At 35.8% G+C, this 72,089-nt stretch overlaps 3 protein-coding genes across 10 annotated transcripts; all 3 read right to left on the minus strand.

Moving 5' to 3' along the window:
- Window positions 1-7,075: 7,075 nt before the first annotated feature.
- Window positions 7,076-54,952, minus strand: LOC122020315. Of its 8 annotated transcripts, XR_006122185.1 has the most exons (17): window positions 54,453-54,482; window positions 53,719-53,798; window positions 53,422-53,504; window positions 23,171-23,221; window positions 21,363-21,428; window positions 18,920-19,096; window positions 16,825-16,876; window positions 16,453-16,740; window positions 15,144-15,254; window positions 14,866-15,057; window positions 13,595-13,870; window positions 9,166-9,786; window positions 8,298-8,809; window positions 8,154-8,214; window positions 8,009-8,077; window positions 7,701-7,901; window positions 7,076-7,581 (listed from the first exon to the last, which is right to left on the minus strand). XR_006122185.1 is itself a non-coding variant. In XM_042578192.1 (16 exons), the coding sequence occupies exons 1-15, from the start codon at window positions 54,690-54,692 to the stop codon at window positions 7,815-7,817; spliced, it is 2,883 nt and encodes a 960-aa protein (XP_042434126.1). In that variant the 5' UTR covers window positions 54,693-54,952; the 3' UTR covers window positions 7,076-7,581; window positions 7,806-7,814. The 8 variants fall into 8 exon arrangements, 1 of the variants encoding a protein (XP_042434126.1); XR_006122183.1 differs by lacking the exon at window positions 53,422-53,504 and having other exon boundaries at window positions 23,204-23,221; window positions 54,453-54,951; XR_006122182.1 differs by lacking the exon at window positions 53,422-53,504 and having other exon boundaries at window positions 54,453-54,951.
- Window positions 54,953-55,394: 442 nt separating this feature from the next.
- On the minus strand, window positions 55,395-55,910 carry LOC122019110 (WUSCHEL-related homeobox 3-like). The gene is made up of 2 exons (XM_042576617.1): window positions 55,629-55,910; window positions 55,395-55,550 (listed from the first exon to the last, which is right to left on the minus strand). Exons 1-2 carry the CDS (start codon window positions 55,908-55,910, stop codon window positions 55,395-55,397), a joined length of 438 nt encoding a protein of 145 aa, XP_042432551.1.
- A 2,228-nt stretch (window positions 55,911-58,138) lies between these two features.
- Window positions 58,139-59,886, minus strand: LOC122019111 (zinc finger MYM-type protein 1-like). The gene is made up of 2 exons (XM_042576618.1): window positions 58,828-59,886; window positions 58,139-58,684 (listed from the first exon to the last, which is right to left on the minus strand). Exons 1-2 carry the CDS (start codon window positions 59,884-59,886, stop codon window positions 58,139-58,141), a joined length of 1,605 nt encoding a protein of 534 aa, XP_042432552.1.
- Window positions 59,887-72,089: the final 12,203 nt, after the last annotated feature.

A 72,089-nucleotide genomic window follows, 5' to 3' on the forward strand; every position in this document is an offset into this window, starting at 1 on the left:
GTGTTGTTTTACTTAGCTTTGAACCAAGATTGCCATAATCAAAAAGGGGGAGATTGTTGGTGCAGTGAGCACCAGATGATCGAACCTGAGTTTTGATTATGGCAAAGGGCTCAAAGTTAAGTGGTGGTGTTATCTAACAAAGTTCATGGAGCTTGCAGGAAAGTCCTAAGTGATACTTAGGCAAAAGTCCTAGCTGCGGTTAGGCAGGTAAAAAACCTAGGGGGTGGTAACCCTAGGTCATAGGGGGTGGTAACCCTATGCGGGAAGTCTTGGCAGGTCGATGGCTTCAGGCAAAAGTCCTAGGGGGTGGTAACCCTAGGTGAAAAGTCCTGGTGTCGCGAACCAGGTGAAAGTCTGGACTAGCCGGGAAGCGGATGTCCAGCAGAAAGTCTGGAAGCGTCGAGTGCTGAGCAAAAGTCCAGTCGATCTGGAGGATCGTACTGGCAACAGGTAAATCTCCTGAGTGGAGTAGGTGAGGACGCGTTCCCCGGAAGAGGGAACAGCAGGCGTCGGGTCGACCTAGGGTTTCCGGATGGAAACCCGAAGTCAGACTCGGACAGTTCGGAGACTGTCGAACTTTCATTCATATTTATGATATTATATGTGCTAACTTTGTCTTGCAGGATATGTGTGTATTTTGTGGACTAACACATTGTGCAGGGACAAAAGAGCAACATTAGCCTCCGATGAACAGTGTCCGAGGCGTCTCCATGGAGCTTGGAGGCGCCTCGGGTACAAAGGAAGAGCTGGCTGCGAAACAGTGTTCAAGGTGCTTTGAGTGGTGATGGAGGCGCCTTGGACCTGTTGAAGGCGCCTTGAGTGGTGATGGAGGCACCTTGGACCTGTTGAAGGCGCCTTGAGTGGTGATGGAGGCGCCTTCAACTGTGATAAGCACAGAATGGTCAGCGCTTATCTGCACGATGGAATCGGAGCGGTGGAGGCGCCTTGGATGGCTTTCAAGGCGCCTTGGATGCCCTTTATAAGGGGACTTCGAGCAGCTTCTTGAATCAACAACTCCCAAGCAATCTTTCTGCTACAAGCTGCTCACGAGACGATCCCGAAGTGCTGCTACGAGACACCGATGACCCGGAGCTCCGAAATCTTCAGATTACGATATTGTCGTCGGTATAACTGTACTTTTTCATTATACTTAACTGTAATACTTGTACTCTTGTCGAACTTATAGTTGTTGCCATAATTATCCCTGTATCCTTATTATAATTGTTTATTTGAGTTTAATTAATCAATAATTAATTTTAGATTCAGGTACTTAACTTCAGTTTAAGGTTAGATAAGATAGGATTTTATTAATTCAATAATAATTAATCATTATCAATAATTTATCGATTAAATTTTATTTGATTCAATAATTTAATACTTATTAAAATAATTTAAATTTCGTATTAATTGATTGAGTTGATTTAATGAAAGTGCTAGTTATAATTTTAACTATTCATTTACTTCCTTTTAAGTAGGATTAACTTAGTTTAAAGTTAGCATTAATTCGAAGTTAAATTTATTAAAATTATAAAACATAGTTAAGTTTCAATTTGAATCAATCATTAATAATGATAGATTATGATCTAATTATAGTGAAATTAATATTTTGATTAACGTTAAAATTAAGATTTATTGAGTTAAATTAAGGTTTAGTTTAACATATTTTAATGTAATTTGAATTTAATTATTTAATTTTATTTTATTTAACTTTAAGTTTACTTGAAATGTTTTTTTTAAATTAATTTTTTTAAAATGATTTAAGTTAAAAATAATTTTTTTAAAGTTAAAAGGATTTTTAATATAATTTTTAAGACGATTTAAGTTTAATTTTAATTGTAAATTTTAACTTGAATTTAAATTTTAAGTCTTAAATTTAAATTAACTTTAAAATATTAATGTTAAGTTTTAACATAAGTTTTAATTTAATTATAAAGTTTTTTACTTAACTTCATTGTCATAATTTTTTTTTAAAAAAAAACATGATTTCTAAAGTTTTTTTATATAAATGATTTTTAAAAGAATAATTTTTTAAAGTAGTTTTTAAAATTTTAAAATAATTTTTAAAAGTTATAAAATAATTTTTAAAATAATTTATAAAATTATTTTTAAAAGTTTTTTTTAAAAAAACAATTTTTAAAAGAATTTTCTAAAATGATTTTTTAAAAGTTTTATTTTAAAAGAATTTTCAAGATGATTTTTATAACATTTTTAAAAGGATTTTGAAAATTATTTTTAAATGATTTTTAAAGAATTTTTAAAAGGATTTTTAAAAGGATTTTTTAAATGATTTTTAAAAGAATTTTTAAAAGGATTTTTTAAATGATTTTAAAAAGAATTTTTAAAATGATTTTTAGATTTTGAAAAGTTATTAAAATAATTTTTAAAATGATTTTTTAAAAGTTTTTAAAATAAATTTTAAAAGGATTTTTTAAAATGATTTTAAATGATTTTTAAAAGAATTTTTAAAAGAATTTTTAAATGATTTTTAAAAGAATTTTTAAAAGAATTTTTAAAAGTTTTTAAAAGAATTTTTAAAATGATTTTTTTAAAGTTTTTAAAATAATCTTTAAAAATTTTTAAAACAATTTTGAAAAGAATTTTAAAGTAATTTTAAACAGATTTTATAAAAGATTTTTGAAAATAATTTTTAAAAAATTTGTAAACGAAGGTTAAAAAGATTTTTTAAAATAATTTTTAAAAGAAGTTTTAAAGGATTTTTAAAATGATTTTTAAATAATTTTTAAAAGTTTTTAAAGGATTTTTAAAATGATTTTTAAAAAATTTTTAAAAGAAGTTTTAAAGTATTTTTTAAAGTGATTTTTAAATAATTTTTAAAAAGAAGTTTTAAAGGATTTTTAAAATGATTTTTAAATAATTTTTAAAAGTTTTTAAAATATTTTTAAAATGATTTTAGAATAATTTTTTAAATAATTTTAAAAAGATTTTTAAAATGATTTTTTAAATAATTTTTAAAAGAAGTTTTAAAAGATTTTTTAAAATGATTTTTAAATAATTTTTAAAAGTTTTTAAAAGATTTTTAAAATGATTTTTAAAAGTTTTTAAAATAAATTTTAAAAGGATTTTTTAAAAGAATTTTAAAATGGATTTTTAAAATGTTTTTTAAAATGATTTTTTAAAATTTTTAAAAGGATTTTTAAAATGATTTTTATAATAATTTTTAACAGATTTTATTAAAGATTTTTTAAAATGATTTTTAAAAAAAATTTAAAAGTTGTTTTAAAAGATTTTTTAAAATGATTTTTGAGTAATTTTTAAATTAATTTTTAAAATGATTTTTAAAATAATTTTTTAAAAAAATTTAAAAGAATTTTTGCAAGATTTTTAAAATGATTTTTAAAAAATTTTAAAAGATGTTTTAAAAGCTTTTATAAAATGATTTTTAAAAGATTTTTAAAATTATTTTTAAAAGTTTTTAAAATGATTTTTAAAATAATTTTTAAAGGATTTTTTAAAATATATTTTTTTACATTAATTTTTAAGGTTAAAATTAATTTTTTAAATTAAATTTTTATGATAAAAAAAGATATAAGTTTAATAAAAAAAGAAATTTAATTTTTATTTGAAATTTAATTTAATTTAATTTGATTTTTAATTAGATCCTTTAATCATCTCACCCGATCTAAATTATCAATCAGGGAATCCTATGATTTTGTGAGATGAATTAGATTCAATTATTGGTTTTAGTTTGACTTTGTGTTAGATTCAGGTTTAACTTTGGGGTCAACAAATAAGTATTTTCGGATAAACTTCTGGGCTATGGTTAGTCACCTGGACATCATTAGAGTAACCATGTCTTCGAGGTTTTCCAAATAGTCCTATCCACGGAACTTAGTACGAAACCTTGGTCTAACTAGTTAGGATCTCTAAGGGGTAGCTTCGGCTAGTTCCACTTAGCCAAATGCACCAGGTCGAAGTCATATCTTCCTAGACATGCATAGACTAAGCTTCCTTAACGTACTATCATCCAAAACTTCACCAGTACCGTGGGTCAAGTTAAACTCGGTCACTTTTTAACTAGTCCTAAGTACCCCTACCGGGTAGGTTTGTTTGGATTACCCTGTCGAGTGAGTTAGTTTTGGAGGTGCCAGCTATTCTGGAGCCTTCCCCTGAATTATTGGCTTTCCTTTTAAGATTTTTGTATGATTGAAGTTAGTTTCAGTTAAGATTTGATGTTTAATTTATAATTTAAATTTAAGTTTTTAATTTTGAATTAATTAAATTGGGTAAATTAATTATCTTTCTTTAAACGAGTATATTTAATATTAAAATTTTATTTCAATTTTAATTTTATTAATTTAATTAAATTATCTTTCTTTAATAGATTATTGTTAATGTTTACGTTTTTATTAATTTTTAAATTTGAATTAATTAAATTATTTGAATTATATTTCCTTAAAGGTTTATCTTTTATCCTTTTATTAATTGTTAATTTTGAATTTTCTAGATTATTTATGTTATCTTTAACATTTAGTTTTAAGTCTATTAAATTTAGCTTTGATTTTATCAAAATGTTTGATTTTATCCTTATATATTTTTTTTGCCTTTAAGTTGGTATGATTAGTTGAATTTATTAATAAGTCTTATCTTTAAAACTTAATTTTTTGTTAATTAAATTATCTTGGGTTTGGATATTGTCTAGATTATTAAACAGTTTATTAATTTTATCCATATCAATATTGACCTTATCATCATTTTTATTTGAGTTTTCAGATTTGTTTAGATTTAAATTTGAATTTTTAGGGTTATTAATTATTTTTCAGATTTTCTGAATTTTCTAAATTAATTAGATTTGTTTTATCAGAAAATATCCTAGGGGTATTTTTACAAGTATTGTCAGCTATACTATTTGCACAGATATTTTCAGAAATATCCAAATTAACATGCATATTTTTTAAACTACTATTAGCAGGGGTATTTTGGTAATTACAAACTTTGAGCGCAACTCCTAATTCAGTAGGTTTTTCTGTTGGATCTGACTCAAGTTTGGATTCGATTTTGACTTGATCGTCTAACTCTAACGGCTCCTCGTGAAGTTTGATCAACTGGGTTCAAAGCTCATATGCATTCATGTACTTTTCTAGTCTGCATAAAACATTGTTAGGTAAAACATCACAAATAATTTTACTTACATTTTTATTTAGTTTCGAGTCCTGAGAAGGTTTTTTCAATATTAGCACATTATCGAAATCTAAGCTTCCTAAGAAGCATTCTATTAATCGTCTCCAGTAGTTGAAATCTTGATCGTATGGTGGTGGTTCGTGGGGATTCCGTCCTTCTTGAAGAGACATTGGTCTTGCACACAAGGAAACAAAGAAAAAGTCTCAAGACTTGGTTTTGGATTAGCAGTGTTGGAGAAAAAAATATTGTATTTCACTATTTTTGAAAAAATAATAAAATATTATTAAAATATTAAAAATATATTATTTTAAATTTTTAAAAATATAATATTTTGTCAATACTAAACAATGGTGAAAAGATGACGATGTATTTTTCAAAAGGTGATGATTTATTTTAAAGACAAACGATGTCTAATTTCCTAAAAAAAACACCCCCTTTTCCTGATTGGTGGTTGCACCAAATCAGAGCGGTACCTGCTCTGATACCACTTGTTGGATCGTGAAGAATCGATAGAGGGGGGAGGGGGGGGGGGGGGGGGAATATCGAATTAAAACTTTTTCAAAAGAGTACGCAGCGGAAAGTATGAAAATGAACAATGTTAACACGAGAACCTTTTACTTGGTTCGAAGCCTGTGTCGACTCTACTCCAAGGCCTGCACACGAGGGTGCTTTTGATAGGCAATTCACTAGCAATTCGAAGTATTTGTTTACAATTTAAAGTCCAAGAAAGCTAATGAAAATAAGCAATACTGACAAGAAAAGTACGACTAAAAAGTATAGCGTTGTCAGCAGCGCCGCAGGAGCACCAGGGATCGAATCTTTTGTTGTTGTTGGAGCTCCCGCCTTTGACCCTCCTTATATAGAGGCTCGGGGCACCTGGAACCTTTAGGGCGTCTCAACCATGACGTAACCGACCCAACCAGGAGACTCCATGTGGCGACGATGCTAAGAGGATAAAATTTGCCTCCGGGCGCCCGGACCCCCGGACGCCTGGGTACCTCCCGGGCGCCCGGACCCAAGTTTTCCAGCAGACTCCTTCCTGCAAGAAAAATTTTAGTCCGAGGCAATTATACCTTGCAACACAGATTGTTAGCATATTTTTATAGATAAGAAAAATAGTAATTAGATTCCGTCTCTCTGAGACCGGAATCTAGTCAAGATCTCAATTTAGAATTCCGAGATGGTTCTAAGTCGAATCAGCGCTTAAGTTCCCTTCCCGGAAACGCGTCCTCACAGCCACTCCCCTCCAATGACTTACCTCCACTTACCTGCCAAATGTCCGGTCAGCCCTTCGACTCGTCTGAACTTCGTGCCAACTATCCGGTCAGCCCGTCGACCTAGCTGGACTTCGTGTCAAACGTCCGATCAGTCCGTCGACCCGTTTGGACTTCGTGTCAGCTATCCGGTCGGCCCGTCGACTTAGCTGGGCTTCGTGCCAAACATCCGATTAGCCCGTCGACCTGTTTAGACTTCTCCTGCACACTCGGTCAGAGTGTTAGATTAATAGCAAAACTAATTTAACTTATTTTGTCATTTATCAAAACTTGGGTTCGACCGTTAGTGCTAACCGCACCAACAGTAACATCCTTATATGTATATAGAGAGAGCCTCATGGATTGACATAGTTAGTAATTATACAGATAGTTACTACAATAAATTTTGAGATCAATTTCTAACATATTAGATGTCTGACCTCTTTGCAATAGATGTCTGACCTCTATGCAAAGAGATCAGCTATGAATAGAATTTTATTAAACCCTCCTCCATACCCAATTACCTTATTCAAATATTTAATCGGACCTAAAAAAAATCTCTCCATACCTTCCTCCATTCAAGTCTAATATCAGATCCCGAATTAAAATTGGACGAAATTGTCATCCCTTTAGCTAGATGGAAGCCTTTAAGAAGTGGCATGAATACACTTAAAACAGAATCGGTGAAAACAAAAATAATTGTATTTCACAACAAAATCATCTGACGATAACAAGACTATAAACAAAATTGCATTACATGGGTGATATATACAAATTGGGCTCAAGAATGGAAGTTGACTGATGGAGTTTGGATACTGATGACCTTAAGTTCGAAGTTCCGATATGAAACAAAAAAGAAACACCTGGTTATTAGACAGCTTCAGAGCAATAATTACTAACCGAGGATGCCTCTAAAAAACTGCATAAACCTCGGTACTTGAAATTTCAAAGAGATTGTCTGCAATCGAAACAATTACGCTTCTAAGTATATCAACAGCAATGCTTCTGCGAGAATCAGCATAGAATGTGCTTCGAGAGTGATTCACACGGAGTTGAACACCTAAACTTTGAAAAGGTTGTCTTTTATCTGGCTTGATGGCATAAATAATCGAAGATCAATTGGAGGATGAGCTAAATTTCTGTACACATCATTTATCTTGAAGTGCTACTATACATTGTCACGAAAGACCTGCGAGGTAACCAAATCTTTAATAATAAGGCGAAGAGGAAGAATAAGCATCATGCACTGACAAAACTAAGAGGGTATGCAGCCAAGAAATTCCCTGCCTGCCATTAAGAAACAGTCACCTTTACTAGACAGAAGAAACTTTGATTCAGATTGTCTGTCAGTTGCATCTTCTAGCAACATGAAAAATGAACTTGGTATGGATTCCACTTGACAGTGGAACAAACCGTTAGATGTCACAAGAGGGTGCCAAGGTCATTTGACAGCAGCTGGATACCACGTATTTGCAGGTAAGGGTTCTCTAGAAGTTTTTCATTGTTACTCTACCAAGTACAAAAGCAGAAACTGATTAATCAACACGTTGATATTACTCGAACTATACGGAAACGATTCATGTCAAGGCTGCAACCCATCAACTCAGAAGGTGTACCTGTTGTGCTTTGAAAATAAGACTGTGAAGCATGCGCTGATAGGTTTCTGGTTCTTCTGTCATCATTCTCTGATTGGATTGTGAATTTGTTAATAGCATGAAATAGAATAGGTGGTGAGTTGTAAATGACAAATGTATGCTATACCTTCAAGAGAAAAGCAGCAGAATAATATGCTACTCGTGAATCCATGTCATCTAACAGGCCTCTGTAAAAGTTTGAACTTGTATCATCAAACAAAAAACAACACAATTATGTAGCATCCATGATGAATTTGAGGTGATGGCGTACCTGAAAAATTCTTTTCCTTCTATCTCCAAAAGTGCTCCCTGATCAGCAGTACATTTACCAATTAAAAGTAAGAGGAGGGTAGCTCTTATGTCTGACGTAGCACCTGGTATGTTCCCTCCTCCATTACTGCCCACGGCGACACCTAATGCAACATCATCAGCTGCTGCCCCAGCAAGCTGTATCAGCGGCCAATAGAACAAGGAAGCAGGAACACGGGCTACTAGCTGCATAGGAGCAATTGCATGCCCTCGAAAAAGCAATGCTGCCATAGAAGTTGTCTCACAAATTAAGCTATCTTGATCAAGATCATTAAGAGAGACAGCTGTCTGTGGAAGCTTATCTTGTGATTGCTTAGGCCTTGGTCCTTCAAAAGAAACATGAGTTTCTGAGCCACTTTTACGAGTATGAGTTGTGCAACCAAACAGATGATTAAGACCATTGAAATCAACAAAAGGAGCACGTGTGGCAGAGTGAAGCCTAAGGCATAATTGAGCAAATAACATATCACACATCTGCAGAAACCACAACTAAGTCAGAATAAGTTTTAAGTCAAGACATGCATGGTCAAATAGAGATAGAACTTGAAAAGGCTTTAGAAAAAGAAAACAATTTGGACACAAAGACCATGTGTGGTGCTTAAAGCATTCTTGCTTGATGACCTGGCTGAAGTGCTACAATAAATAATGAACCTCTTCACGCAAAAGGTCAAGATTACATGATTGTAGATGTCTATCCTTACAAGTCTCTATGAGATACAATAGAGCAAAACTGAAAAATTACTTAAAAAAAAAATCTGGGCAGACACATGTACCAAATCAATCTCTCATTGAAAGAACAGTAAAAGAAATTTGTAAACATTTCGTACTACCTTTAAAATGCTGATGTGATCAGTCTCGTTTATCTGAACCACCAGTGATAAGGCACTACTCATTATATCTATGACTGCATTTGCTTTGTTTAGACAAGTTTCAGTATGATTGGAAGCACTACTTTCAGCACTAGAATCTTGCAGCTCAGTTTCACCAAGTAATAATTTGCAACGTGTGAGAAGTTTTTCCAGAACAAAAAGAAAGCCCCATCTGACAAAATTGTGCTTTGATTTCAAAAGCCCACAGAAGATACTAATTGCTAACGGAACTTCTGAATAAGCTGAATCTTGACAAAAAGCAACAGCAATTTGCTGTTGAAGGTTCTTTACATTTGAAAAGATATTTCCGCTTCTACTCTCACTGATTTCTATAAGCAGCAATTCAACAAGCCAGATGTACCCATGGTGTCGGTAAGCAGACCTGTCTGAGTGAAGAAGAGAATGCAACGTAGCCCATGAAACTTTAGCTTTCTCACCAATATCAGTTTTGGAAAGGACATCTTTTATGCTTATAAAAGACTTGCATGTCTTTGTAAGACGGATCATGTATGAAAACTCACTATCCAACCTTGTGAAGGTACTCAAGGTTGTATCAAGTTTTCTTATTATCTTGTCCAAAAGCTACAAAATTTAAAAAAAAAAAAGCCTGATCAGATTGGATAAATAATGCAACCAGTTTGTTATAAAATTGTTTAGAATCATCAAGGCACAACCAGAAGCCAAATGAACAATTAAGAAGCAAAAGCAGCCAACGTAGAGATAAATAATAACACAGTAATAGAGAAACTACTAAATTTTCAAACAAGAAAAAAATTTGACTCGATAATTGATTGCAAAATAATCATGGACTTATCTGAAATTTAATTTTCACCTAAATTTGATTTAATTGATTCCTCTGTCCAGGTATGACTGACTATATTGAGAGAGAAGAAGGTTCCATGTTTGTGGTTACACTGCTCCTTTGCCTTCTTCCTCTACGCAATGTAAGGACGAGTAAATCCAAAGATTTAAGAGGCATTTTCAGTGACCAAACAGGAGTAATAAACCGTGGAATTGAGCTTTGCTCTTCCAACTATCATGATTAGCAATAATGATAGTCAAGTAAGCAAAAGTTTCCTTTTCCATACAATTGACCGATGATTCAATTGTGTTGTAGATTAACAAGTTACGGAATCCGATTAAGTTGAAGTGGACTTAAGGGATAGTGGGTGGTGGTGGTATGGGCCAACAACTTGCATCAAGTTTTGACTAGTATAACTCCACAATGGGAGAATTGTTATTCAATATAGGATTTACGACCCCTCTGGATTCCATGGTCGATTGTCAATTTGGACCAGATGGCCTCTTTGTTAAAGAACTTCAGATCAGTCATTTCAAACAATGATCAGAGGGCTCCAAGATCCAAATCTTGTGTGAGACCTAATGTTAATAGGTAAGCAACTATTCAAATTAATTCATTGTGTTGTAGGATTCTCATCTCTCTTATGATGGAGCTGATTTCTACAATCATTGTTGAGTTTTATAGTTGGCTACCTTGTCCAATTTGTATGTATTACATTCCAGGCGATGATGAATAAATCCTCAGTTTTTTATGTCATCAGACCAGATTTTGGCTTCGACTCTGGATGCAAATTGATGATCAGTGGTTATTCGTTAGATTTACTGATGGCTTATTTGATTTAGTCACAGTGCAGTTGGATGAGTTAGCAATTGAGTATGTTTCTTTTGTTAGTGTTTGAATCAAGGTTTCAAGTTTTCAAATCTCAAGTCATCCCAGTTTGGTCTTTGATCAAAATGTTATGATTTATCATGTTGTGTTGGCATGGTTTCAACACTTATTTAATTGAATTATGAATGATAACACAATTAATTTTACTTATCAAAAGTAATAACTTTTAATTAACTATTTTATTGTAATTAATTATACAATTAATAATTAATTTTTAGTGTTGTAAATGGCAGTAGTCGGTAGCCGGGCGGATCGATCGCCTACCGCCTCAGCTACCTAGGAAGTGCTTGTATATATATAATCGGATAATTTTCTTAGGCTTTAATTAACTTATTTAAATTATCCCAATCATACATAGGTAGTTGATTAAAATTATTAACATAAAGTTATTTAATCAAATCCTAACTTAACTCCTCTTACCACTGTTCCAACTCGCACGATGAGTCCGGACGCGTCGCAAGGCCGGGCAACGCGTCCAAGCTTGTAGTCAAGCCCGGGAGAAGCTTCCAAACTCGTCGCCGAGCCCGGGCAACACGTCTGAGCTCGTAGTTAGGCTTGGGAGAAGCATCCGAGATCGTCGTCGGGCCCGGGCGATGCGTCCGAGCTCATCGCCGGACCCGAGCGATGCATCTGAGCTCATCGCCAGGCCAGGCAATGCCTCTGAGCTCGTTGTCGGGCCCGAGTGATGCATTCAGGCTCCTCATCGAGCCCATGCGACGCGTTCGTGCTTGTTGCCGGGCTCGAGTGACACGTCCAGGCCTATTGTCAAGCTCGGGCGACACATCCAAACCCACTGCCTCACCCGCCTCATGCACCCCCTCGCCAGCCTAGCCTCGCCTCGACTGTGACCACCTAAAGCACCTCTTAGGGCAAAGGTGGTGCGGTTGATGCCCATCTCCCACCTAGGCGGTGCCTAGGCGGCCGACATTTAGAACAATGTTAATTATATTGCTAATACATTTTTATTCTTTTGTTTATAGTTGTCAATTAATTTGATCGCCTTAGACCTCAAAATTTAAAAGGTAGAGCCCGACTAAGTTTTGAATTTTAGTTTTAGACTTTTAGTCATTTATAAGTTGTATATTTCTTTCGTTAAGATAGTGATTTGCACTTATAATTTGCTCAATTTTGCAGGTAGAATGCTGGAATAAGCAATGAGAAAAAGAGAGCTACCCTAATCCCCTCTAATGTGGGGCATGCTTTACTTTTAGATTCCACAACAATAAAGCAATTCCATATCTGAATGCCCAGGGACCTTCATTGTTGAGATTTAATTAATAATGTTGTTGACTTGTTCTAACTCAAGTAAGTTTCTAACATTTTAGCAAAATTAATTGCAATTTTTATTAATTACAAGATTTGTAACACTGTAGATTGTAAATAAAATCAATCTCATTTCAGGAGTCAATTCATTTCTCATTTTGAATTATGTTGCATTTTTATATGGTTCAAATAGTGATTTGATTCATATAATGGTTTGTAAATTCTTGATTTGATTATAAATTCCATGAGTGACAATTGAGTGAACCATTGGGCAGAACTATTCCAAACAATCGATTTTACTCATGCTACAGTCCCACTTCGCCAGTGGCTGTGCAGGGAAGTACAACCAATGCCACAACATTCTCATCTACAAGTTGATATGTATTTAACTGCTAATGTTGTTGGAGCAGTTGTGCACATGTGGTTGTATTTGTCGACAGAGCTGTTCTTGCATTCATTGGTTGCTGGTGTACAGTCAGTAGCCATAGTATGCTACATATATGTGGTCAAACAAAACATTGCTGATAGTGTTGTTGAGTAAGATGCTATAGTGATTGTGCTATAATGTTATTGCTCTTTCATTGATAGTTGCTTTATATGTTTTGTCATTCTTGTCATGTTCCCACTCAAATCCCTTTTAAACACCTAACTATGCCTAGTTTCAAGTGTCCATGTTAAATTAGCTACATTGACTTGAAAAGTGGTCATTTGATATAGGTATTATTTATTTTGTTAACTAGTACAAATTATTGGTATCGTTATTTTGGTTATGCATTTTTATATACAATATCTGTGAAAATAACATATCCAGATAAGATATAATAGCTTACTGAAGATTTTTGAAGAAAAGGTACAATTTATGGAAATCCAATGTCTAGAGTAACATTGGTAAACTAAAGTGTTCAACTGTTCATATACAAAAATGCATTGGTAAAACTAGACTATGTTGCAAATAGAATAGGAACAACAAAGGGAAAAAAATTGCAAATTTGTGACTAGTGAGCAACAAGAAGCATTCAGTAAGTGACTTAGAGTAAAGTCAGAAAGTGATTTTATTTATCATTCAGTGCACGCTCAAGGAACATTCTCCAAGGGGAAATCAGTAGTGTGAAAGATGACCAAAGGCAGCATGTTGGAGCAGAATTAGCAACTCAGCATGGCATCCACTTCAATATTTTGACCAGAATGTGCAATGATTTGTCAAAAAGTAGTTTAGTAGTTATCTATCTAATCTTCCGCAAATACAACCATAACCATCTCAACAAGGCTGCAGAGATGGGTCTTTTCAAGATCATTAATCAAATCAGCAAACTAGCCAATTTCAGGTAAATTTGCTGTATGAGTGACTATTTATCATAAGATATTGGTTAGCAATATGTCTAGTGTTCTGCACAATTTTTTTTGTTTTTTAAAAAGAAGATTTCAATAAGAACATACCATATTCTGTCGCTCATAGTTTGACGATCTTAACAAAGCTGCAGAGATGGATCTTTTCAAGATCTCCCCAATACCATCTACACCATGCTTAACTGCGATATGAAAAGCTTCAGGAGCATTAGCGAGCATGAGCATGGACACAAGAGGTTGAATGTCATCATACACATATACTGATGCTCCATTAGCCAAGCAAACTTCATTTATCTGATGTACAACATAATCAAATAGAACGAGAAATAGATTATCCTTTTCTTCCTTCGAGCTTGCCTGTGAATACTGCATAGAGAAGATTGATTAGTCTAATCTACTCCAACTCATTCAAATATAGCAATAAGGCAAAGTTAAAACAAGTTGTAACATTGATTTACATTAATGAACTATGCATCTTAGCCAAAAAATTTCGACAAAGACAATCGCGTAACAGGGTAAGCTTAGGTAAATCAGAGAAAACATGAAGCTCTATTTATAAGAAATCTTAGATGTACTGCTAAACAAATAGCATTAGAAGATATATCATAGAGTTTGACAAGATACTACAGTGAAAAGAGGGATTTAATGAGCAATGTGACAATCTTATGCCTTCCAAGAGAAGGTGATAAAATAATCAAAAACAAAAATTGGCATTTTGTGGCAGGGCATTGAGAAATTCTTAGCATCACATGGTTTGATGAAATGCAAGTTGGCACAGCATAGTGTGAACGGGAACACATCAAAATATAGAGCACCCATATGTTGGCAACTTTGTGAAAGTTGGCATGACATGATATAACTTTAGGAATACTATCTGTAATATGAGAGGTAGACCACTTCTGATTGGTATTTTTCCATAAGGTGAGAAAATTAAACAGTCAATAGGAAATGACCAAAAGATTGGCATCAATAAGATAATCATTGTTTAAAGTATGTATGAAGTTGGTATAATGGATTCAATAAAAAAAGACTTGTAGTCACAAAAAACAATTAGAGAAGTTATAATAAAAAAGAAAATAAATACTAAAACTCTTAGAGACAATCAGACATGTACCCAGTACAAAATTATTTTATGAATACTCCAATATTCAACTTCAAATTTTCAGATAAATTATTGGAGATATATTAAGAATAAGAAAGGGTTATATAACAAAGTATAGCTGCTATATCCTATCTTGGAAGGGATCATTTGTGGAAAAAAAAACCACCAACACACTATCAAATTGAACTCAAAGGAAATTCTTAATTAATAATGTAGTAGAAACAATATTTAACGTGATAATGATGGATTAAAACCACACCTCCAAATAAATAAAGTCAATCCCTCCAAGAAGATCCTCTTGTTCAACAAAAACTAAGGGAATGTGTGGAGCATCCTTTGGAGGATCATTTGAAGTTTGATATAACATGTTACTCAACATGCAGATAAGTTTGCAATGAACTACCTCTGCCCATGAATATTCATTACTGATCTCCACAAAGGTCTTAATAACCTACAGCAAAAAATCAAAGATGAGAATGATTTAACTTCAATGTAATATCCATAATCAATAAAAACCTCATGATTAAGTGTTCTCACCCTTATGTCAAGACCAGCAAGTCTGCTCCTTAATATTTTTCCTTTATCACAAACAAAATATAATAAACAACTAAGTGCGGATGCCCATACAATTTCTTCTCTTTCTTCCATCTGCAACAAAGAGAAGTCTTATCATACACAGGAAAACAGCAACAGAAAAAAAAAATTCTGCAAAATAATGCAATAGCCACTAGAGATGCAAAAATGAGAACTTAGAAAAGTTTCTGGGAGGTAAGAGACGGGGCAAAGGAAAATAGGGAGAATGAGAGAGGAGAGAGGAGAGAGGAGAGAGGAGTGCGAAGTGTGGATATGCTGCACCACCACATTTAAACCTGCAGCCTCTGAATACAACGATTCAGAAATGAGAAAAAAAAAACTAAGCCTAGATTTACAACTCTAATTCCAAGTTGAGTGGAACATAATAATATTATTTTGAAAAACAAGAGCACCTATGCTCATGTATATAATAATTTAGATAATACATAATGTAGGTTTAAACTGCTAATTTTGTTATTTATCTGAAGGACTTTTATGGGTGACAATATAATCCAACATGTGATGCAGGTCAGCGGAGGTTAGAAGAGAAGGAAGAAGAATACTAATTATTGTCTTTGCATCAACCATGTTTTGTCAAAGAAGTTGTTCGTTGTACTTCTCAAATGTCATAAATATCCCACCAGTGTCAGTCCTTCATTCTTCATGTTTGATGTCTGGAATGGTGTGTTCAACTTGGTGTCAAGGTTGGTCTCATTATGGAACTGAAACGAGATACTTCACCTATATTGGACTAGACAGCAAGAGAATTAAAACTATGACATAATAACATAGCACACTGTTGAAGATGAAACCTATAAGACCATATAATTATACAGCTCCACAAGCGAGTAGGAAAAAGAAGAAAGACTTTGTTACTGACAGCAATACATAATGGGGTGAATTTATTAATCCAGCAATACCTAAAATGTCATCTTCAGAATTGATTGATGTATATGATGCTTGAATCTGAAGGGGAGCCTTGGTGCAATGGTAAAGTTGTTGCCATGCGACCAAAAGGTCACGGTTCGAATCCTGGAAACAACCTCTTGCAAAAAGCAGGATAAGGCTGCATACAATGGATCCTTCCCCGGGACCCCGCATGATGGAAGCTTCGTGCACTGGGCTGTCCTTTTTTTTATATATATGATGCTTGAATCTCTCCTCAAATAAATAGGACAAAGGTTGCACTTTTTATCTCAATAACAAAGATGCAGGCAAAAGGGGTAATTTAAAATGATGCAAACTGGCAATTGTAACTGATATACAAAATTACCTGTACAAGAAGACGGAGAACTTCAAATAGTATGACCAAAAGCCAGGACTCAAAGTTATCAATAGCTGTAAAAATTCTCATCTGCATGTCAGACTCATTATTCATCTTTCCTGGAGTTCTAGGTTGTTCTTCATCATTTGAACAAGGTTCTTGCAAAGGCTTAACTGCCTCAGATGAGGTAGGATCTTCAAGAAGAATAGGCTCCAGCAATTGTGCATGAACTCCAAGGTTTAAAAAGAAATCAAATGCACGAACCCTGGATCCCACTTTTGGAGAGCTGAGCATACTCTAAAGTCGTCAAAATGAAAATAAAATAAAATAATGAGAAATGCTGAATTCTTAGTCTATTAGATTGCTGAGCAATTGCAGCACCTCCAGCATATAAAGAGTGAGAGGAGTAGCTGTTCCAGCATCCATCATGAACCTACCAAATTTGATCATACAGGAAATCAGAAGAATGGAATATGAATTTTTTGTTAAACACCGAATCAACTTTGGTTCAAAATTCCAATTATTAAATTAGTTTAATAAATTAAAGCAATAAGTAGAAATATATAAAACAATTACCAAAAACAAAAATCATTCAAAGATGAGGACACTGAGGATCCTATTCTAGCACATTTGACTTAAAGATGTTAAAAGAATATAATATTCAAATAGCTCAATAAAAAAAGAACGACATAGACAGAAGTGACAAATAAAAGAACAGGTTTCCCTTCCATAGTCTTCTGGGATATATAGTTTAACTGATAATTATTTGTACTACTTTAACATGTCTTCTAAAGCAAAAAAGCATATCGACAAGCTTCTATTGACAGAGTGGATATTGAGAATATCTGTTTTGGGGTCCAGGAGGTCAAGATATATAGATTTGGTTCTTAGCATCCAGACTCTTCCATGAATATGATTGGCTTCCAGTCATATTAAACCAGCATTTGGTTCAAATATCAAAATGGCAGCAACAACCTCAACTGTCATCCATGTGAAAAAGATATAGGAAACTTATGTCTAAAAATTCTAAAACAAGAAGGCACTCATAGACGTCACTCCAGAATTGAGCAGTTCCGACTATGAGGTACTTTAGTCAAGCCACAATATTGGATCAATCAAAATTTTAAAGGTATCTGTGGACAGCATGCAACCGAGTCGTGCAATACATATATCCTATAAGGGTCCATAGGCACCCCATATTTTCCAAACAAAAAAGAGCTAAATAATGTATAGTAGTGTGTGTCAAAACTTGGTTTACCATCTATTTAATATATCAAATTGATCAACCTATGATAGTGATATCGACATAATTTTCACCTATCACCAAATGATTAAATTAATCATCCCAAGAATTCATAACTACATATAAATTTTACTTGTGAATTTAAGCAATACATATAGTAAAAAACTGCATTACATATAAGAAACCATGTTAACCAACCAACAGCAATCGTTAGAAAAATCTACCAGCTGACCTATATTATACAAAGAGCATGTTACTTGTTTTGACCAAATCATATCAATATTATCCTGGACATGACTTTAACAAACTAGAGATTGGTTTTAGCCTGTGTGATCCTTAAGGCACCATATTTAGATGCAATGCAATCTCTTCATCATCAGTGGCATATGCGGTGTATATTTATAAATAAAACAAGCCTCATTCAAGAAAGAAATTAGGCCACAATCACAACCCAGACAAGTATTTTAACTGCCTGTTGTTATAAATTAAATCCTATCTCGAGTTACAGGGTCAACATTTCATGCATATGCATTCAGGTAAAATGCAATTTCACTTGAAAGGAGTGTATAAAATCACAGCAGAAGGTTAAGAGGAAAACAGAAGACAATTGACACCAAATGTCTTGTTTGAAACACCAATTTACAGCTTAATTAAAGTTATAATAACTTTCAACATTGATGTTGAGAATTAGGAATATCTTGGGTCACTAATATTTCAGGGCAAAAAGAATGTGGCACCAAAAAAAATGTAAATAATCTCTTGTGGACTCATATGAAGTACGATCAAGCAAGGATAAGGGTTCTGGTCAGAAATGTAAGCACCATTTTGTGAGACAGGGGGCTGAAATCAAACCATGCAGCCAGAATTTACCAATATATATAAACAACACTAGATAATACAGCTCATATACTTCTCAGTATCCTGAAAGCACAGCCCGACCATATGTTCAGATAAAAACCATACCCTTCACTTAAAAAAGTATTAATACAACACACAAGTGAACTAGTGTCCGATAGTGGAATCTACACTAAATAAATGCACGAGACATTCATACTAACACCAGCCTGCTATGCCGCTGGCCATGAGTATCACTCAGGATACTACTTAGGAGAATAGGTAGCACCTGGAATTTTCAGTTGTAATAGCATAATGATGACACAAGAGTCATACATATAAACAAGTCAAGATGGCTTTCATATCAAATACAAAGCAATAGGAAAAATTAAAGCATACATGTCAATAACAAGCTTGATGAGAACACTGATTGCAACATCAGTAGCAGGTTGTCCAGCATGGTTAGATTGTGATGTTGCATTATTTGTATTTGGGTTTGGGGCACTGGACTCTCTGCAAACTTCAGCTATGACTTCATGAATCTCAGCAAAACTTAACCTTAAAGGTTGCTGTTCACTTGCACATGTTAAGATGATAGTCAGACAGATCATGGATGCTAGATTGAAACACATCACAATGAACAAAAGCATTAAAAAGGACCAAGAAGGATTGTTCAACATTTCCCAAAAAGCACTTTCATTCAGATTTATTATTTGCAAATATTTGTTACCTTTAACAATCTTAATATTGTTGCTAATGTAAAGTAGATTTTAGTACATTCACGACCATCATTCCCAAACAAAGCTATCAAAATTGGTATGACCGTAAGAGACACATTACATGTATAAACATTTGACAAAGCTATACTGCATCCAACCTAAATTAGATTACAAGAAAGAGGAAATATCTCGATGTGTTGTTTTCTATCGACTTAGAAATTGTCTTTGTTCTCATATCAGTTAAATGCTAAAGATAGGTTGGAAATTCCTTTTAACAAACCAGCTAAACAATGAAACAGAAAAAACTTGCTATTTAAGAACATTTCATCATTGCCCAAAATAAAATTCGCAATTGAAAAACTATCATTTACACTTGGTGTCAAAAAGTCATACACTCACCCCAGTCGCCCCCACACGACCGGTCCCACATACATTTGTAGAGAGGTAAATCACGAGTGGCTCTTTTTTTGCCTTTTTGAACTGTGATCATTGCATGGGGGAGGGCAGGAGGAACCTGGTAAGCATTTTGCTACCCGGAATTGACCTCTAGACCTCTTGATGGCAACACCCCATGCAATGACCATTTGCCCGTTCCATGGGGACAAAATTATCATTTACACTTGCAAATGCAACAAGTGGAAATCTTAAGACAGACTAAAATGTCAAAGGAGTTTCCATTACCAATAATTTGAAATTTTCATTGTAACCCATCTACAACATAGCCCAGTACAAGTCTGATCCAAGAGTTGATTTGTGTAATATCCATAATATCTCAAAATTTAAAACTACTCATAATCCTTAAAGTCAGTCCTTAAACTTCCAATACAAGAATCAAGACACATTTTGGTTCGACATCAAGGCACAAAATTTAAATTCTCCTCTATATGATCTGAACGTGCAAATTTTTTTATTAGTATGCATCTTTTGCAGCTGTGAGCAAAAAAAATTAATGGTTTGAAAACTGTCTGTATTGGTTCACAGCTTGCTCTTGATCTGGTTTCATCAATCCCTCCAACAATTTGAAAAGACTTGGTTCTGATGATCATACTTAGTCACAGATAGCAAATATTGGATGACAGTGGTTAGAGCTGGCTTTTTTTATCAAAGAACACCGGTAGTGGTAAGAGCTAGTGAAGGCATCGTTGGATAGAATGCAGCAGTTTCTCCCATCAGTCTTGGAAAGGATTCACCATGTCAAGCTTGTAGCTTTTGGTTAGCTTGGTGTTATCAAACAGGAAGGATACTTGTTTCAGGTTCTGGCCAGTGGCATTATGTGGCATAATCATAATTCCCATGCTTATCCAGATCAATAGAATTTAGCAAACAATCAAGAGGATCAATCAGTAATATAACCAATCAGTTCTGGTTACCTGAAATCTGGATTGCATACTCCACTACTTCCAGGACAATTATAGCTAATGCAAAAACTCGGAGGATCTTACGTTCATCCTCATGTTTGCTGACACTGAATAATCTGGCACTTATCAAATAATGGTAATTTTGCATACAAATCCCTTTTCAGACTCTAAATGAATCTAAGATTAAATGGCAGTGTCATGAAACATTGGAGCATTAAACACCATTAAAGGCATTGCCTTCCTCGTATTAACTCCCAACAAAGACCGATAACACAAGGAAAAAAACCAAGTACATGTTACTTGCAATACTGAGGATGACTATGGATGGCGTTTGATAACAAAATGTTTTTTTGTTCAATAATTTTGTTCGTATCCCATCAATGCTTGGAGATGAGATACTTATTACCCCAACAGCACAGGATCCATCTGCCAGGAAAGATGTGGCTCTGGTTGGCATCAGAAACAGGTGTACTTTCCAAGATGCCTCCTCCCTGACATCATGTATTGTCTAGGCATACTCATCCTTGCATATCAGCCTATCCCAAATAAAAAAAAAAAAATCCCAGATTTTAGTACCCCACCATTGCCCATGTTCTTTTGTTTCCTGCTATTGAATCTCAGTTCTGTTATTTTGTCTTTTTTCTATTAGCAGAACAGTAAATCAAATGCACAAGCAAGAACATAAATCATACCCAAATATAACATGTTAATATTATCTCCAGACAAATGAAGAAACAATGCAGAAAATAAGAGCTTCAATTGAACCTGTAATGTTTATACTGAAAAAGTGGCCGAACTCTTGGATTAAATGAGCTCACTGTTACATTATCCCTGAAAAAGGAAACAATTAAGCATGCACACAACTTTAACATGACTAAACATTTAACCTGCTGCAGATCTTAAAAATCTACAATTTTGAGATATACCATACATAAGTGAAAAGACTATCTCCAAAAGAACTGGCTATCAATGATAATGTTTAGAAAAATTCTTCCTAAGCCTCAGAACTAATTTGTTACTTGCACCAACAGATACAACAATCAAGAGCAATTAAAAGGACATAACAAAAACATTTTGACCATGTTTGGTAGTGTTGACGGTTTTTTCAAAATTTTTCTTAAAGAAAAATATTGAATAACATGTTTGATAGAAATTTTACAATGAATTGATTATGAAAAAAATAAGGTTATTCTTTATTGTTTTTGGAGAATGATAGATAGCCATTCCAAGAAACAGAATCAATTTCTTAGAAATTAAAAAAAAAAAATTATGACATGAGTATTTTTGTTTTAGGGGATTTTCTTTTCCCTGGAAAAAAATGGAATATTTTTTATGTGAAACACACCCTTAATTTCTAAGAGGCGGATTTAGAAACAATTGAATATACTATATAAGCAAACTAATAACAAAACTTCATCAAAACTAAAGAGAAAAAAAATCAGAATGGAAATAAATCTCCGAATACATAGAGCAATAAAGTTGTTGAAAGTAATATAAACTGAACTAAAGGATGCAAATCTAGAAACATGATGAAATATTAGGGTAAAACACACAAAAAAAAAGCTGCTGAAAAAGACGTGCCAAACTTGATTAGGGTCTGCTTTCATGCGTTTGAAGGCTGTTATTACTTTCAAATCACTATTTGATGAAACAAAGTTGGTAGGTATTATAGCTGTTGAAGGCCGTGACATGTCAACATCTGTAAAGTTGTGATTAACAAAATATTTCCAAGTATGATCCTTGATTTGGGTCTCTATGTCTCCAATTAAAAGACCTGCTGCACCAACTTCTAAGAACCCATATGTATGAATGTCTTGAGGCTTCACAAAACCATTGCTGGATTGTAAAGAACATCTAGTTAGATTCATGTATACTATGAATACTTCTTTAGTTGGAAATGTTGTATAGAAAATGTCAGCTGAAGATATAGGTAGAATACCTTTCTTTTGTTGAATATGACATTTGGTATTCTCTTTCCCCAGACCATCTCCATTTTAATATATCAGAAAATATATACTTATTTCCTTCTCCATTAACTTCTTGAAGATTTGAAAGTCCAGGAGACAAAGCAGTAGTTTCTTTGATCCCAATGGAATCTTTACTGCTAACAACATCAGGACTTAAATGAGAATTAAAAGATCTACTCAGCAAAGATGACAAACTGGGAAGTGTTTGTTTCGAAGCAGCTGAAACCATAGATTGTGCAATTGGTTGGAAAGACAATTTTGGTATATGTCGTGCCACAAGGGAACGAACATAGTTCAAGGACTTAATAAGTGAAGAAGAAGCAAAGTTGGAAGGTGCTAGTGAAAGAACATAAACATTTGAGACCTTGGATGCTGTTTTAGTATGGTGTGTCAATGCCTCGGACAATTCTGGCTCTCTTCGATTATTTACAGATTCACATTCAGCAATTGAATTCACACAAAAAAGATCAATCTGCCGCAGGATTGAAAGCGTTGGTATATATATACAAGGACAACAAACCACCATAAAAAGACAAAAAAAAAATCCCTCTGCTGTAGCATTTACAATGATGGCAATCAGCGAAATGGCAACACACAACAAATCACCTGAGCAGATAAAATTTCAGGTAGGCCACACACCTTGGAAGTACTGCTGGACTGGTCCAAAAAAGAGGAAGAATAATATACTTGTCAAACTTAAAAGTATGGTTCACAAATTAAGATTCACAATGAAAGATCAACACTGCATAAAGAATCAAATCATTTACAAGAGAAAAGTAGCATTTGATAGACAATAATTGAAATGGTATGTAGAGTAAAGGAGCAACTCATCCTGAACAATCTAAAGTTTAAAATCAAGAATTGAACCAGTGTGGTTCTAAATGTAGCTTTCGCAAGATTGTTATTAAACCATTAAAAGGTCTCCACCTAAGCTGGTTTAACAACTACAAAAGTTATTGAATGAAGCATGGTTTAAAGTGCCATGCCGAGATGGTCGAAACGGACGAAACATCTCGTTCCACTCGGCGACCGACACCGGCACGACCCCGGCACTAGCCCCGCGACAGGTGCGATGTGTTGCGCGACCCCGTGGTCATAGCAGAGGGTCGATCGACCCTGCAACAGCAGTGAAGGGGTCGCATAACCCTTCTGCTGCTGCCACGGAGTCATTGTGCGACCCTGCGGTCGTTGCAGAGGGGTCGCACGACCAACGCGGTTGTGCCGAAGGAGTCACGCAATCTCCGCGGCCATGGCTGGTCGCGCAACCCCGCCACAACGCCAAAGTCGTGCGGGCTCGTGAGTGGTGTTGGATTTCTTATTTTTTTTTTTAATTAAACTTAGGTTAATTATTTTAATCAACTCCTAACTATGATGGAGATAATCTAAAGAGACTTTATTAAATCCTAATAAAATTATCTAATTAATTTTATATTTCATTTATTTTAATTTAAAAATTATAATAAAATTTTTATTTATTTATTTGTCTATTTTCATATCTTTTCCTTTTTTTAAAGATTATTTTTTATATTATTTAATTTTTAAATATTTATGTTAAATATTTTAGTTTTTAATTAATATATTTTATATTTAAAAAATACCGAAACTATATCAGCACAGCACGATACGGTACCGAAACCGTATCGTTCCGGTCCAGGACCGAAACCTCGGCACGGGTTGAAATTTTAAACCTTGGAATGAAGAAACACATGAAATCTGCTTATTGCCACTAAAAGATTGTGCAGGCAAACTCAATCCCTAGCTTATTCAAGTTCAAGTCAAGTCAAGTTGGTGTTAATTAGATTATGTCAATTTTGACAAACAAACAAACAAGTAAAATATATGTATGGCTTAGCTCACTGGGTAAATTATTCCATATATAAATTATGATGTTGGTTCACAATTGTTGTTGTATGTGATGTTTTTGTGTTTTGTTATATTCATATACGAAATACTTACGTAAAATTGTGGATTAGCTAGAATGATTAATTTAATTATTAAGCAATAGATGAAACTTCCATAATTGCTTAGGTTGACTAAATTGATGTTATTATACAGTAGAAGTAAACTTTCTTAAATTTTTGGCACTTTATGTTATACATTATTGTCAATATAACTAATTAAGTTTTTTAAAACAATTAGGACTGTATGAACCTATATATGTCTGCATGCCCCGTATGAGTTATGTAATGGCTCAATTGTGTATCGCTTACACTCTGTAAAACTAGATCCACTAAATCCTATTCCCCTACAAAACTCGGAAAACAAGAATCAATGGTTTGTTTCTACATTTATGCTTGACTACTTTTACAGTGAAGGAAAGCGATAATTATTCTAAAGAAACAACATATATTTTTATCAAAGAAAGGTAGACAAATTTCAGCTGCCCGATTTTCTTAAGTTTCACAAGGCTACCAACTCAAAATTTTGATAATAGGAATCCATAGTAATGTAGAATAGCTAAAGCATGCTCATCCTACGATTATGACAAACCAAGTAAAACAAATTGAATAATATCCTCTTCTCCCACAAGCAATTAGGTAAGATATCAAATCTAATTTTAGGATAATCACATCAATTTCCTTGAGTTTAGCACTCCTTTAGTCCATTTTTTAATTCCATATGAAAAACTTAAATGTGAAATTGAAAAAAAAATACAAATAAAAAAATTCTTTGTATTCGTTAGTGAATGAAATTGTTTGTTCAAATTATAATATGAATTCTAAAGAAATACCATATTTTATCAACTTAATTGCCATCCTCTTTATAGAGCACAACAATATGATGAGTTCTATGAATTTGGAGAGCAAATAGAATACTCCAGAAATTTCAAGAGGATCCCCAGTTTAAACTTTATTTTGTAAAGCTACTATGCCATAGCTTCAAATCAACTAAAAAAAACATCTCTTTCCCGAATTATAACAAATTGGGTAAAAGTCCAAATACAAAAGCTTTCGATAGTCTAGTTAATTACAAATTTACTATAACATGACGTCTGAGAGTAACAAAGACTAGTATTACACAATTGGATCTCCTGCTTTTAAAATCCATCTCATATATCTCATTTCTTTCTTTACTTTTACATGTAAATTAATTTTCTTTTCAAAAATTATTATTCCTTGGCATCAATGACATTTCAACTATATTGAGCAGTGTATGAGACATACCATGAATACAACAACAATAATTAAGTCTTATTTTACTAGGTGGGGTCGACTATATGAATCTTTCTATGTCATTGGGCTTTATCCCCTACTATATCATCATTTATATTTAAAAAAAATTATCTTATTTTATTATTATTAACCGAGTCTTTTTTTAATTTTCCTCGTATGATATGGACATGTGTCATAGTTTCACATTTCACATCGCCTAAAAGCATTTATTGGTTGTCTAAGTACATGTCCATACCATCTTAAATGTATCTCTGGAATTTTCCTTCAATAGATGCAACCCGACTTTCTCTCTAATATTTTCATTTCTTATCTTATCATCCGTGTATGTCCGCATATCCATATTAACATCCTCATCTCTCTCATCTTCTGCTCATATGCTAGCATCATAGCCCAACATTCAGCTCCCATATGACATAGCAAGTCTAACCATTGTTTTGTAAATCTTTCCTTTAAGTAAATACTTTATGATCACAAAGAACACATTATGTTCTCCTCTATTTCAATCATCCCGCTTGTATTCTATGTAAAACATCTCTCTCAACACAACAACAACAACAACAACCAAGCCTTTTCCCACTAGGTGGGGTCGGCTGTATGAATCCTTTTACGCCATTGAGCTCTATCTCCTATTATATCATCATCTATATTTAAATATATTTTATCTTGTTTTATTGTTGTTAACCAAGTCTTTTTTTGGTCTTCCTCTTCCTCGTTTGATATGCATATTTATCATAGTTTCACATCGCCTAACTGGAGCATTTATTGGTCGTCTAAGTACATGTCCGTACCATCTTAAACGTGTCTCTCGGAGTTTTCCCTCAATAGATGCAACTCCGACTTTCTCTCTAATGCTCTCATTTCTTATTTTGTCCATCTTTGTATATCCACACATCCACCTTAACATCCTCATCTCTGCAACTCTCATCTTCTGCTTGTGTGCTCGAGTCATAGCCCAACATTCAGCTTCATATAACATAGCAGGTCTAACTGCGGTTTTATAAAACTTACCTTTAAGTTTAAGAGGTACTTTACGGTCACATAAAACACTCGACGCTCCCCTCCATTTCACCCATCCTGCTTGTATTCTATGTAAGACATCTCTCTCAATCCCTCCATCATTTTGTAAAAATGATCCTAAATATTTAAATCGCTCGGTTCTAGACAACTCGTCCTCTCCTATCTTAACAATTGTTTCATTACTTCTAATATTGCTAAACTTAAATTCCATATATTCTGTTTTTAATCTACTAAGCTTAAAACCTTTCCCTTCTAGTGTTTCCCTCCAAGATTCTAGCTTAGCATTTACTCCTTCACGTGTCTCATCTACCAAAATAATATCATCCGAAACAACATGCACCACGGTATTGTGTCTTGAATATGTGCAGTGAGTTCATCCATAATTAGTGTAAAAAGATAAACCATCGGTGTCCTCGATGTTAACCCTTCTGCTTATCTGGCTTGATTAGCTCTATGAAGTCTCTACAAAACTCGACAATAGTTAAATTAGTTCAATCTAAAACCTCTCTCAGCCACTCTCTAAGGACTCTATCATACGCTTTTTCTAAGTGAACATCATGTAGATCTTGTTTGCTTCCCGATATTTTCCAATTAATTGTCTAAGAAGATGTATAGCTTCTATCGTTGACCTTTCGCATAAATCCAAATTGATTTTCGATCACCATGGTCTCCTTCCTTAATCTTTGTTCTATTACTCTTTTCCAAAGTTTTATAGTATGACTCATTAGTTTAATACTCCTATAGTTCGCACAATTTTTACGTCTCCTTTATTCTTATATAAGGAACCAGAGTACTTATCCTCCATTGATCGAGCATTTTTTCGCTTTCAATATCATGTTAAATAATTTTGTAAGTCATTCAATACCTTGTTTCCCTAAGCACTTCCACACCTCTATCGAACATCATCGGTCCAACGATTTTTCCATTGTCCATTCCATTTAAAGTTTGTTTTACTTCCGAGTTTGAATTCTACGATAAAAATTAAAATTTCATGCTCATTTGACCTAATTAAATTACCCAAGTTAAGTTGGTCTCCAACCTTCATTAAAAAGTTGATGAAAATACCTCTTCCACCGCTCTTTTATTTCTCCATCTACTAATACCCTATTACATTCATCTTTAATACATTTTATTTGACTAAGATCTCTTGTTTTTCTTTCTCTCACTTTAGCTATTCTATAAACGTCTCTTTCCCCTTCTTTTGTATCCAATTTTTGATATAACCGTTCAAAAGTTTCATTTTTTGCTTAACTCACCACTTTCTTATTTCTTAGCTATTGTATATTTTTTAAGTTTTCCTCATTCTTATAAATATATAATTCCTTATAAGTTATTCGTTTTTTCTTCATACTTTCTCATTCCACCACCAAGATTCCTTAACTCACCGAGGACACTCTTAGTTACTATTTTTAACTTTGATATCATCTTATCCTATGTCATATTAAAGTGTAAACCTTCTCCTTAAATATATGTTACTTCCCATCCTTTAACTTCCACCACTTAATTCTAAGAATCATGTATATTTTCTTTCTATTGATACTATGTTTAAAGCGTATATCCAACACTACTACCCTATGTTGGGTAGTTAAGCTTTCTCTAGGGATGACTTTACAATCTTTAAATCTTTATCCTTCTTCCTAACCATAAGAAAGTCAATTTGCGATTTATTATTCCCACTTTTGAACGCGACTAAGTGTTCTTCTTTAAAAACGTATTAGTTAATATAAGGTCATATGCTATGAAAATCTAATATAATTTTTCCTTCCTCATTCCTCGCTCCAAAACTCATAGCTCCCATGTACTCTCTCATATTCCTCATTTTTCACTCCGACATGCCCATTTAGATCACCTCCTATTAAAATCCTTTCATTTGGTGAAATATTTTGTAATATTTCATCTAAGTCCTCCCAAAACCTTAATTTGGTAGCTTCATCTAATCCTACTTGTGGTGCATATACGCTAATTATGTTCATAGTTTCTTTCGCCACTATTATCTTAAGGGCTATAATTCTATCCCCTTTTCTAACTACTCCTACAACTTCATCCTTTAACAAACTATCTACAATAATACCCACTCCATTTCTTGTTCTACTCTTTCCAGTGTACCATAACTTAAAACCTGAGTTCTCTATCATCTTTGCCTTCTCACCTGTCCATTTTGTCTCTTGTACACACAAAATATTAATTTTTCTCCTAATCATCATATCTACTACCTCCATTGATTTACCAGTGAGAGTTCCTATGTTCCATGTTCTAAATCTTAGATTATTAGTTTTCCTATCATATTTGTTCTTATCTAACCTATGGTGTGAGAACTCTTGCCTATTTAACACTACACCCAAGTTCTCATGGAGATATAGCGGTCCTTGTTGAGACGTTACAGTCAGACCCTGTAACGCGAACTCTTGCATATTTATCACCACACCCGAGTTCTGGAGATGTAGCGGTTCTTGCCGAGACGTTACAATCGGACCCTGCAACGCGTTCCTTCTGGGGAACAACCTAGCATTAGCACAATAGTTTAATGGAATAGTTTGACGCTGGCTGGCAACCTAACGCAACCCTCCTCCTTTATCCGGGCTTGGGACCAGCCATGACCGGTCATCATGGGCGGAGTTAAAACATCTCTCTCAATCTCTTGAAAATGATATTAAATACTTAAAACTCTCATTTATTTAAAACTCTCATTTACAGACAATTCGTCATCTACTATCTTAACAATTATCTCATTATGTTTAATATTACTAAATTTAAATTTTATATATGCTATCTTTACTCTATTAAGCCTAAAATCTTTCACTTCTAATGTTTCCCGCCAAGATTAAAGTTTAGCATTTACTCCTTAACGTATCTCATCTACTAAAATAATATCATCTACAAACAACATGCTCCGCGGTACTGTATCTTGAATATGTCTAGCGAGTTCATCCATGATCAATGTTTTAAATTGCGTAGCGTTGGCGTTTTTGTCGTGTCATCGCGTAGCGTAAATAGCAAAGCGCATAATGTAAGCTTTTCGTGCACGTCAATTTTTAAATTTAAAAAAAACAAAATATACTTATATAAGTAAAATAAAAATAACATAACCTAAAATTAATCATAATAATTCATTACATGTCAAAATATCCAAGAACAACAATTTAAAAAGTCTTATAATTAAAACAGCATAACCTAAAAATAATCAGTATCATCCAACTCTATATCACTGTCATCATCAATAGTGTCTATGGTTGGAAAATTTCCACTATTAAAAGTTGTTGGAATTACTCCACCATAATTGTCAGCATCAAGATGATTATCTTCCAGAAGACTCAACCTTGCATGTTTGTCTTTACTTCCACCTATTATATAAAAGATACGACATTTAAGAATCAATTATCAGTGAAGTAGATATAAGTAAATAATTTGCATATGCTTACTTGAATTTTCAATAACTCTTTTTTTTTTTTGAATTCGCAGGAGAAACTCCAACTATATCCTCAACATCTTCGACTCGCTTATCTAAGTCGAAAAGACTTTCAAAGATAGTCGACGGTACACTCATAGTAGATCACTTTCAAATAATTCATCATCTTCAAGCCATTTAGTAGTTACGGGAAGGACGGGACCTTCTTTCTCAATTATTCATTTGTCATCTGAATCAATTTCATCAACTACAATAGGATCAATCTTGTCTCTCCTCCTAATGCTTTTCTCCCTAAGTTTGAAGTTATATTTCACAAACACCAATGCATTCAACTTCGCATGTTCAAATCTATTTCTCTTTTTTCTATGAATCTAATATTACAAAGAAGAAAACATATATAAAAATTTAAATAATGATATGAAAATTATAAAACAATTAAAATTCAAGTAGAGTTATAAACTTAGAATATTCACCAATTCAAAAGTACTCTAATTTTTTTCCCATCCTGAAGCACTACAAGTGAGACCAAACACTCGAATTGCAAACATAATAAGCTCGAGTGTCTTACTCCCAAAACATTCCCACCACGAGGCTAATAACATAAAAAAAATTACAAGAATATATATATATATATATATATATAATTTTAAAATACGAATGCTAGTATAATTTTACAAGAACGGTTACAAGAAGTAAATTTTACCCGGAGTCCACAACATTCTTGTTCGTTTTGCTATCGGAGTTCCAAATTCTCTTTTAGCTTTGTTATACAAGTCCAATTGGATGTCCGCTTTAAGACGATCATCAGAAGACAACATCTTACCCATGCAAACATACAATCCATCTCTAACTTCATTACAATCAGAAAATCTTGCTTCATAACGCAATTGCGGGTTTAAATAGTACCTGGCCGCATGTAGAGGATGATGAAGTTGTAGAGTCCATCATGAATCAATTTTTTTCTAAATGGGCTTGTATTTTCTATCAACTCCCCCACAATTAAATTTTATTGTCTCTTTTGCCTTATCCATAAGTTCATAAATATATTCATGGTCAATCTCTCCTCCGAATCAACTTTCCTTAACACACTTACAAGAGGAACAACACTCGTAACACAAAATGCAACATGTGGCCAAAAGTTGGGATCATTAACAACAATTCTCTTCACGATCTTCCCTTGAGTTGTTTGAGATAGTGGTGAACTAACCCAATCTTCGGAAGCAAACATTTGTTCAAGTAGTATTTTAACCTTATACATACTCTGAAGAGTGAGAAATGAAGTAACAAAGCGAGTAACAGTAGGACGGAAAATTTCTTTACCATTTGTATACTTTCTCATCAAAGAAAGTATAGTCCCATGACCATAAAGGAACTTCACAACCATCTTAACATGCTCAATTGTGTCAAAAAATAATCTTCAACTTTGCAATATCCTCCAACATTAGATCAATACAATGCGCCGCACAAGGTGTCCACCAAATTTCATGTTTAGTCTCCATAATTTTTTTTCCCCGCCTTAATGCAATTAGAAGCATTATCCATGATAATTTGAATCACATTTTCTGTTAGGACCGGTTGAGCTAGAGGGGGGTGAATGACTCACTTCGTTTTCTTTGTTGACTTGATTGTGCACAGCGGAAACTTGGAAGCAATGATAACTCTTGTATTTACTTGGTATCCACCTCCTCAAGGAGGTGACTAGTCCAAGGATCCACACCACCGTCACTCTTCCACTATAGAACTTCTCCTTCTCGGAATTACACTGAAGGTGGAGAAACCTTACAAGATTTACAACTCTCTCTCTCCAAAAGAAAAAGATCACAACCACTACAAGGAAGAAGAAGAGAATGATCACAAACTTAGAATACTTTCTTCTTTCCTTAGTACAACTTGAAAATGTGGAGAAGAGAGCTTGAACTTGAGCACTTGAGAGATCTTGAGCACTTGAGAGCAATGGAACAGTATATTTTTCGATAAGACTTTCGTTGTCCTTTTTCCAGCTTTTTAAATGTCTTCAAATATAGCTGTTTCTCACATGATCGTCGTCGTGAATCCATTAGGTTTGTCTTCCAATCGATTCAAAAGTATCTGTTGAGCACCATCACGTCAAGATCAACGGTGTAAATCATTTTATTCGAATCTCAATCGATTGGGACATTATTCTCAATCGATTGAATTTATCAATCGATCAATGAATCGATTCAGACGCGCTATGCTCAAGCGCAGAAACACAGAACCTCTGTGAATCGAGTGGCCGATCGATTGGATACCTCCAATCGATCGGCTAATCGATCCAAGAACGTTCTGTGCTTCGCGCAGAAGCTTCACCAATCGATCGGCCGATTGATTATTCAGGAGCGTTCTGTGCCTCGCGCAGAAGCTTCACCAATCGATCGGCCGATCGATTGGTTTACTCCAATCAATCGGCTGATCGATCCAAGAGCGTTCTATTTCACAGCCGTGCACCTCAATCTATTGCTGGTTTCCCGATTAATAGCAAGTGAATTTATACATAATTTTAGTAAATACCTCGTGCCAAATGAACACATGTTCCCCTAGACTTTCTCGCCTTGCATCTAGCCTTCTGACCTGCAAGGGCTTCTCTTGTCAAGAATCCGATCCTCGACCTTCTTGGACTTCTCTTGCCTTACATTCGATCTTCTGACCTACAAGGACTTCTTTTGCTAAGAATCTGGTACTTAACCTTCTTGGACTTCTCTTGCATTACATCCGATTTTCCGACCTGCAAGGACTTCTTCTGCAAACTCACAATACATGTTAGATTCAACTTATTAACCTAAACTTAAATAATTGTCAATACATTGAAACTTCCAGAACATGATTGCACCAACAATCTCCTTCTTTTTGATGTTTGACAATCTATATAAGTTTAGGCTAATTTCCAACACACCATAATAATAATGAAATGGTAAGTAGTAATAGCAAACCACATATTGTCATGAACTACGTATGAAATTCATCGAAATTAAGCATAAGCATAAACAGTAATAACAATACATATATAACTAAGCATTTTAATTAAGCATAAACTTCAACTTATATCTCCCCCTTTGCCAAATATCAAAAAGAAACTAGAAACACTCCCCATCAATGGATGCATTAAGCAAACACAATATAACATCAGGGATACTCCCCTTAAACCAAAAGACAAGAGGGTATGCCCCCCACGTATTATGCAAACCAAACACTAGTGCCACAAAATATATGTCCAATAAGAAGTCATATCACAAATACAACACACGAAAGAGTGTCTAAGAGACACACCATAGACTAAAAGTCAAACAAAAAACAACTATCCATACAGGAAGAGAAACGATGAGTCATGATGAAAAGGTAAACTCAATCATGTCGTCCTCAGCAGCATCAGCAGCAGCAGTAGCAACAGCAACATCAGCAGAACTCCTGGAAGCATCAAAAACAGGTGGCACATCACTTGTTGGAGGGGGAGGCGGAGGAGAGTGACCGGATATCCAAGATCGCACTAACTCGGTCAGACACTCAACGCTCATCCGTAAAGTGGCAACCTCGGCGCGTATCTCAGCAATAGCCATGGACAGTTCCTCAAAGCGAGTGTCCATAATCTCCTCAAGTGTTTGAATCTGAGCAACCACAACAGGATCTGGAGAAGCAGGTGCCTCAATATCCGCCTCAGGATCAGCAACCTTCGGAGTTGGCGCCTGTCCAACCCCCTGAGGTCGATCTCGCGATCCCTCACCAAGGGCACGTCGGTCAATCCATCGTGCGCTATCCGACCCAGCCTCAATACCAGTCTTAGTGAATGATCGTGCAGAGATTCGGGAATACGAAACTGTCATATGCTCTAGCTTCCCTCAGGAGACATCTATATGCATGGACTCTAACTAGTCGGTAATGATGTTGCCAAAAGGCATATGAACGGTCTGCTGCACAGTCTGAGTGAAATGGATGATGCAGTGAAAGATGTTCAAAGGAATGTTGACATCAAGGCAGTGTCGCATGGCATACAATAAAAACATATGAGAGGGTCTGAGGAGGGCTAAGGCACGAGAGACGATAGACAAAAGACAGTTAATGACGATTTTGAATAAGGCGTTGTCCCTGGCAGATAATTCAAGGGAGGAGAAAGTGGTGATATGCACATTTGAACCATCTAGACGGGGACGGCCAAAAAGACTCTGATGCATAGAATCAATGGTGATATGCTCGAATGGCGGAGGCAAGAGTTCAGGTAGGGTAGGGTAAAACACGAACTCATTCGTCGACGGTCAACACCCCAAAAACTGTTGAAGAATCAGATAAGAAAAATCCAAGCTACGCTTGGCGACACGAGTACGGTAAAGAACGTCATCCGATGTATGCAAGTTATTATAAAACTCGGATACAAGCCCAGGATTGACACTTCTTTCACAGTAGACAATGGAGGAAAGTTGATAATGTTCGATTAGGGAAAACACTTCAAAGCAGGAATCATAATAAAATTTACGATCGATGGACCGAGGAGGGATCAGTTTGAAGGTGTTTCGGTTAAAGGCTTGTTGCAAGGCAGCATTCGGAAAATGCTGATCAATGGGAGGCTGAGGGCGGGACTGCATCCGAGACGAACCCTCACCCGACTCACCAACCTTTTGTTTCTTCCTAAAATATGAGGAAAACGAAATGTCCAAGGCCACAGATAAACCAATGCAAAGAATGCAATGTCGTGCATATGATGCATGTATGAAATGCGCCACCATGTATGAAATGCGCCAAAAACACAGTAAGATTAGCAACATTCAAATTATAGGAGCAAAGTTTAGAGAGAAAGTAAAGGAAAAGGTGTAGGAGCTACTTAGGGTTTGGGGAAGCATTGTGAGTTCTGCGACGAGGAGATGAGGAAGACAGTGTCCGCGAGCCCCGTTCGCTGAGAAAATGAGAGCGGAAGTGGGAGAGAAGAAAAAAAGGGCACTCGGTGTCAGAGAAGACCGTCTGAGAAGACGGCCGATGAGGGAGGGAGTATCGCCGGAGAAATCGTCCCAAATTAGGGCACAGGGCGAGTCGAGAGAGAGAAAGAGTTGAAGTGAGAGGAGACTTAGGTCAACAACACTTTAAGTGGAATTTCAAATTTCTCAATCGATCGCCCGATCGATTGAGAGCAAGTGAATCGATTGACCGATCGATTCACGAGGCTTCTGCGCGATTTGGACATGTAGCTCAATCGATCGATTGAGACTTGCTGAATCAATCCAGTGATCGATCCAGCGACGTTCTGTGGGTGAGGCGCGAGCTTCTCAATCAATCGACCAATCGATTGGGATTTTTAATAATGCTGCAGTTCTCATTTATTTTCAGAGCCGAGTGTCGTAAATGCACCAATAATTATATGCTAATCAAAAAATCACGAAATGTTGGGTAGACACTACATATGTCTTCTAGGATCAGGGAAAAATAAGTGTTGACGATAATGAGCTTTGTGTCCGAAGATTGACACGTAATTGGAAATCATCTAAAACTTCAATAATTGATCGTAAGTTCATATCTAACGACGCAATAGAAACTCTTATCCAAACACAACCTTCAACAGGATTTTTCAAAAATGAGTTTGATATGTATTTCAAAATAGAAATTTCCAATCATAATCGTGGGGCTAAATGCACATGATTTGTACACCTGCTTTCCTTATGATTGGACAAATGAATGTTTCATATGAAATCCACCTTTCTTGACCAAAATAATGCATCATAACAAGCATTATGACAAAGAGAAATGCCCCTAACCTCTCACCCCCATCTAAACATTATCAAGAGAACAATCCTATGTTTTTGTGAGAGGCAAAATTAAGGTTCAGAGAACTTCAAAACTTTACCTATGAAGTGATCATGGAGGATGTAATTTAATCAATACAACACATTCACAATTCCCTCCTAAGAAAACTAAATTCAACTTCGGAAAGAGGTTTAGTAAAGATATCGGCTAAGTTTGATTTTGACTCAATATAATTTAGAACAATGTCACCTCGAGTTACATGATCACGGATAAAATAATGTTTAACCTCTATGTGTTTTGTTTTTGAATGATGGACGAGATTTTTGGTCAAGTTGATTGCATTCACATTATCACAAAGAACTTGAACATTGTTGTAGGTAAGTTTATAGTCCTCTAGAGTATGGGTCATCCACAATAATTGTGAGACACACTCTCCCATAGCAATATATTCTATTTCGATTGTGGAGAGAGCTACACAATGTTGTTTTCTACTTAATCAACTTACTAGAGAGGATCCTAGAAATTGACAACCACCACTAGTGCTTTTGCGATCCAATTTGCATCCGACATAATCGGAATCGGTATATTCCACTAGGTCAAAAGTTTCGGTTCGAGGATACCAAAGGCCAACATTTTGAGTTCCCTTGAGATATCAGAAAATTCGCTTAATGACACTCAAATGGGACTCCTTGGCACAAGATTGATACCTTGCACATATACCCACGACAAAAAGTATATCAGGTCTACTAGCCGTGAGATAAAGAAGACTTCCTATAGCATTACGATACACCTTAGAGTCAACCTCTTTCCCCTCAAGATCTTTATCTAATTTAGTACTAGTGGCCATGGGAGTAGATATAGCTTTTGCATTTTCCATTCCAAATTTCTTAAATAGCGCATATTTAGATTGATGAATATAAATTTCTTCTTTGGTTTGCTTAATTTGTAAACCTAGGAAAAATGTCAACTCGCTAATCAAACTCATTTCAAACACACTCTCCATGTGATTAATGAACTCATTTAAAAAATCTTTATTTGTGGAACCACAAATAATGTCATCTACATATACTTGGGCCACAAACATATCATTGGCACTATTTTTCAAGAATAATGTGGGATCAATTTTCCCTCTATGAAACCCTTTTGATACTAGAAATGTTGACAATCGTTCATACCAAGTCCGGGGAGCTTGTTTTAGCCCATATAAGGCCTTTTTAAGTTTATATATATGATTTGGACACTCTAAATTTTCAAACCCCGGCGGTTGTTCAACATACACCTCTTCTTTTATAACACCATTTAAAAATGCAGATTTTACATCCATTTGGTACAATTTGAACCCTTGTGAACGGCAAAGGCTAACATCATTCTGATAGACTTCAATCTTGCTACAGGTGCATAAGTTTCATCATAATCTAACCTTTCTACTTGATTGAAACCCCTAGCAACTAATCTAGCTTTGTTTCTCACAACCATCCCCTTATCATCAAATTTATTTTTAAAGACCCATTTTGTATCAATAATTGATTTGTTGGTAGGCCTAGGAACTAAATCCCAAACTTGACTTCTCTCAAATTGAGATAGTTCATCTTGCATTGTTAAAATCCAATCTGGATCAAACAAGGCATCATCAATGGTTTTTGGCTCTATTTGAGAGATTAGGGCTACTTGACTTTCTTCATTTCTAAAGTAAGATCGAGTTCTTACTCCTTGAGTGATGTCACCTACTACTTGATCTAAGCGATGATTTACATGAATCCTAATAGGTCTTGATTATTGATTTGTTACAATTTCAAGTTCAAGTGACAGTTTCAATTTTCTCACCATCACTCTCTTGGATTTCTCCCCCTTGATCATTTCCTTCGTTTAGTGTTAATTTCTCTAACTCAAATTGTAATTCTTCATCGTTTGTTCTTATAGAGTTCAAAGAAGAATTTTCTTCAAATACAACATTTAATGATTCTTCAACTACTTTAGATCTTTTGTTGTAAATTCGATATGCCTTGCTATGACTTGAGTAACCTACAAGAATGCCCTCATCCGCCTTAGCGGAGAATTTTCCCAAATGATCTTTGGTGTTTAGAATATAAACCTTATATCCAAATACTTTAAGATGTTTAATTGTAGGTGGTTTACCAAACCACAACTCATGAGGTGTTTTTCCTAGAAACCTATGTATTAAAGTTCGATTTTGTACATAACAAGCTGTATTAATTGCTTCGGCCCATAGGAAACTATGAAGTGAATATTCATTTAACATGCTCCTAGCGGCCACTTGCAAAACCCTAGTTTTCCTCTCAACAACTCCATTTTGTTGAGTCTCAGGGGTGGAAAATTCATGTTTATAACCTTTTTCCATACAAAAACTTGTGAATTTATCATTTTCAAATTCACCTCCATGATCACTTCTTATTTTGTTTATCTTATGATTCTTTTCATTTTCTACCCTTTTACAAAAAAACAATCAAGATATCTAGAATTTGATCCTTATGTTTCAAGAAGAACACTCATGTATATCTTGTGTAATCATCCACAATCACAAAGCAATACCTACTACCATTTAAAGAAATACATCTACTACTATCAAACAAATCCATGTGAATGAGCTCCAAAGCATTTGAGGTACTTACAACGTTTTTACCTTTATAGGTAGCTTTGGTTTGCTTACCCATTTGACATGCATCACACATTTTGTCTTTTTGAAACTTCAACTTTGGCAATCCCTTTGTTGTTAAAGGCGCGCCTGAGGCGCGCCCGAGGCGCTAGGCGCACAAGGCGTTGGGAAGAACGCCTCTTCCCACGCGAGGCGGGCGCTGTTCGCCAGGCGCGCGCCTAGGCGCGCCTCGTGCGCCTTTGCACGTCAACGAAGGCGCAATCAAGGCGCGATCGAGGCACCGTGATCGATCGTGAGCAGATATGGATTTTAAACCAAAAAAAAACATTCCAAATCAACGTTATTTGGAATTAGGGCACGGGAAATAGGAGAAGAAAACGCAGGAAGGTGGAAGAGAACGCAGGAAGGGAGGAAGAAACCTGAACCCTTTTTAATCCGTCGCCGTCGCGCCATCGCTGAGGAAGAAACCCAAGTCCATCGCTGTCGCGCCATCGCTGAGGAAGAAATCCAAGTATGTTTTCCTTCTTTTTTCCTGTTTTTTCTGTTCTTCACTTCGTCTTCTTCGTCTCTTCTTCTTTTTCGTCTGTCATCATCTTCTTTTTCTCTTCTTCTCTTCGCTTCTTCTCTTCGTTTCTTTTTCTTCTTCGTTTCTATATCTTTTTTTCTTCTGCAGTTCTTTCTCTTCTTTTCTTTGTGTTGCTGCTGTACAGTTCGGTGTTCTGCTTTGCTGTGTTGCTGCTGTACAGTTTCGTGTTCTGCTTTGTTGTGATTCTGTCCAGTTCGTGTTCTGCTGTGCTACTGTCCGGTTTTGTTTTATTTTGGTTTTCTGTTTTTTAATTTTTGTAGGTTGTGTGTTTGCTTACTGCTGTCCGGTTTTTAAATTTTGTTGCTGTGCTGCTGTTCGTATTGGTGCTGCTGTTTTTTTAATTTTTGCAGGTTGCATTTTTACTTTCTAGTTCCTACTGCTGTCCGGTTTTTTAATTTTGTTGCTGTGATGTTGTTCGTATTGGTGCTGCTGTCTGCTGTCTGATATTTCATTTTTTTTACTGTTTTTTTATTTTTGTTTGTCTTGTTTTGCTTTTTGTTTTTTTACTATTGCTGGTACCGTACAGTGTACAGTACTTTTCTATTGCTGGTATCATATTAATTTTATTTTATTTTTAATTTTTCAGATTATTTTCTTGTTCAATTATCATGGAAGGTAGTAGTGATACTCCAACATATATATCAAAAGACCCGGGATGGAATTATTTTCAAAGAGTTAATCCGGATAATAAAAATGATTTAATTTGTAACTTTTGTCAAAAAGTTACAAAAGGGGGTATTTATCGTGCAAAACAACATCTTGTTGGGGGGTTTCGAAATACTACGACTTGCAAAAAATGTCCACCTCATGTACGTGAAGAAATTAAAAATTTCATGGAGAAAAAGGCAGAGAAAAGTAATCTTTCTCAACTTGCGACATTGGACTTTGAGGATGTAGACCCTCTTGGTGATGATATTGATATGGATAATATTGGAGCTAAAGGTGTGCCGCCTATAAGTACAAGTACAAGTTCTAGATCAGTGAATATGCAAAAAAGGCCCAGACAAATAGGTCCAATGGATACGTATTTTGCTCCTAATGTACAAAAAATTGTTGAAAGTAGAAAGGGTAAAGAAAGACAATCTACGATAAATGAGGCATACAAGAAAGAATTGAGGGAAAAAGCTTGTATGGCCATAACTGAGTGGATGTATGATGCGGCAATTCCATTTAATGCCGTTAATTATTCAAGCTTCAAAAGAATGTTGGACTTGGTTGGCCAATATGGTATAGGTCTAAAAGGACCTAGTTATCATGAGGTGCGGATTCCTTTTCTAAAAAAGGCGGTTGATAGTGTGACAAATGATTACATTAAGTCGTGTGAAACAGAATGGGCCAAGTATGGTTGTAGTTTGATGGCAGATGGGTGGACAGACAAAAGGCAGAGAACATTGATTAATCTTCTAATGAATTCTCCTAAAGGTTCAGTTTTCATCGAATCGGTTGATGCTTCTGATTATGCAAAAACTGGAGAGAAAATATTTCAGTTGCTTGATCGATTTGTGGAGCGTGTAGGAGAAGTAAATGTTGTTCAAGTTGTTACAGATAGTGCAAGTAACAATGTGCTTGCTGGTAAGAATCTATTTAATTCTTTCTTATCAATATGCTTTTTCTTATATATGTTAAATTTATCTACTTTTCTAACTTCGTTTGTAGGAAAATTATTAGAAGCAAAAAGGCCACACTTGTATTGGACTCTTTGTGCTGCTCACTGCGTTGACTTGATCTTAGAAGATATAGGGAAATTGCCTGATTTTAAAGCAACATTGAAGAAGGCAATGAGTGTGAATACTTACATTTATGTTCGCCCCGGCATGGTAAATATGTTGAGGCAATTCACAAGACAAAAAGAGCTTTGTCGGGCAGGTGTCACAAGATTTGCTACAGCTTTTCTTATTCTTGAAAGGATGCACCTACAGAAGCAAAATTTAAGAAAAATGTTCATTTCAAAAGATTGGACAGAAAGTAAATGGGCAAAAGAAGCGGCGGGGAAGAAAGTAGCTAAAATTATCATGACATTTAGGTTTTGGAGCAGTATTGTGCATATTTTAAAAATATATGGCCCTTTAGTCCGTGTTCTGAGACTGGTTGATGGCGAAAGAAAACCTGCAATGGGCTATATTTATGAGGCTATGGATAGGGCAAAAGAAACAATTATGAAGGCCTTCAAGGAGAAAGAAGAGAAATACAAAAAAGTGTTTGAGATCATTGATGCGAAATGGGAATGTCAACTTCATCGGCCTCTGCATGCTGCAGGACATTATTTGAATCCAGAATATTTTTATTCATACACAGATTCAAATATCTGTGGAGAAGTGGTGAATGGTTTATTTGAAACTATGGAGAGATTGGTTTCAAGCGCTGCCGAGCAAGATAAAATCACTACCCAGCTCTCTATATATCGAAAGGCAGAAGGGCTATTTGGGAGGAATGTAGCAATTAGACATAGAAGAGCATTATCTCCAGCAGAATGGTGGGAATGCTATGGAGCAAATACCCCAAAATTGCAAAAGTCTGCTGTTAAAGTGCTTAGCCTCACTTGCAGTGCTTCTGGTTGTGAGCGCAATTGGAGTGTATTTGAGCAGGTATGTAATAAATATAAATGTTTGATACTATTAGTATGCTACTTTTATAAGTAGAAAATATTCTTTGATATTTTATTATACTTATTGTGATTTTTGACATTTTGTAGATTCACAGCAAAAAAAGAAATAGGCTAGCTCAGCAGCGCTTAAATGATTTGGTATTTGTGAAATACAATCGTGCCTTAAAGCTTCGGTATGATGCACGTGATAAGATTGACCCCATCTCTTTGACTGATATTGATGATAGTAATGAATGGTTGATGGGTAGAATGGATGGAGAAAGTGATAATGAAGAAGATGAGTTGGTTTTGAAGGTGATGACTTGACATGGGATGTCGTTGCTAGAGCTAGTGGAGCTGAAGAGCCTGAATATTGTACTAGAGGAAAAAATATTGCAACCATGACCTCTAGTTCAAATGCTAGGCCTAAACAAGTCGAGAAGGGAAATGCATCTTCCTCTATGAGACACTCATCTCTAAGATTTAGAGATGAAGAAGAAGAAGAAGAAGAAGAAGAAATTGAATTTGAAGAAGATGAAGATAACGAAGAAGAAGAATACAATGAGGATGATCTTGAGCTTGATGATTAATTTTACTTATTACACTTGTTTTGATGGACTTTGTTAGTTTAAATTAGAAAGTTGAAACTTGAAAGTTTGAAACTTTTATTAATTTTATCATGGTGTTGTTTTGCTTGTTATATTTGATATTGATGTGTGTGGAATATTAATAATTATCATATTTGACATAGTATACGAGTGTGGCAATAGTCTGGTAATCATCAACCTCATGTTCAAGAGACGCGCGCCTCGGGCGCGCCTCGCGCCTCGGGCTCTAGGAGCTTTTTGCGCCTCGGTGCGCCTCGCGCCTCTAACAACACTGGGCAATCCGTGCATCAACTCTTTCTTCGAAAGTCTTTTAATATTTCTCATGTTGGTGTGAGCAAGTCTTCGGTGTCAAAGTAAAGTCTCCTCTTCTTTAGACATGAGGCACTTAGCAAATACATTAGTAGCACCAAATAACTCAACTTGATAAATGTTTTCTCTTCTATGGCCTATGAAGATAATGGTGTTTAGTTCACTATGCTTGATTAGGCATTGAGATGAGTTAAACTCAACTCCATACCCCGAATCATTGACTAACACTTAAAAGATTAAAGACCATGTCTTTCACTAATAACACATTTTTTATACACAAAATTTTTAGAAATTCTAATATCTCCTATTCCCATAACTTTTAATTTACCACTATTACCAAAGGAAACGGTACCTTTACTTTTGTGTCTTAATTATGAGAATTTTGAAGAGTATCCCGTCATGTGCCTAGAGCATCCACTATCTACGAACCATGTGGTTGGATGCTCCCCCTCAGCGCATGCCTGTTTAAACACGATAAACTAAATGTTTTGGTACCCAAACTTTGGATCCGATAGCATTAACAACAAATTGCTTGGGTACCCAAGCTTGAACAACCTTAACCCTTGAAGCATGATTTCTACTAATTAGAGACATGAATTTGATTTCCTTATGTTGTGATTTAAACCCTAATCCTGCTTTGTTGTACACACCCCTTTGAGCTCCTAGAATCATGTCCAAATATTTAGAGCTTGAAGTAAACTTTTCTAAAACACCTCTAAGATCATCAACTTGTAACTTCAAAGATGCATTTTCCTTTTTAAGATCATCAAATTCATCCATGTCATTTTCATGAGGCATGCAAGTTTCACATGACACAATTTCATTCTTTAAGTGATTTCAATTCATTTTGCAACCTTTTAACCTTGCCTTTTGATTTAGCTAGTGCATTAGTTAAGCATGCAATGGTGACATACATCTTATCAAGCTTGGGAGAAATTACCTCATCATCACTAGATGATGACTCACTTGAAGATTCCACATCCTCCCCATGACTATCTTTATCTTCACTATCTTCTACATGGCTTAAGGCCATGAGTGTCATGTGCCTTGAGCTCTTTCTTTCATCTTCTTCCGATGAGCTTGAGGATAAGTCATCCCATGTGGCTTTCAAGGTCTTCTTCTTTTTTTTAATCTTTTCTTCTTGCTTCTTCAATTTTGGACACTCCATTTTGTAGTGCCCCTTTTTCTTGCATTTATAGCAAATTATATCAGTCTTAGTCTTTGAATCCACAAGAGATTTACCTTTTCTCTTGTCGTCAATATTGAAGATCTTCTTGGCATCCTTCTTATCAAACTTCCTTGAACGTCTCATCATTCTTCGAACAAAGTTTACCATTTCACTTGATAGCTCTTCATCACTATCACTATCACTATCACTGTCTTGCTCAGATTCTGAAGATGACTCCTCCTTCTTCTTTTCCTTGTGCTTCTTTTTACCCTTTTCACCTGCAACCAACGCTATACCTTTCTCTTTGTGGCTTGTGTTAGCTTGCTCATGCAATTCAAGTTCACAAAATAATTCATCTAATTTTACTATTGACAAATCCCTTGAAACCTTATAGGCATCCACCATAGATGACCATAATAAATTTCTTGAGAAGGATTTTAGAGTATACCTTATGAGATCCCGGTTCTCCACACTCTCTCCAACTGAATGGAGGCCATTTAAGAGTTCTTTGAATCTCCCATGTAGTGAACTTACCGTTTCTCCATCCTTCATTGTGAAATTCTGAAGTTGGTTTATTAAGAGATCTCTCTTTGCAATTCTTGAATCATTGGTGCCTTCATTTAGCTCAATGAGCTTATCCCATAAATCCTTGGCACTCTTGAAAGGTCCAATCTTGTTGAGTTACTCCGAGCTCAACCCACATTGAAGAGTCACAATTGCCTTAGCATTTGCTTGAGCCTTCATCTTTTGTTCAATGCTCCACCTTGATGATTCAAGCATTTTTCCATTCTCAGTTGACGTCGTGAATCCCTCCGTGATTGAGAACCACATATCAATTTCGATCATGAGATAATGCTCCATGCGGCTCTTCCAGTAAGCAAAGTTGTTGCCTTCATAGAACGGTGCTAGAGGAGGGGGGGTGGGGGGGGGGGGTGAATGGCTTACTTCATTTTCTTTGTTGACTTGATTGTGCACAGCGGAAACTTGAAAGATATGCTAACTCTTGTATTTACTTGGTATCCACCTCCTCAAGGAGATGACTAGTCCAAGGATCCACACCACCGTCACTCTTCCACTATAGAACTTCTCCTTCTCGGAATTACACCGAAGGTGGAGAAACCTTACAAGATTTACAACTCTCTCTCCAAAAGAAAAAGATCACAACCACTACAAGGAAGAAGAAGAGAATGATCACAAACTTAGAATACCTTCTTCTTTCCTTAGTACAACTTGAAAATATGGAGAAGAAAGCTTGAACTTGAGCACTTGAGAGCAATAGAACAGTATATTTTTCGGTAAGACTTTCGTTGTCCTTTTTCCAGCTTTTTAAATGTCTTCAAATATAGCCGTTTCTCACATGATCGTCGCCGTGAATCCATTGGGTTTGTCTTCCAATCAATTCAAAAGTATCCGTTGATTGCCATCATATCAATCGGTGTAGATCATTTTATGCGAATCTCAATCGATTGGGACATTATTCTCAATCGATTGAATTTATCAATCGAACAATGAATCGATTCAGACGCGCTATGCTCGAGCGCAGAAACACAGAACCTCTGTGAATCGATCGGCCGATCGATTGGATACCTCCAATTGATCGGCTGATCAATCCAAGAGCGTTCTATGCTTCGCGCGGAAGCTTCACCAATCGATCGGCCGATCGATTGGTTTACTCCAATCGATCGGCTGATCGATTCAGGAGCGTTCTGTGCCTCGCGCAGAAGCTTCACCAATCGATCGGCCGATCGATTGGTTTACTCCAACCGATCGGCTGATCGATCCAGGAGCGTTCTGTTTCATAGCCGTGCGCCTCAATCGATTACTAGTTTCCGATTAATAGCAAGTGAATTTATACATAATTTTAGTAAATACCTCGTGCCAGATGAACGCTTGTTCCCCTAGACTTTCTCGCCTTGCATCCAGCCTTCTGACCTGCAAGGGCTTTTCTTGCCAAGAATCCGGTCCTCGATCTTCTTGGACTTCTCTTGCATTACATCCGATCTTCTGACAAACAAGGACTTCTTTTGCCAAGAATCTGACCCTCGATCTTCTTGGACTTCTCTTGCCTTACATCCGGCCTTCCGACTTTCCGACCTGCAAGGACTTCTTCTGCAAACTCACAATACATGTTAGATTCAATGTATTAACCTAAACTTAAATAATTGTCAACACATTGAAACTTTCAGGGCATGATTGCACCAACATTTTCCTCTCTCACCTCATCAACAACATCATCAAGATATTTAAAGATCAATTGCCCATTTTTAATAGAAGTTGGTGTTAGGGTCGAAAAGTAGCTAATGAGGGGGTGAATAGCTCAGCGCGATCCCGTGCTCGTCGTTGCTTGCCTCTTGCGATGATGTGCAGCGGAAATACAAGAAAACAAACACACAACGCTAACTCTAGGGATTTACTTGGTATCCACCTCAAGAAGAGGTGACTAGTCCAAGGATCCACACACTCACGCACCCTCCACTATAAAAACACTCCTTCTCGATAACTACCGAAGGCGGAGAAGCCGTACAACCTCACAATACACCAATGAGAAAGAAAGAAGCAAAATATAAATGAATCTTACAAGATTACAATGAAAACCCCAGCTTCTTCTTCTTGTTGCAACTCGCCTCTTGACTTGGATGAACCTCCAAGAACCTTCAAGAACTGGCGGTTAGGAAGAAAAGATCGTTGTGGAGAAATTCTGTGATCGCCTGTGGAGAAGAGAGGAAGAAGTGTACAGAAAAATGCTCGCCAACGGTTTTATCTGCGCCAACGGTCGAATCCCAATCGATTGGATTGCTCCCAATCGATTGGGGAGGCTTTGGATCGATTGGTCGATCGATCCAGAGCGCCTCTGTGCTCACTGGAATCGCCCTAAATTGATTAACCGATCGATTCAAGGCTTCTCGTGCGATTTCCAGCGCTCCAATCGATCGCCCGATCGATTGGAGGCTTCAATCGATCAATTGATCGATTCAAAAGCTTACTGTTCGCTCAGAAACTCTCCCAATCGATTGGGGAAGTTTCGATCGATCCACAGCTTTTCTGCACAAAATCGCGTCGCCCAATCGATTGACCAATCGATTGGGAAGCAGAAATCTGTGTAGAGCTTGAAATTAGCTTCGTTTCGCATCCGAGATCACCTCATTCCGATATCCGAGTCAAAAGTTATGGCCTTCGGAAATTTAATACGTCCGAGCTTCCTAGTTCCATGCCAACTCCCTATTGGACTTACGACCGCTAAGAATTCGGTCAACTTTTGACTCATTTGGACTTTCTCTTTGCCAACTTCTCGTTGGACTTCTGATCACCAAGTATGGTCCTTCTTGACCCACTTAGATTTACCGTCTCATGCCAAGTGCCCGGTCTTCCATGACCCACTTGGACTTTCACCAGATGTCTGGTCACCCTTAACCCATCTGGATTTCTTCGTGCTAAGTATCCGGTCAATCCCTTTGACCTACTCGGACTTCCCAACACCAGATGTCCGATCAACCTTGATCCATCTAGATTTCCTGTGCCTGGCTTCACTCATCAGGACTTCTCATCTGTCTGGCTTCACTCACCAGGACTTTCCTTCTGTCTAGCTTCACTCACTAGGACTTTTCATCTACCTGACTTCACTCACCAGGACTTTCCTTCTGTCTAGCTTCACTCAATAGGACTTTTCATCTACCTGACTTCACTCACCAGGACTTTCACTTCTGCCTAGCTTCACTCACTAGGTCTTTCACCTGGCTTCACTCACCAGGATTTTCCAGTGAAGTATCTAGTCAACCTTGACCTACTCGACTCTCCTTCACATCTGAACTGGTCAACGTTGACCAAAAAGGGAATTGTACCAACAATCTCCCCACATGAACAATTTCACCTGCAATCTCCATGTATTGTCTCCATATATTGTCAAACATCGAAACTCAAACATCAAAACTCGAGCTTGAACCAATTCAAGCTCAGTCAACCAGGTCAACCTTAACCTAGGGAATATTGCACCAACAGTTGATGCATCAATAGATTTCAAAAAAAAAGTGTCGGTGAGACTATTCACCAAAAAATTGATCAAACTTCTATTCTTCCCATCCGTCCAACCATCGAACATAATAGTGCATCCATATTTTTTCCATGCCTTTTTATGCTCCTCATATATTAGGTTGATGCCATCAATCTCAACCTTAAGTATCCAAGTTCTTAAGTCATGCATTAAAGGAGGCTTGACCCTCTTCCATATTCCGCAATACCCTCAATCATAGGCAACCAATAAGGATCATTCACAACATTAAACGGAAGTGCGGCAAAGTAAATAAAACGACCAACTCTACACTTCACATCAAGCAGCAAATCTTTTTTTTTATGTTGAATTTAGGGTTGTTTGTCTAGGTTCCGAACTAACAAACCCATGAAGAGTACCTTTATTTTTTGATTCACCACTACTAGAAGAACATCCAATTGAATTTCCCCTACACTTAAAACTTTTGATGATTGTGTACTTATACTCTGGGACCCTCACCAATCTCTCGTAACAATTCGATTTGTTTGCTTTTAGATGCTCTAATTTTGTCAAGTGATTCTCTAATTTTTTACTTAATATCATCCGGAACACTAACACAAGGTGTAACTCCTTTATGAGTTTAAGCTAAATGTTCCTTTAAGCGAGTAATCCCTGCATTTGATATATGATGACAAAATTTGCACCGAACAGATTTTCCCCCACCATTTGATAACAATACTTCCAACTAATATCTTTTTTATCTTTTTTTTTTTTTGACAAATTCATAGACATTGCAAATTCCAAATATACAATCAAAATCCTAGAAAAACAAAAGAAAAAAAATTAGAACAAATAATCAATTAATTATAAAAAAAAATCAGAATCAATCTAGGGCATCTAGATCGATTCAGTGGATTGATCCAGGGCATCTGGATTGATCACTAGATCGATCCAGATGCCCGACTTCAAAAACGAAAAACAAAATCGTGATTGCTTTTTCTCCTTTTTGAGAAACAAAAAACGAAAAAGAAAAAGCAAAAGAAGAAAATCGAAAAGGAAGGAGAAAACCTGACCTCCAATAACCATCCCTCGCCGCCGCTCGTCGCTGGCAATCGCCAATCGCCTCTACCCTACCTTCTCGAAGGTGATTCCGCTCACCTCTGCCTACTCGCCTCATGTTTTGTAATCAACTATAGTGCCCGCTATGGGCCGCTAGGTCACGATAGCGCACGCTATGTGCACTATCGACGCTATTGTCTCGAATAACGTGGGTTATTCGGGACAATTGCTAATCAGCAAACGCTGCAAAGCGTTCGCTGATCGTAGCGCGCTATTTGTCGTTATTGAAAACACTGTCCATGATTAGTGTAAAAAAATAAACTTAGAGTTGATCCTTGATGCAACCCTATCTTTATAGGAAATGCTTCGGTTAATCCGCTTGAAGTTTTCACTTTTATTATTTCATCCTCATGCATATTCTTAATTAGTTCAATATACGGTATGCAAACATATCTCTTTTCCAGAGTCTATATAGACTCAATTATAAGATTTTTCTAGGTCGATGAATATTATATGTAAGTTTTGTTTATGTTATGACACTTTTCAATTAGTTGCCTGAGAAGATGTATAACTTCTATTGTCGACCTTCCAGGTATAAATCCAAATTGATTTTTAGTCACTGTAATCTCCTTCCTTTGTCTTTTTTCTATTACTCTTTCCCAAAGTTTTATGGTATGACTCATTAGTTTAATACCTCTATAGTTTGTACAATTTTGTATGTTTCCTTTATTCTTATAAAGGGAACTAGAGTACTTACCCTCCATTGATAAATTTTCAATATCAGGTTAAATAACTTTGAGTCATTAAATATCTATTTAATTTCCCAAGACACTTTCATACCTTTATCAGAATATCATCTGATTCAACCACTTTTCTATTTTGTATCTCATTTAAAGTTTGCTCTACTTGTGAAGTTTGAATTCCACAATAAAAATTTAAATTTCTATACTCATTTGACCTACTTAAAAACATAAATTAAGTTAATTATCTAAATCTTCATTAAAAAGTTAATGAAAATACCTCTATCATCGCTCTTATATTTCCTCATCATTTACTAGAACCTTATTACATTCATCTTTAATACATATCTTATCTTTCTCTCTCTCACTTTAGCTATTCTATAAATGTCTCTTTCCTCTTCTTTTGTATCTAATTTTCGATATAAGTGTTAAAAAGTTTCATTTTTAGCTTCATTCATTACTTTCTTGGCTATTGTATATTTTTTTAAGTTTTTCTCATTCTTACAAATATATAATTACTTATAGACTTTCTCATTCCACCACCAACACGATGCATATCCCTTTGACTCACCGAGTACATCTTGACTACTATTTTCAACTTTGATACCATCTTATCTCATATCGTATTCGAGTTGTCGTTTATTTATTCTAATATTTATATTCCTACCATGTCCTTAAATATGTTTTTGCTTTTCGTCCTTCAATTTCCACCATCTAATTCTAAAAGTCGTGCATATTTTCTTTCTATTAATATTATACTTAAGGTGTATATCAAATACTACTAACCTATGTTGGATAGTTAAATTTTCTCCGAGAATGACTTGCAATCTTTACAAATTTTTCTATCTTTCTTCCTAACCATAAGAAAGTCAATTTGCAATTTATTATTCCCATGACCAAATGTTCTTCTCTTTTCTTAAAAAAATGTATTAACTAGTATAAGGTCATATAATATCGCAAAATCCAATATAGTTTTCCTTTCTTCATTTCTTGTTTTAAACCCATAACCCTATGTACCCTATCATATTCCTCATTTTTCACTCTACATGCTTATGTAAATCTCCTTCTATTAAAATCATTTGCAGAATATTTTGGAATACCTCATCTAGATCATCCCAAAATCTACATTTTGTGTTTTCATCAAATCCTACTTGAAGTGCATATATGCTAATTATATTAATAGTTTCTTTCACCACTATTATCTTAAGAGTCATAATCCTATCTCCCTTTCTAACTACTCATAGTACTTCGTCCTTTAGCAAATTATCGATAACAATACCTACTCCATTTCTTATTTTACTCCTTATGTATCATAACTTAAAATCCGAATTCTCTATCATCTCTGTCGTCTCTCCTACCCATTTTGTCTCTTGTACATACTAAATATTAATTTTTCTGATAACCATCGTATCAACTAGCTCAATTGCTTTAACAGTGAGCGTTCCTATGTTCCAAACCTTAGACTATTAATGTTCCTATAATATTTATTCTTATCTAACCTATGGTGTGAGAACTCTTACATATTTAACACTACACCCAAGTTCTCATGGAGATGTAACGGTTTTTGCCAATACACTACAATCGAATCCTGCAACGTAAACTCTTACATAGTTAATGCTTCGCCCGAGTTCTCATGGACATGTAGAGTCATTGCCGAAACGTTACAGTCGCTGCAGCATGTTCCTTCCATGGAACATCCTAACATTAGCACAATAGTTTGATGAATTTATTCATTGAACATTTACTTAGCCTAACGTGCAACCCTCACCCTTTTTCGACCGGGCTTGGGACTAGTTTTGGCGGGTTTGGCATAATACATACAATCTATAATGATACTTTGTTGGACTGGTTAGTGACAACCATAACTAGAAAGATGGTAGAAAATTTTCACCATTGATATCAATACAAAACAATCGGTAGTCCTAATGACTTAAATCAATTTAACCTAATTTGAAAATATCTCTTTGTATAAGATCAAGAAGATGGAAGTGTATGTTCCAATTGTTCGAGGTCGAGCATTATTTTTATCACAAGTGAGATTTGTATAAGGCCATATCTGCAACATTAAACCAATATCTCTTTTTTAATTTTCAAGTATCACTTATCTCCCTCTACCCATATGCATTTAACTCTGCCTCAGCTCGTATATTTATAACAAATCAACTGAAATTTGAACATCAGCACCAAATATTTAGATTAGAGACACGTAATCTTTTGTAGAGCCATGGGTGACCCTCACAATCATGTTCTAATTTCATATTTCATAGAATAGTTCATAGTTTATTTTGATATTCACAATTATAATGGACTTTAAGTTTAATTTTCTAAAAAATATCTCTTCATCCTATTTTATGAAGGAAATAGTCAAATTCCCAAAAATAATAATAATAATTACTAATGACTATCCAAATCATACAGTAATCATCCATGTCAATTAGTGTGTTGTGAGTTGTGTCTTGCGTGGAACAGCACTTTAGCATTGTTTTATTTATCACTTCAACAATTGGGAACAGTTAGCGCCTATGTTATGCAAAGTAGAAGATACTTCTATAGGATAATGATTAACTTCATACAAATTCACAGAAGGCACGGATGTAATTTCACAAAATAAAAAAAAAAAAAAATCATCCTGTTAAGGAAAAAATTGCCATGCAAGATGGAAACTGTGATAAACAATTTATTGAGCTTCCCAAAGAATATTTAGAAATGTGCACAAAACTCAACAGATGCAAAAGAGAATTTTCAATAGTCCACAGTTTAAAATAACAATAATGCAAGCCTCTAAAAAAAGCTAACAAGAAAACATGCACTATTTAGAAATAATTCTGCAAAAGATGAAATCCGTCACCCCCACCCCCAAAACGCACACACGACTGTTCCACACCATTAGAAGGGAGTAAATCAGGAAACCGAACCTAGTCATCACATGGGAGGGTAATTCTTCGGTCTCTGCCGGGATTCTGGCCCTTGCTTAATTCTACAAACCTACCATGTGATAACCAACTCAGTTATGCCCTAGCGGTACAATATTTAGGAACAAGTATGTATAGGTGTTTGTAATTATGATGCACCCGTATTTGGTGATTAAAGTTATCTTTATTTGGGTCAATTAATATGATACAATCAGTAACCGTTTATAAAATGGTCTGCTAATGCAACCTCTATAGCTCAAATAATTGTAAAAATACCTCCCAAGTGTTGTTCAAGTTTAATGTATAAAAAAGGCTAATTCGAAGTAAATAAGTATCCAACTCAACATAAATGAAGTATGCAGTGTTTAGGAATAAGTATGTACTGATGTTTCTAATTATCATGCACCATACTAGGCAATGTAAGTTTTCTTTATTTGGGTCAATTTAATATGACACCATCAATCACAGTTTACAAAATGGTCTTGCAAGTGCAACCTCAGTAGATCAAATAATTGTGAAAATGCCTCTCAAGTGCACATCAATTTTGTAATATGAAAAACAAAAGACTAAATTCGAAGTAAATCAGTATCCAGTAAAAACATGCTTGGCTTGACATCTTATTTATCAGTCAACATTCAACAAATTCAAGGTCTTAAAAGACTTTAATTAGATGATAAATTCTAAGTATCTATACATCATACATGTTTATGCCATGCATCACGAGGTAATATTCTCTTATTGCATACGTTAGATTATAATCATAACGATTTCATGGAGAATGAACAAAGAAAAAAGGAATATATGTGAAGTACAATAATGAATGAACTCATGGCCAACAAAACCATACTTCTATTATCAAACAAACAACGCCCCAGGGTATAGCTGAGTTGGTTGTCACATGGCAAGTTTACAGAATTGAGCAAGAGTCAAATCCGACAAAGACTGAGGAATTACCCTCCCATGTGATAGCTAGCTTCGATTTCCTGATTTACTCCCTCCGAATGGTGTGGGGTAGTCATGGGGGCCATCAGGGTCACCTTTTGCAGAGTATTATCAGGCAAACAACTAGTAGTAAGATTTGGCATATTTTTAAATTGAAGCAAAACCAATCACTTTTTCTTTTCCGAATGAGCTTTCCAGCTAATGAAATATATTTGTCAAGTAGAATTTAAACATAAAACAACTAGTTCTAGGGCATGTAGATCTATGATTATTTTAAAAAATTAATATCAGAATATACACTAGTAATACCTCCGATCTCTTTCTGCTAGTGCATGCTCTAGAAGCATGATATAAGCCATGTCAGTGGTTGATGAGTTGGCCATGAAGTCCTGTCAGCATGCAATAATCTGAAAGTCAGAAACAATACAAAACAAAACAAAACAAAATTACAGGTATCTAAACAGTTGGAAACAATACATAAAATTAGTAGTGAGATATTGATCAATTGAATCAAACATTCATTCAAAAGGTATACTATTATACCGTCAGTGTAATAACTTCTAGCAATAGCCCTGGTGCTTTGTGTATAAGATCTTGGACTTGCACGTCAACAAAATGTATTTTAAGAAAAGATAAACAAGAGAGACTATGCTCCAGAAATTGCGTTCATCAGTTCAGAAAGTTCACAGATTAATGGGAATTTATTAACATATTGTTGGTTAGGACAGTCGTCCTAGATATAAATTTTTTGCTAATTTCACTGTGGGAAGAAACGCACAAGTACACTAAGCTACAACTAAAGGCAATATTTTGATTCAAAATGCCTCACTTCTTTGGCAGCAAAGTACAAATCATCCTCAACGAACCGGAGTATTAATACCGTTGCGACAAAATGCCAAGTCGAAACGAAACGAGTTCAAGCCCTAATTGTAATCGAGAGAATGAATACAAAAAGGCAAAATTAAAACAAAATATCAATTTTCGAACAAAACGAAAATTATCCCCTAAAATGCCAAAGAGATCTCCAACTGAAGGCGACTGACCCGGAGGATCCTCGCGGCCTCGGAAGTCTGTACCGAGGAGTTCCCATGCTGGGTCGCGGCGGGCGAGAGACAATCCGCGACGGCCCTAGACAACGGCTCGGGTAGCTTCTTGGCCGGCACCTGCGACCTATGCGACCTCTGAGAGGTCACCCTGTAGATCCTCGTCATGGCGGGCGTCTGAGAAGGGCTATAGCTCAGCACCCGCTTCGACGACCCCGGCATCGACTCCTCCGCTGGCATCTTCCGCTCTCTATGTCCCTCCCCTTCTCCCCAAACACTTCAACCCACGAAGAGATCACTCCCTATCCGCCTCGCCTTCGCCATACCACCATCTCCACCCAACACTTCCGCCTCTTTCTCCACATTGGACGCCTCCGCAAGGTGGGAATGTAGAGGACGGAGGAGATCAAGGTCCAGAGTTCGAGGGATCGGGAGAGCGTGCGAGGAAAGAACAGGAGCTCTCTCGATTCCTAGTTTTAATGGGCGAACAGAGATCAGCGACGGCGTCGAGTGTCCGGGTCTCGTTGTGGGTAAATCATTTCAGGTGCACATAAGAATAATCCATTTTTTCTTTGGCAAGAAGACGACACTCAAGATTACAACTGTCAACGGGGCCCAGTGACTCCCCGTAACTCGTCACTACTCCGGGATTACCCGACAGTTTGCCAGCCACTTCTATTAGTTTGTGCGACATTAACATAAAAATAAATTTACATATTGTATTAATGTATGTAATTAGGGAGAATTAATTTTATCATAATCTTTATTTTATACTCAAATAGTTGTGCTCACTGTTGTTATATTAATGTCGTTTAATTGAATGTATGAGTTCTTTTCTAATACTAATTTGGATCATTATCTAACATTATCAGATAATACGAGTCATTAACTAGATCTCAATAACATACACTGAGATTTAACATCAAAATTTTACTTAATTAACTAGTTTGCAGAGCAGGAGGACGAGGGGGTGCTTTCATCCTTCAGCCCGCCGCCGGTGCTCGTCGTAGGGAAGAGCTCGAGAGTCCTGAGAGACCCATGACACGCCGGCGGTGAACTCTCGTCGTCTGCCTCTGGCATGGCCATCCATTCCGCTTCCTGTGATGAACTAGCGTCGGATGATGAAGCTAATTTTGCGACTTATTCGAGTAAAGGATGAAATGGGAAATATTTGACCTGAGGCGGAGGAGGAGGAGGAGCAGAGTAGAGGAGCTGGTAGTGGCGGCCGATGAGTCGCCGGCGGAGTCTCTGTCGCTCCCTGGCCTTGTGGTTTTGGAACCAGTAGAAGACGTTCTTGCCCTCGATCCGGCCGAAGCGGGAGAGGTGGGCTGTCATCTGCTGGATCTGCCCCGCGTTCGGTGTCCTCGCCCCGTTCCTGTACATCTCCTCCAATATCATCAGCTGCTCTGGCGTCGGGCACCACCTTGCAGACGAAGAACGCGACCAAGTCTGAGACATGACTGGTTTGTCCCTTTCCGGCTCCCACAGGTTCGGATATTCTAGGCTACAAGCTATTTATAGGTAAAAGAAAAAAAGGAGAGGGAGGAAAAAGGAACGACGCAGTTGCTTGAAACGGACGTAGCAGCAATTCACCTTCGTGCATGAGAAGTAGGTGAGAGAAGGAATTGTACACATCACGTCAGTCGATCAATCGATCGAAAGAATGTCTAGCTACATATAAACTAATTAAGGCATGCCGTTTAATTGATTATCAGCCGAGATTTTTAATATTCCTTCATCGACTGTTTAGTACGAGATACATAAATGCTCGATCAGAGGCATCAGAACAGAGCAAGCTTTATGTCTGTACGCATGAGATGTCACGCATCACAGCCAGAACTTAATCGCAAGATTCACTCGAATTAGTTGGAAGAGCTAGCGCGCACCGGGCGGCCGGCGTATCACCGTGGACGAGATGGTTTGCGTCGGGTGGTTGCCGGCCGGCCATTCACCGGGCCGGCTGCCATGCATGGTGTCAGGGATCGATCGAGCTGATAGATCAAACGCTTGTTGGGCAGCGATAACTGCACGTACATACATACGTTCGCCTGCCAGCTTTCAAATCTCTCGTTAACTGAGCTCGCTCGCTGGCAACGACGAGAGAAGTCAACTGGGTAGCTTCGGTTGGACGTTTGGTGCATGGTTTGGCCAGGGGAGGGGAGAGGAGAGGAGAGGAGTGGAAGGTCGAAGCAGGGCATGCAGGCGACGTGACATGTCTCTCTTCGCGTATCATTCTCCTTTCCCGCACGACATCACTGCCGCTGTCTGTCTCCCTCCTCCGTCCCCCGATGCGAGCTGCTGCATATGCGACTGCTTTTACGAAGAAGGCATCTCTGTTCTTGAATTAGTAAAACAATTACTTCTATTTCGGTTCAATATTAATTAAAAGTTTAAACCGGCATCGTATCAAACAATTATTACTCTAATAATATTGGCCGAGTCTAGTAGTATAATACTAAATAAAAGTTTTTTTTTTTTTACCGGACGGGATGGACTATCAGGATATATATACATGTGGAAAATTTCAAACCTAATCAGTCACTGATTAATCGGGTAAAATTTTACATATTTAGTGTTAACTAAAAATTAAAAATAAAAGTATGTTGAAAACAAAGGGATGAAACATTGTTTTAATATTTTTAAAATTGGAGATCAAATAAAAATATTTCATGAGATAAATAAAAAGTATAGTTGTGAATATGAAATTACTTATAAAATATTCTTGGATTTTTTAAAAAATATTATTATAATATCCTTAATATTATTTGTATAGCTATTATTTTAAGGATAGGGGGTATTCAATGTTGTTGAACTTTTAATTGTTTTAAATGATTTTTGTGAATTTTAAAAGTTTAGTGTATTTAATCTAGATTTTTATAAATTTTACATAAATATATTGATATCCAAATTAGATTTTTATAAAATTTTAAAAAGTCATATGGTATTCAAACTTGACTTTTTAAAACTCTATAAAAATCTTCTGCTATCCAAAGTTTTAATAGAATTTCATGTATTCTTTTAGAATTCGTTGGATACAAAATTTTAATCAATAAGCACTTGGTACAACTCTAAAAATAAAATAAAGAGTCTTCTCTTCATCCTTGAGATTTCTATAGATTTCAAATCATCTTAATTTTTTTACAAATAAGTCCTTTCTTTTTTCGCTCATTGATTTTGATTATTTCTATGATAAAGGCTCTGTCTTTATTCAACCTCTTAGCGGCCTGTACTAACCTCTCAGCATGTGTTTCATGTAAAGCTGAAAGTACTCTGAAGCATTTTGTCGAGTGCTCTCGCCATGGTTCATTGGAACGGAGGTGGAACAGCCAGAATGGCCATTTCAACACAAGAACACCTCCGTCGTTCTAAAGTTCCAATAAATAACGTGGCTTGTTTTGAAACGTCATTCTCCGACGTTATAACGACAAAAGAATGGATCGGAATAGCCTGACCGAAAACGATAGCCGCTTGTAACCTTTTCTCCTACGGTAACTCACGACCAGTGGCGGATCCAGGAATTCAATCATGGAGGGGCGACCGTGATTTAAGCGCGATGAAATATTTTTGAACAGTTAATAACTTCTATGTAATTAAAAAAAAAATTAAATAACTTGCATACAAGAGAAAAAGGTACAATATTATGAAAAGAAACTAGTACAATAATATTAAAATTTTAAAGCAACCTACTAACGAATACGTGACAATTGCATTCTTCGAGACTCCATGTTCTGAAAACGCTGTAAAATTGGCTCATTGTCGACAGTATTAAAAACATCTTTCTCGATATATACTACCAAACTATCATTCATCCATTCATCTCCAATCCTATTTCGCAAATCTGTTTTGACAATATTCATTGCCGAAAACACTCTTTCAACAGTTGCAGTAGCAACTGGAAGAAGTAAGGCTAGCTCAATCATCCGATAAACCAAAGGAAACACACGGTTCTTCATTGTTTCAATCATTTTCTTTGCAAGAGCTCCCAAATCTGAAATGCCTTCAAACCGTTCATCTGATCTGACGTCATCAATATATGTTTCAAGCTCTTGTTCAACCAACATACGCTCATTCCAAGAAAAATCATCCTCATAAAAATGATCCAGGCGCACTAACTTCTGTACATCAAATCTAGAGAACGAGTTTCTAGGATCAAGACATGACATATAAATCAACAAATCTGTAGTTGTTTCAGAGAAACGACTATCCATCTCCTGCAGAATAATATCGATAACCTACAATTTAAAAATCAAACAACAAAAGTAAAAATTAATAAATATGTTAATGTTTAAAAGAATTTAATTGACGGTAAACAAAAAAAGAATTATGAAGTTACCTCACAAAAGATTTCAACATGGTAGTAGTGATAAAAATTAACATTTTTTCCATCTCTCTTCAAACGACTACGGTTGTTGATGTTATCTGTCATATTAATTATTTCAATGGAATGAGTGTTACAAAACTTCTTCACATCCTCAAGTAAAATATCCCATCCAGAATCTCTCAACTTTTGCAATTTGCATTTCACATTATTGATCAAACGCATCGCATTCACAATATTTTGATCTTTCTCTTGTAGAACGGTTGACAAATGATTTGTGATTGCCAATATACGTTTCATCAATAGTAGAATAAACACAAATTCATACCTCTCCATTCTTTCAACCAAAGTTCTACTTAAACCCTTAGAAGAACGATCACCATCATCAATCAAATTTTGAAGAACCTCTATAACAGATGGCCACATTTGTTCAATACGACATAAAGTTGAATGATGAGACCCCCATCGTGTATCTCCAGGTCTAGCTAGACTAGTTTCTTGGTTTAGTCCTCTACCAGAACTAATCTCTCCTCTTTCAAGAAGTTTAACTTTTCTATCATGTTCAAGTTGTCGAAGTTTGTCGGCCCTTTTGCAAGATGATGCAGATGTGTTCACAATCGAACCAACAATCCACATGAAATCACAAACATATTGATTTGCTTGAGCAACGGCTACAACCACTAGCTGGAGTTGATGAGCAAAACAATGAACATATAATGCATACGGATTTTCTTTCATTATCAGTGACTTTAAGCCATTAAATTCTCCAGACATATTTGAAGCACCATCATATCTTTGACCCCTCAATCTCGCCACTGATAAACCATACTTAGCAAATAAAGAGTCGATTGCCTCCTTCAAACAAGCAGCTGTAGTTGTTGCAACATGAACTACAGCCATAAATCGTTCAATCACCTCTCCATGCTTGTTCACATATCTAATAACAACTGTCATTTGCTCTTTCACTGAACAGTCACGAGCCTCATCAAGTAGTAAAGTGAACCATCTATCTCCAAGATCAGCTAGAATAGCATTTGTGGTCTCAACTGCACAAGCATTCACCAATTGCTTTTGAATTTTTGGGGCAATCATTTGATTATTTCCAGGTGCATTCATTCCAACAACTGCCGCAACTTCTGGACACTCTGAACTATACCATTTGAGCAATTCTAAAAAATTTCCTCTATTGGATGATGTCGAAGACTCATCATGTCCCCGAAAAGGTAATCCTTGTAACAACAAAAATCGAATTACTTTTAAAATGGAAGTCAAGCGTTTGCGATAAGCAACTTCAAGCTCATGTTTCCCCGATGAAAATGAATACTCCACACTTTGTCTTTGATTCTTGAAACCCTCAAATTGTATCCTTGCCTCATTGTGCGCACTACCAACTCCACCTACATGCTCATTGAATTTTTCAATTGCTTTTTTCTAATTTATGAAACCAGATCTCGTAAACACATCATCTCCTCCAAACCCTATATTACTAGGTCTAAAAAGATAACACCAGAAACAAAAGGCTGCATCCTTTGAAACACTATACTCCAACCAATCACGGTCTTTAAACCAAACCTCTCTGAAACATCTATTATCTTTACCCATTTTTTTTCTTGGAAAATTATGGCCTCGAGGTTGACAAGGGCCGATAGCAACATATTCTTTTCGAATACGATCTCTAGCACCAACATCATACTCTTCAATCAATTTTCGTAAACCAGGATCAGCAACAATTTCTACTTCACTACTCAGATTTTCAATATTTTCAAATAAAATTTGTGGAGGAGGAGGTGGTGGTGGTTGTGGTGCAGGAGTAGACTCTTCATCCGGAACACTAGACGATTCAATTGAACTCCTAGGTCTCTTTGCAAAATATCTCAACATTTTCTACAAATAATAATGTATGGGAAAAAATTATCAACATAAAATAATGTGAACCATTTAACAAGAGAGGTGATAAAAAGCAACTAAATATTTAAACAATTAAAATTTTAAATTATTAATTGTATCATACATGGTAATCAAGAAATAATCAAATAATTATTAAAAAAATAAAATAAAATTCAGGTATAAAATAAAATAAAATCCACTTACCTGAAGGCTGAACCGTTGAAGACTTCACCTTTAAGCTTTGGCGCTTTGCCGCTTTGCCGCTTTGATCGGAACTCGGAAGAGAGGAAAAAAAAACCTTTGGCGTAGGACTTTCCGGCTTTGCCGTTTTGGTTGGTGCTCGGCAGCGAGAAGAAACAAAGGGCAAGACCAAGATCACAAGGTTAAAGTGGAATGGAAAATAAAAATATGAAGAGATAAAGGGTGAGCGGCGGCGGAAACAAAACAAACAGAGGAGGAGAGATAAAAACAATTAAATAAGTATAAAAATAAACCTTTATATAAATTATATATGGAATGGAAATATGACAAAGTGGACACGTGAATACGTGATTGTGTCAAACTGGACACGTGGTCCATAATTAATCAAATGAACTGTTCTTCTTCGTCTCTTCGTTTTCCCCGTCTCCTGCTGGCTGCTTTGATTGTAATTTTTTCTATGCCACGGTGAAGCACTCCGATTTTTTTTTTTTTTGGTCTGCCGGCAAGGGGGGGCGACCGCCGACGCCGCCCCCCCGGTACATCCGCCCCTGCTCACGACAGCAAGCTATCGGTAGAGATTTTTCTCCGGTTGCTCATGATGGGAAAGAATGAGGAATGTCATCAGGTGAAACCTGCGATTTGACGACTGGTGATGCTTCCGTCGACTACTCGCGAGCAGGTCGAAGTCGATTTGGACGACGACATTGTGCGTATAGGGAAGAGAAACTTAAGACATTAGATTTTAATATAAAATATATATTAATAAATCAAATTAATCCTCAACTTAATTAACAAATAATTTAATAAAGTCTAATGAAATTAGACCCTAAAAATAGTATATAAAATTTATTTAAAATTTTAAAATTATTAAATAAATTTTATATATTTATTTATTTTAATAATAATATTACTAATCAAATTAATAATAATATTATTAATTTTATTACTAATCAAATTTATCAATTCAATACTTTATTAAAAGTGTAACGCCCACACTTCTTAACCCTGACCAAAGCCACGGATGTTACACTTTTTTATACCTACTAAAACATTATTATCTACACACAACTCAGTCCAGAGATCTACTCTGAACTTATTTCGACTGTTGAGTCATGTTTTGGAGCGATGCGGAGCTTAAGATGAAGTCTAGTACTACTAGAGGATCTAGGTCGTGTGGCCCTGACCGACCGTGTAGCCTTACCCGAGAAGGAGCTAGTCATGGCCGCGTGGTGAGGACCGGACGTGTAACCTTACCAGACCAGAATCTGGGCATGGTTGTGTGTGCCACACGGCTGTGTAAGGCCCTCCCTGCTGGAGCAAGGCACGATCGTGTGTGTCACACGGCCGTGTAAGGCCCTCCCTACTGGAGAAGGGAACGGTCGGGTGAATCCATACGGGCGTGTATTCTTGCCAGAGAAGGAGAGGTGCACGGTCGTGGTCGAGACAAAAAGGATGCACGACCGTGTGAATCCACAAGGCCGTGTCACTCTGACCGACAGGAAGAGGTGCACGACCGTGTGAAACCACACGGTCGTGTCACCTTGGCCAAGACCAAGAGGTGCGCGGCCATGTAAATCTACACGGCAGTGTCACCACGGCCGATAGGGGGAGGACCGTTGCCGTGTGAATCCACACGGTCGTATCACGGGTCGTGTGGGGGTCACACCCAACCTTACAAAAGAGGTTCTTCTCCCCTTTGTACTCATCTTTGGACTACCATTCTACCCCTTTACTTAAGGAAGAGTCTTTGTCACACTAATTACTACTAACCTGTAAATTTTACATAAGTTTCATGCATAACCAAATGGTAGGAAACACATTAACACAAGTCTTAACACATTCCAGAATCTTCTTCCACGGTTCCGTCACACACACACCCACCAAGCACTGCCCCTGCTGCCCCTCTTACTCGAGCTTTCCTTTACCTTTATCTGCAGCATAAGGAATGCAAATCTGTAAGCGAATGCTTAGTAAGTACCTTCTACTCACAAAACAATGCATTAAAAGGGGAAACATGCTTTTCAAAACTGTTTGAAAGAAAACACCAAACATGCATTTGACAATCCTCATGCTAAAACACATAATCCGAACATCTGTACATGGCATGCATTTTTTTAAATAGTTGATCATGTAAAACACCACTTAAAAACCATGCTAGTAATATAAACATGTAATGGAAAAAACAACATATAACGAAACAGAAGTCTTACCATACTATAGAGTTCATCGAGGTTGCACCTTATAACTAAAGTCTTTGAATTAGGGATGCTTTCACTAAAGCAACCAATGAACTTTGAAAACTTTACATTACATACTAGTGAAAATAATAATCAACTTGCTTTGGGCCCCGACATTGTATCACTTTACACGCATCCCTAATAAGATCCGAGGTAGCTAATCCCGAACCTATTAGGGTACTACTAGGCGATTTAGGAGCCTATGAGCGATCTAGGAGCCCACCCATGGACCTTGTGTCCAGTACATGCCAATTAAAAGTAAAATATTTTCTTTTAAATACTGTTTTCTTATACTTGCACTTACTTGTCATTTAAACAAGAACCTTATGTGTACTTAATCCCTCACCCTTATAGGGAAACACTTAAGGGCACTTGATTATACTTCTTAGTCCCAAAACTTTATGGGAAGCAAATCAAGGTACTCTAACATTGCTCTTAATCCCAAATTTGGAGGGCATCTTATATATCATAGCATCTATCTTTTCTTAACATGCAATATACATCTTATAACATGCATCTTCCTTTACATGTTTAAAACGTATCAATATATGTAACATCGAAGCAACTTATACTGCAGGTGAGAGATACTTACATCATTTCGCTATTTCTTACAATTATTTCACTAGGGCTTTGGGGAGAATAAGTCTCCCTTGTATGTCTTGGACTCCGGATTTCTCTTCACCCGCATACCAATCCTCGGAAGAAAAATCCTCCTCTTAGATTCTCCTCTTGAAAAGTTTCAAAGGATGGAACCCTAAGGTTCTTGGCCAAAAACATGCAAGGAGAAGAAAGCATTTCGGCTAGGTATAGGAGAAGGGAAGATGAAAATTAGGTTTTCATCCCTTCTTTTCCCTTTTATACTAAGAGGAAGTTGAAACATCTCTTCACTATGAATTTACATATAATGAATTGTTCCATACTACTCATGTGATGCTTTACTACCACCCTAATGGCTACTTAAACCAAACTAAAGTAATAGGTCTAGGGCTCAATCCTAGCCCGGGCTATTTATGATAATAATTTTTTTAATTTCTTTTCTCTTTTTCTACTTCTTTTTGTTCTATTTAAATAGAGGAAAATTTAGGGGTGTTACAAAAAGTTTGACCAAATTAAAGGGTTTGACCAACATCTCATGATAATTTGAATCAAATTTATAAATAAAAATATTTAAAATTATTATAATATTGTTAGATTTAAAATTATATTATTAAAGTTTTTTTAATTATAAAGTAAGACGTTATCCTCTCCTTCTTTTTAGCCGAAACAAGATAAAAGTATAAAATGTTGATTTTTTTTTTTATGAATAAGTATGTTATTTATTATTTTATTAAAAAAATAATTTAATTAGGTATTTTAGGTTTTGTTCGAAGATAAATATCATGTGAGATCATGATCATCTACATTTTCTAAGATTGAATACACCCTCTTAACCCTACACGTCTCTCTATGCTTCTCTCACAAAACGAGACGTTCTTGGAGGGTTCTCCCATAAATCTATAATTTTCCATGAAATTTATAAAAATCTGCAAAAGTCTTATAAAAAGTCTATTGAACTACATGAAATTTTTTTCACAACTATATGAGATTTTATAAAAGTCAATAAAAATCTAGCATTAAAAAAAATTCAATGAAAATAATTCGATCTCTTAATTAAATACACCCCTAAATATATAGTTGTAGTCATAATTTCTTGTTATAAGTATTTTTTATATTTATTATAGTCAAATTATATTTTAATATAAAAAGTCTGTGTCACACGGCCGTGTAAGGCCCTCCCTATAGGAGAAGGGCACGGTCGTGTGAATCCATACGGGCGTGTATTCTTGCCAGAGAAGGAGAGGTGCACGGTCGTGGCCAAGACAAAAGGGGTGCACGACCGTGTGAATCCACACGGCCGTGTCACTCTGACCGACATGAAGAGGTGCACGACCGTGTGAAACCACACGATCGTGTCACCTTGGCCGAGAGCAAGAGGTGCGCTGCCATGTAAATCTACACGGCCGTGTCACCATGGCCGATAGGGGGAGGACCGTGGCCGTGTGAATCCACACGGTCGTATCATGGGTCGTGTGGGGGTCACACCCAACCTTACAAAAGAGGTTCTTCTCCCCTTTGTACTCATCTTTGGACTACCATTCTACCCCTTTACTTGAGGAAAAGTCTTTGTCACACTAATTACTACTAACCTGTAAATTTTACATAAGTTTCATGCATAACCAAATGGTAGGAAACACATTAACACAAGTCTTAACACATTCCAGGATCTTCTTCCACGGTTCCGTCACACACACACCCACCAAGCACTGCCCCTGCTGCCCCTCTTACTCGAGCTTTCCTTTACCTTTATCTGCAGCATAAGGAATGCAAATCTGTAAGCGAATGCTTAGTAAGTACCTTCTACTCACAAAACAATGCAATAAAAGGGGAAACATACTTTTCAAAACTGTTTGAAAGAAAACACCAAACATGCATTTGACAATCCTCATGCTAAAACACATAATCCGAACATCTGTACATGGCATGCATTTTTTTAAATAGTTGATCATGTAAAACACCACTTAAAAACCATGCTAGTAATATAAACAGGTAATGGAAAAAACAACATATAACGAAACATAAGTCTTACCATACTATAGAGTTCATCGAGGTTGCACCTTATAACTAAAGTCTTTGAATTAGGGATGCTTTCACTAAAGCAACCAATGAACTTTGAAAACTTTACATTACATACTAGTGAAAATAATAATCAACTTGCTTTGGGCCCCGACATTGTACCACTTTACACGCATCCCTAATAAGATCCGAGGTAGCTAATCCCGAACCTATTAGGGTACTACTAGGCGATTTAGGAGCCTATGGGCGATCTAGGAGCCCACCCATGGACCTTGTGTCCAGTACATGCCAATTAAAAGTAAAATATTTTATTTTAAATACTGTTTTCTTATACTTGCACTTACTTGTCATTTAAACAAGAACCTTATGTGTACTTAATCCCTCACCCTTATAGGGAAACACTTAAGGGCACTTGATTATACTTCTTAGTCCCAAAACTTTATGGGAAGCAAATCAAGGTACTCTAACATTGCTCTTAATCCCAAATTTGGAGGACATCTTATATATCATAGCATCTATCTTTTCTTAACATGCAATATACATCTTATAACATGCATCTTCCTTTACATGTTTAAAACGTATTAATATATGTAACATCGAAGCAACTTATACTTCAGGTGAGAGATACTTATATCCTTTCGCTATTTCTTACAATTATTTCACTAGGGCTTTGGAGTGAATAAGTCTCCCTTGTATGTCTTGGCCTCCGGATTTCTCTTCACCTGCATACCAGTCCTCGGAAGAAAAATCCTCCTCTTAAAAAGCTTCAAAGGATGGAACCCTAAGGTTCTTGGCCAAAAACTTGCAAGGAGAAGAAAGCATTTCGGCTAGGTATAGGAGAAGGGAAGATGAAAATTAGGTTTTCATCCCTTCTTTTCCCTTTTATACTAAGAGGAAGTTGAAACATCTCTTCACTATGAATTTACATATAATGAATTGTTCCATACTACTCATGTGATGCTTTACTACCACCCTAATGGCTACTTAAACCAAACTAAAGTAATAGGTCTAGGGCTCAATCCTAGCCCAGGCTATTTATGATAATAATTTTTTTTATTTCTTTTCTCTTTTTCTACTTCTTTTTGTTCTATTTAAATCGAGGAAAATTTAGGAGTGTTACAAAAAGTTTGACCAAATTAAAGGGTTTGACCAACATCTCATGATAATTTGAATCAAATTTATAAATAAAAATATTTAAAATTATTATAATATTGTTAGATTTAAAATTATATTATTAAAGTTTTTTTAATTATAAAGTAAGACGTTATCCTCTCTTTCTTTTTAGCCGAAACAAGATAAAAATATAAAATGTTGATTTTTTTTTTATGAATAAGTATGCTATTTATTATTTTATTAAAAAAATAATTTAATTAGGTATTTTAGGTTTTGTTCGAAGATAAATATCATGTGAGATCATGATCATCTACATTTTCTAAGATTGAATACACCCTCTTAACCCTACACGTCTCTCTATGCTTTTCTCACAAAACGAGACGTTCTTGGAGGGTTCTCCCATAAATCTATAATTTCCCATGAAATTTATAAAAATCTGCAAAAGTCTTATAAAAAGTCTATTGAACTATATGGAATTTTTTTCACAACTATATGAGATTTTATAAAAGTCAATAAAAATCTAGCATTAAAAAAAAATTCAATGAAAATAATTCGATCTCTTAATTAAATACACCCCTAAATATATAGTTGTAGTCATAATTTCTTTTTTATAAGTATCTTTTATATTTATTATAGTCAAATTATATTTTAATATAGACAATAAGAGAAATTATTTATATATTATTCAGACTTTGTTTTGTTGATTCTCAAAATAAAAATCTTCTATTATAGTCATAAATTATTTTTGATTCTCAAAAATTATGATAATAATTTTTTTTATTTCTTTTCTCTTTTTGTACTTCTTTTTGTTCTATTTAAATAGAGGAAAATTTAGAAGTGTTACAAAAAGTTTGACCAAATTAAAGGGTTTGACCAACATCTCATGATAATTTGAATCAAATTTATAAATAAAAATATTTAAAATTATTATAATATTGTTAGATTTAAAATTATATTATTAAAGTTTTTTTAATTATAAAGTAAGACGTTATCCTCTCTTTCTTTTTAGCCGAAACAAGATAAAAATATAAAATGTTGATTTTATTTTTTATGAATAAGTATGCTATTTATTATTTTATTAAAAAAATAATTTAATTAGGTATTTTAGGTTTTGTTCGAAGATAAATATCATGTGAGATCATGATCATTTACATTTTCTAATATTGAATACACCCTCTTAACCCTACACGTCTCTCTATGCTTTTCTCACAAAACGAGACGTTCTTGGCGGGTTCTCCCATAAATCTATAATTTCCCATGAAATTTATAAAAATCTTTAAAAGTCTTATAAAAAGTCTATTGAACTATATGGAATTTTTTTCACAACTATATGAGATTTTATAAAAGTCAATAAAAATCTAGCATTAAAAAAAAATTCAATGAAAATAATTCGATCTCTTAATTAAATACACCCCTAAATATATAGTTGTAGTCATAATTTCTTTTTTATAAGTATTTTTTATATTTATTTTAGTCAAATTATATTTTAATATAGACAATAAGAGAAATTATTTATATATTATTCAGACTTTGTTTTGTTGATTCTCAAAATAAATAATCTTCTCTCCTAAATCGTCTATTAAATAAATTCAAAATACAATTTATAATATTTGAAAGTTGATTTTTAAAATATTCATTAATTCAAATATTGACTGTCTTATTATTCTCCAAAGTCTCTTACTAAGAACACAACAGAAATTATTTATAGGATTGTTTGAATGCATATCAATACGATGCTCAAATTTTAATTAAGTTTGTCCAAATCATGTATAACACCTCATCCAAACATATAATAAAAAAATACTCATATTATTCAAATTTTAAATGGGATAAATTTTTTTAAAGATCTTTGTATAAATTATATTTCAAATTTATGAGTGAAGATTGACTGCTTACAAATATATATATATATAAAGAAGATAAATTATCTAAAAAAATACAATATGTGACCAGCACAATTACTTTAATTCTAAAGTAGGTTGTTATATTGCATACCGCCGTGACACGCTATCACGCTTAGGAGATATACTTGTTCGACTAAATGGACAGTATTCCATTGTGACAATATTTAATATAACATAATATAAGTCCACAAATAAGGAATAAATATTCAATAGAAGATATAATACAACCAACTACATAATAAAGAGATTTACTCAATTCACCCCAATGTTGGTTGCTACTCGAAATACCGTTCTAGTTTCCCTGTATAAAAATTTGTACAAGTATAGAACTATCCTAGCTACCCATGTACTCTACTGAAGTTAAATTTGGATTGCAAACGATGCTTAACATTATTAATCCAAATTGTCCTTCAGAAGTTAAACTTGGATTGAAAATGATACTTAATATTTTTACTCCAAGTTTAACCGATGTGTTCTTCATAAGTTAAACCATATTACAAAAGTTAATTGAATGTCTATTTCAAAGATCGGCTTCCAGGTTAAACACGGTGAGACACTAGACTTTCTTGGGTATGAGATCTGTAGGAACTTTCGAGCCGCAAAAACCGTTTTTTTACGTTGCGGAAAACCTCGAAGTTCTTGCCACGTATCCGTGCGAAGATAAAAATTTACATATACTTAGTTTTCTCCTAGATCTACATGGTAGAGATTATACCTTTGTAGCGAAGCCCTTCGCTTATCCCGCTCGTCCAAAAGTTGCCGGATCTCGTAGAGTGTCAAGTAAACACTCCTCTATACGTATCCACACGGACAAGAGATGGAGAAAAACCACTTAGAGTGTGCTAGCACTCTCAAGGGGTTTCGACAATGGAGGAGAGGGAGAGAAGAAGAAGAAAGGAGGAAGATGATGCCTTGAATGAGCACACAAAATGCATTCACTCACACACACACAATGTGGCCGACCACTTTTAGAGACTTTTAAACCTCCATGTAATACAAAGAGTCATGACTCTTGGTATCCCTCATGAGGTGACACACACTTGATGTGACCTTGATGATGTGGACCATCATCATTGGCCGACCCCATGCCAAGTCACAATGAGGTGACATTTGGTCAAGTCAAACTTGACCCTTCATCTTCCCTCTTAAGTCAAGTCAAACTTGACCTCTTATCTCCCATGGTTGATCAAATCTAACATTTGATTCAAGTCAATTTAATTTAATGAATCTCTATTCATTGAACTAAATTGACTCAATGAATCCAATTCTAAATTAGACTCATTTGACACATCAATCAAATTAAGTCCAACTCAATTAGTTTAATTTGGATTACTCTTAATCCAATTTAGTTCATCATATGAACCTAATCCTCTTGGTCCATCATATGAACTCAATCTCCAACTAATTGCCCTTTATGTGTGACCCTATAGGTTCTTGTAACGTTGGCAATACTCCTAAACTCATTTAGAAACATAAGTAATGAGCGGTATCTAGCAACACATCATTACTACCCAAGTTACAAGAATGTTGAGATCCAATATCACCTTTGTGACTACTAATTGTAACTCTAACAATATATGATAATGTCATTCTATCCTTGACATCTAAATTGATCAACTGAGGCATAGACCGTGTCATCCTCTAGTTAATTTATGTCTTGAACTCCAAGTAGACTCACTCTAATCAAATGAGCTCAATATCTCATATTGACTCATTTGGGCATGGTCATGCACTTAGTGGTCTCACTCTATCAAGAATCATGATGTCACTCCCGTCATATAGGAGGGATAGATCTCATCTACATCACTCATATCCCTTCGCATAATTTGTTACATACCTAGTAGTCGCCTTTATAGTCCACCCATTTACGGGTGACGTTTGACGAAGCCAAAGTATGCAACTCCTTATGTAGGGAACCATGATGACTTCAGGTCCAAGGATTGATAGTCATACTAATAGTCACATGAGAAAGTATATGACACTCATATAACGATCCATGATACTTTCTCATGGCGGGTCATTCAGTATACATTCTCCAATGTATACCCATGTGTCAACTTGATATCTCTATATCCATGACTTGTGAGATTAAGTCATCGAGTTGACCTACATGCTAGTCTCATCGCATTAACATTGTCCCTGAATGTTAATACTTGACTAGGAATGATTAAGAGTAGTGTTCTCTATATCATCTCACTATCAATTCAACCAATCGATTGATATAGATAAGAACCTTCTACTCAAGGACACTATTATACTTAGTTATTTGACACCAATACAAGTAAGTATAATAACTATAAAGAAACGTCTTTATTAGTATATAGGAATATGATACACCGAGTCCATACAAAAATCATCATATGATTGGCTCTAGGGCTCTAATTAACAATCTCCTACTAGCACTAGTGTCAATCAATATAGGCTCTAAGGCCTAATGACCTAGTGTGATCATTATGCTTTCTCTGTGCCAAATCCTTGGTCAAGGGATCAGCGACGTTAGCCTCTGTGGGTACTCTGCAAATCTTCACATCTCCTCTATCAATGATCTCTCGAATGAGATGGAAGCGTCGTAGTATGTGTTTGGTCCGCTGGTGTGAGCGAGGTTTCTTAGGCTGTGCAATTGCTCCATTGTTGTCATAATAGAGCTCTATAGGATCGGCTATACTAGGAACCACCCCAAGCTCAGTAATGAACTTGCAGATCCAAACTGCCTCCTTTGCTGCTTCTGATGCAGCAATATACTCGGCCTCTGTTGTAGAATCAGCAACTGTGTCCTACTTCGAACTCTTCCAGCTCACAACACCACCATTCAAGCAAAACACGAACCCAGACTGCGATCTATAATCATCCTGGTCAGTTTAGAAGCTGGCATCATTATAACCCTTTACAGCTAGCTAGCCATCGCCTCCAAATATCAAGAAATATTCCTTAGTCCTTCTCAAGTACTTAAGGATATTCTTGACCGCTATCCAGTAACGCTCACCTGGATCTGACTGGTATCTGCTCGTCATGCTCAAAGCATACGAAACATCAGGACGAGTACATAGCAATGCGTACATGATAGATCCTATGACTGAAGCATAAGAGATCTTATCTATGCGGCCTCTCTCCTCTCTAGAAGAGAGACTTTGAGTCTTCGAAAGACTCATATCATGTGACATCGGCAGAAATCCTTTCTTGGAATTCTGCATGGCAAACCATAGTAATACCGTGTCAATATATGTACTTTGACTTAGGCAAAGCAATCTCTTAGATCTATCTCTATAGATTTTTATGCCTAAAATACAAGTTGCTTCACCTAAGTCCTTCATTGAGAAACAATTCCCCAGCCAAGTCTTTACAGACTATAGCAAAGGGATGTTAT

Source organism: Zingiber officinale, chromosome 9A, assembly GCF_018446385.1.
Source record: "Zingiber officinale cultivar Zhangliang chromosome 9A, Zo_v1.1, whole genome shotgun sequence".
Taxonomy (NCBI): domain Eukaryota; kingdom Viridiplantae; phylum Streptophyta; class Magnoliopsida; order Zingiberales; family Zingiberaceae; genus Zingiber; species Zingiber officinale.

What these genes read in the sequence shown, in the direction of transcription:
- LOC122020315 (XM_042578192.1), bottom strand. Translation starts at nt 54,692, where the DNA reads ATGCCAGCGGAGGAGTCGATGCCGGGGTCGTCGAAGCGGGTGCTGAGC. An exon ending in AGGCCGCGAGGATCCTCCGG is followed by an intron (nt 53,799 to 54,452) that starts GTCAGTCGCCTT and finishes GCATGCTGACAG; the next exon opens with GACTTCATGGCCAACTCATC. An exon ending in CTGAAATTTTATCTGCTCAG is followed by an intron (nt 21,429 to 23,170) that starts GTGATTTGTTGT and finishes TTCCTTTTTCAG; the next exon opens with GGATAATGTAACAGTGAGCT.
- LOC122019110 (XM_042576617.1), bottom strand. Translation starts at nt 55,910, where the DNA reads ATGTCTCAGACTTGGTCGCGTTCTTCGTCTGCAAGGTGGTGCCCGACG. An exon ending in CTCCTCCTCCTCCGCCTCAG is followed by an intron (nt 55,551 to 55,628) that starts GTCAAATATTTC and finishes AGTTCATCACAG; the next exon opens with GAAGCGGAATGGATGGCCAT.
- LOC122019111 (XM_042576618.1), bottom strand. Translation starts at nt 59,886, where the DNA reads ATGAATGCACCTGGAAATAATCAAATGATTGCCCCAAAAATTCAAAAG. An exon ending in TGAAGAGAGATGGAAAAAAT is followed by an intron (nt 58,685 to 58,827) that starts GTTAATTTTTAT and finishes TTTAAATTGTAG; the next exon opens with GTTATCGATATTATTCTGCA.